Source organism: Theobroma umbraticum, unplaced genomic scaffold, assembly GCF_002168275.2.
Source record: "Theobroma umbraticum cultivar Fairchild unplaced genomic scaffold, ASM216827v3 scaffold_4.1, whole genome shotgun sequence".
Classification (NCBI taxonomy): Eukaryota; Viridiplantae; Streptophyta; class Magnoliopsida; order Malvales; family Malvaceae; genus Theobroma; species Theobroma umbraticum.
In genome coordinates, this window is record NW_018397258.1 from 7,399,871 (window position 1) to 7,471,793 (window position 71,923).

At 33.7% G+C, this 71,923-nt stretch overlaps 5 protein-coding genes, 1 long non-coding RNA gene and 1 other non-coding gene across 10 annotated transcripts in view; 2 read left to right on the top strand and 5 right to left on the bottom strand.

Annotated features, from left to right (window-relative positions):
* Positions 1-2,940: 2,940 nt before the first annotated feature.
* On the bottom strand, positions 2,941-3,048 carry LOC149527386 (small nucleolar RNA R71). The gene has a single exon (XR_016351085.1). It is a non-coding gene; the product is annotated as a small nucleolar RNA R71 (small nucleolar RNA).
* A 17,690-nt stretch (positions 3,049-20,738) lies between these two features.
* LOC110413220 (histone H1.2-like) lies at positions 20,739-22,132 on the top strand. The gene is made up of 2 exons (XM_021423980.2): positions 20,739-21,065; positions 21,176-22,132. The coding sequence occupies exons 1-2, from the start codon at positions 20,883-20,885 to the stop codon at positions 21,839-21,841; spliced, it is 849 nt and encodes a 282-aa protein (XP_021279655.1). The 5' UTR covers positions 20,739-20,882; the 3' UTR covers positions 21,842-22,132.
* A 2,131-nt stretch (positions 22,133-24,263) lies between these two features.
* Positions 24,264-31,866, bottom strand: LOC110413221 (P-loop containing nucleoside triphosphate hydrolases superfamily protein). 2 transcript variants are annotated; one of them, XM_089783065.1, is made up of 9 exons: positions 31,786-31,866; positions 31,481-31,634; positions 31,166-31,389; positions 30,922-30,983; positions 30,194-30,415; positions 29,261-29,387; positions 27,879-28,201; positions 27,606-27,750; positions 24,264-26,831 (listed from the first exon to the last, which is right to left on the bottom strand). In XM_089783065.1, exons 1-9 carry the CDS (start codon positions 31,864-31,866, stop codon positions 26,589-26,591), a joined length of 1,581 nt encoding a protein of 526 aa, XP_089639191.1. In that variant the 3' UTR covers positions 24,264-26,588. The 2 variants fall into 2 exon arrangements, with proteins under 2 accessions (XP_089639191.1, XP_021279656.1); XM_021423981.2 differs by having other exon boundaries at positions 31,481-31,663; positions 31,786-31,841.
* A 7,508-nt stretch (positions 31,867-39,374) lies between these two features.
* On the top strand, positions 39,375-42,252 carry LOC110414371 (uncharacterized). Of its 2 annotated transcripts, XM_021425512.2 has the most exons (2): positions 39,375-39,602; positions 40,467-42,252. In XM_021425512.2, the coding sequence occupies exons 1-2, from the start codon at positions 39,518-39,520 to the stop codon at positions 41,381-41,383; spliced, it is 1,002 nt and encodes a 333-aa protein (XP_021281187.1). In that variant the 5' UTR covers positions 39,375-39,517; the 3' UTR covers positions 41,384-42,252. The 2 variants fall into 2 exon arrangements, with proteins under 2 accessions (XP_021281187.1, XP_021281186.1); XM_021425511.2 differs by having other exon boundaries at positions 39,375-42,252.
* Positions 42,253-45,808: 3,556 nt separating this feature from the next.
* Positions 45,809-47,136, bottom strand: LOC110414044 (uncharacterized). The gene is made up of 2 exons (XR_002444980.2): positions 46,213-47,136; positions 45,809-46,122 (listed from the first exon to the last, which is right to left on the bottom strand). It is a non-coding gene; the product is annotated as an uncharacterized LOC110414044 (long non-coding RNA).
* A 17,282-nt stretch (positions 47,137-64,418) lies between these two features.
* Positions 64,419-68,104, bottom strand: MUG3 (MuDR family transposase). 2 transcript variants are annotated; one of them, XM_021425125.1, is made up of 3 exons: positions 67,892-68,104; positions 67,770-67,793; positions 64,419-67,046 (listed from the first exon to the last, which is right to left on the bottom strand). In XM_021425125.1, the coding sequence occupies exon 3, from the start codon at positions 66,931-66,933 to the stop codon at positions 64,630-64,632; it is 2,304 nt and encodes a 767-aa protein (XP_021280800.1). In that variant the 5' UTR covers positions 66,934-67,046; positions 67,770-67,793; positions 67,892-68,104; the 3' UTR covers positions 64,419-64,629. The 2 variants fall into 2 exon arrangements, with proteins under 2 accessions (XP_021280800.1, XP_021280801.1); XM_021425126.1 differs by lacking the exon at positions 67,770-67,793.
* A 745-nt stretch (positions 68,105-68,849) lies between these two features.
* LOC110413173 (pfkB-like carbohydrate kinase family protein) overlaps positions 68,850-71,923 on the bottom strand; it is a 3,372-nt gene continuing 298 nt past the window's right edge. Inside the window, exons 1-5 of the mRNA XM_021423912.2 lie at positions 71,396-71,923; positions 71,051-71,301; positions 70,656-70,947; positions 69,966-70,118; positions 68,850-69,552 (exon numbers count right to left, since the gene is read on the bottom strand). The exon at positions 71,396-71,923 is cut by the window's right edge and continues 298 nt beyond it. Of these exons, the coding sequence (XP_021279587.1) occupies positions 69,166-69,552; positions 69,966-70,118; positions 70,656-70,947; positions 71,051-71,301; positions 71,396-71,764 (1,452 nt within the window). The 5' untranslated portion in view covers positions 71,765-71,923 and the 3' untranslated portion in view covers positions 68,850-69,165. The remainder of the gene's footprint in view (positions 69,553-69,965; positions 70,119-70,655; positions 70,948-71,050; positions 71,302-71,395) is intronic.

Here is a 71,923-nt window from a genome sequence, read left to right on the forward strand (position 1 = left end):
ATATCTCTTGCAAAATCCAGTATTCTTGAGGCAGTAAAAGCCTTTACTATGAAAAGATCCCTCCCCGCATGTTTTTTCTACCAAAAGCTCTACCACTATTCTATCTTAATCTCAGACAAGTAGACCTATTCCACCATCCTTTATGTTTTATTTGTAAAGACATCAAAATCTTGTGTCCCTTGTACTCGTTAAAATTGGTCAGGGTAACACTTGGTAAAATTCACCACAATGTAAGGCCCATTGGGGTGTTCTCCTTTCAACATTCCATTTTTATACACTATATAGATCAAGCCATACTAAACATAATTCAAAATGTTTACAATCCTATTTATGTGATTCTTAAACACCAAACACAATTCTCCAACTAAAACAAACCAAAAGTTTTACTACCAATTGCATCCCAACTTGTTTGTTAATGTGTTCAAGGTTATCATCAGTTAAGACCTTTTTTTCTGAGAAAATTGATAAAGGTAATTTTGCATTGTTATATAAGGAAAAACTCCCAAATTAATACAATCTCACATATAACATTAGAATAAATTATATGTTCTTTATATATACAGTAAAATTTCTATAAGTTAATACTCTTTAAATTAATAACCTCGATTAAATAGTATTTTTAGTCAGTTTTGACTTGAGATCAACATGGTAAATTAATAATTCATTAAATTTATAAAATAAAGTGTTTAAAAAAACACGTAGGTCCACTTCATCTATGATAATTCTGTTTTATAGAATTATTTTTATCTTAATTTGTTCCTAAAAATTAGCTAAGTACTTGAGTTTAGATTAGGATTTAGTTATTTTTAGTTATTTTTTTAATTAGTTTATTTTTATTAAGTTATTCTATTTTATGCTAATTTTATGTTTATTTGCTTTAGTTTAGTTATTATTTATTAGTTTTTATATTTTTATAGGACTCTAAAAGAATAAGGCTCAATTTGGTGAAGAAAGGTGTTTAAAGAGTCTAGGCCTTATTAGTCCATGTCATAATATTTTAAGCGTAACTTCCAATCCAGATGTTCAAATGAGGTGATTTTTGAAACATTGGAAAGCTAAGAGATAGTGCTACAACTTTTATTCTAATTACTTTGCCTAGTTCTACTTTAAAGATGGAGAAAATCACATTGGAATTTGATAGAGTCTAGTAGTAAGCAAGAAAAGGCATGAAGTCAATGGAGTACTGCAACTTAAATAGGGTGTGCCACGACATTAAAGAGAAAAAATTGAAAAAATTGCTGCGGGAAAGAAAAAGATGTGGATGCGGGTTGATTCAAGTCTTATGGGCTTTACACCTATTCCAAGCCCAAATTTAAAGTTATTAGGCTAAAATAGTTTAGTTTTGGTAAAATTAGGTTTAGTTTGCAAATGTAAATAGATAACTTGATGAGAAGTTAGTTGCAAGAAAAAAAATCCTAAGAGAGGTTCAGGAAGTTAAAGGTTGACGCTAGAGATTGAAGATCAAGGCTACAAAATTTGTTTATTTTCTTTTTCCTTAGCTTTAATTATTCTTGTTACTCTTGATGGCTAAACTTCATATGTTTTTATTTTTTATTGCAATTATGAGTAGCTAAATTTCTTTTTCTAAGATTGCAATTAAACTCACATGTAGTTTAGATTTTTAATCTTTTTCTTGCTTATTTTCAATGGGATTAAATTGTTTATTCCAATTTGTTCTTAATGCTTTTAATTGTCTTGCCACTAGTTAAATTGATCTAGAAACCTAAACAAGATTTGGAAAAAGGAGTTTACTGTAGGCTAAAATTGGAATAGCATATGATCATATTTATTTGCTTGGTTGAATATATTGATTTGTGTATAGGATGAGGATATAACTATATGTTGTATGTAGCCAATAGTAGAGCCTAAACTTAATGAATCTGTTTTAATTTTAATTTACCTAGGAATATTGTGTTTTGATTAAAGTAGATTTCTTATAAAAGTTTCGGGAGAGCTTTACAAATAATTTACCTAGAACTTAATCTATTGGAATAAGTTAAGAGAAAGAGGTAATATTTAGATAAAGTGTCAGAAATATTATAATCCTGGGCTTGTTTGATTTTATTTCTATTCAATCAAACTTTTGCTTTGACTTTTAATTAGTTTAGTTTTTGTTAATTAATTTTTAGTTTAATTAATTATCAACTTTTAATTGTTTGAATAAAATTAAATTGTGTTAATTTTAGTAATTAGTGAAATTTTAGATCAATTCTCTATGGGAATGATACTCTGCTTATTGTTAAACTATCTTTTTAATATGCATACTTGCATAGGTAGAATTTAAACAACAAGTTTTTGGCACCGTTGTCAAGGAATTGTTTTCTAGAATTTTTACTAATACTAATACCAAGCAAATTTAATCTTAATTCAAACCTTATTTTTTATATTTACAGGCTTCATTGGTTTTTGTATGCAAAGGAAAAACTTGAAGGTTATTCTTCTTGATCCAGAGATAGAAATAACCTTTAAAAGACTTTGAAGAAAAATTTGCAAGTTCAAACTCTAAATCATATAATAGTTGAAGATAATAATAATCATGACAATAATGCTGTCAATCAAATTCTTGAAGAAAACAAAGCTCTGCAGGATTATGTTGTTACGCTATTACAAGGCTTGCATTAAAACATTAAAAGATCTCCTATCAATGCAAACAATTTTAAGATCAAGCCTACTTACATTCAGATGATTCAGTTTTACATTCAGTTTGGTGGGTTACTTAGTGATGATCTTAATTTTCAACTAGTTAATTTCTTGAAAATCTGTGACATTTTCAAATATAATGGGGTGACTGATGATGCTATTAGACTTAAACTCTTTCTTTTTTCACTAAGTGATAAGGTGAAGAATTGGTTGAATTCATTGCCCACTGGATCTATTACTACATGAGAAGACTTGGCTCAAAAATTCTAAGCAAAATTCTTCCCACTTACAAAGATTGCAAAGTTGAGGAATGATGTAACATTTTTTACACAATTTGATGAAGAATCCTTATATGAGGTGTGGGAACAATTTAAGGATCTACTTAGAAGATGTCCACACCATGGACTTCCTCAATAGCTTAAAGTTCAAACATTCTATAATGAGTTAGTTAGTTCAATTAGATCTACAATTGATGCCACTACTAATGAGGCATTAATGGGTAAAAATCTTGATAAAGCTAATTTGTTGAAAGAAATGGATCCAATAATTACCAATGGCCTTCAAAAAGATTTGGTTCTAGAACAAATGTTGGTGTTTATGAGATTGATGCACTAAATGCCTTGATTGCACAAGTAGCTACTTTGACAAAGAGATTTGATACAATGGGAGATAAAGCTATCTAAAACTCCTTTATAACTTGTGATTTGTGTGGAGATAGCCATTCAATGTCCATCTAATCCTGAATTAATTAGTTTGTTGGGATCTTCAACAAATAACAAAATACCCATATTTCAATACCTATAATCCTGGTTAAAGGAACCATTCAAACTTCTCATGGAATAATAACTCAAGACCTTTAAATCCAAGGCCAAACATCTTTCCTAGCTTTCCACAACAAGCAAAACCTCTTATCCTTAAAGAGAAGCCTACCTTGAAAAAGCTTCTAATGCAATATGTTGCAAAGAATGATGCCATTATTAAGAATCAAGCAACATCAATTCTCAATCTTGAGATTCAAGTGGGTAACTTACTAGCTTCATCAATAATAGACCCCAAGGTACCTTGCCAAGTGACACTCAAGTCAATCCCAAAGGTAAGGAACAATGCAATGCAATTACCGATAGGAGTGGAAAAAAAGTTAAAAGGGTAAAGGAAAAATCAATTGAATCTTTAAAAGAGTATGTGGATGATGAACAGATTATTATTAAGGAAGAAGTTGAAGTTGAAAAGAAAGATGATGGGAGAGCTAAAAATCAAGTGAAGTCTCAAGAAAATTATCCTCCCCCACCCTTCCCACAAAGGTTGCATATGTAAAAGATTGATAAGCAATTTGAGAAATTTCTCAATGTCTTCATGAAGCTTCATATTAATATCCCTTTTGTTAAAGCTTTAGAAAACATGCCAAGTTATGTTAAATTTCTGAGAGATATCCTAACCAACAAGAGGAAACTAGAAGACTTTGAAACAATTGCACTTATTGAGGAGTACAGTGTGATAATTCAAAACAAACTTCCATCAAAGCTTAAAGATCCAAGGAGTTTTTCTATCCCTTGTAATATTGGTAGATTTAAATTTTCTAAAGCTTTGTGTGATTCAAGTGCTAATGTTTCAATTATGCCTTAGTCAATTGCTAGGAAAATTGGACTTAATGAGACACAACCTGTTATAGTTTCTTTGCAATTAGTAGATAGAATAATCAGGTACCCTATTAAGATTATTAAGGATATGTTGGTCAAAGTTGGGCATCTCTGTATTCAAATGGACTTCATGGTGCTTGAAATGAAAAATGATGTGAAAATTTCTTTAACCTTGGGATGACCATTCTTGGCTACTACAAGTGCAATCATTGATGTGAAGGAAGGCAAGATAACTTTTAAAATTGAAAAGTAGATGGTCGAGTTTAATATATTTAATTCTATCAAGCATCTTACCTTTATAAATAATTGTTATAGAGTAAATTTAGTTGATGAAGGCAAAGGTGAGCCTATTTCTCCACTTACAAGTGAGCAAGCACCAATATTTGAGTTTAAGCCACCACCTTCACATATCAAACCTAAGCATTTGTAGAAGGAGCATCCCCCACCACCATCTAATTGTCTTTTTAAGGTTGGAAAACAAGTAATGTTACTATCTAAAGTACATTTCAAGCTTTTTCCATGGAAACGCAAAGCAATATGGATGGGTCCTTTCAATGTGGTAAAGGTTTATCCTTGTGGAATAATAAAGATTGATAGTGAGGATACGGGCACATTCATGGTTAATAGACTAAGCGTTGGGCTGTGTTTTGAAGATGAAGGACTACAAAAGGAGGCTATAGTCAAGCTAATGACTATAAAGAAACACTTCTTAGGAGGCAACCGAAGCTTTCTAACTTAATTTACTTACTTTAATTTATTTTTTTATTCACTTATTATTTATTTTCATTATTTCTTGAGTTTTTCTTTCCTTTTGCAAGTATGTCAAAAAAAACAAATAAAAAAATGCATCAGCGTCGCAATGCAAAAGGAAGAGTGCCACGGTGCCCTGGCATAAGGCAACGCAAAATCATGGAAAGGCTTCGATGCCACAATGCAAAAGGTAAAACATCATGGCACCTTAGACTATGAAAGACACCACACAAAGAGAACCACACAATGTTGGGACTTCCACCCAACATGCCATAAAAAAAAGGAAAAAAAAAAACCCTAAAGCCTCACTATAAAAACGCTTCTTTCTTCCCTCAATTTATTCATTAACCACTCACCTTCTTTCTCTGTAGAAAATTTCTCTCCTCTTTTCTAAAAGTCCAAACTCCAATCCTCACCCAACTACCCTCTACCTTGAACGATTCAACAGTTGGTTTTCTGTATTCAAGTTTACTTTCCTACACTTGTGATTTTTGAGATATTGTGCATTATGCTATTGTGGATTGTGAAATTTTTTTTGCTTGAGTTTATAGTGCCTAGTAACCAATTGTTGGGATATTTATTAGGAGTTTGATATTTGGTTTATTGTGTGAATTTTGATTTATTGAATATGGTACCCCAAGAAACTTAGAGCTAGTGCTAGTAGTTCCTATGATAGGTTTAGACTTATTTATATTGATGTTGATAAGCAATATAATGAAAAGATTATTAATAAAACCTCAGTTCCTAAAAAGGGATTTAATGTTAGTGAAGGTCAGTATCCCTATGTGCATGCCATTGTTCTTGCTAGGCAATTGTGATGCCTATAGTTAAAGAGTTTTATGCTAATGCAAATGAGCATAATAATGGGATTGCTTTTGTTCAAGGTAAATTTGTGCCCTTTATTACTGATGCTATTAATACTTATTTGAGATTTTTACGCTTGTGAATGATGAATATTTTACTTTGGAGTCAGATTATGAGTAGGTGGTTAATTACTTGCGTAAGGGTAATAAGGAGTGAAAAATGTTTAAAATGTTGCATGTTTCCATTAAAAGTAACCAACTTCATGGTTCCTACAAGTGTTGATTATATTTTATTGCCACTAGGTTGCTTCCAGTTAAGCATGTGAGTGATATTATTAAGGATAAAGCTTTGTTGCTTTGTTGTATTATGATTGGTAAGGCAATTAATATTGGCCAATCGATCTACCTCACCATACTTAGATCTGTTAATACACCTCATAAAGGTATCTGGTTTCCCTCTTTGATCACTGAGTTGTGTAAGCAAGCTAGTATGGAATGGGAATCTAGGGAAGAATTGCTTTAACCTAGGGATCCGATTGATGATGGAATAATGGAAAAATTTATGCAACAAAAATGTTTGACTACTGGTGATAGTTCATCAATTGTGAGGACCCAAGCACCATGTCCTCAGATTTTATCCATGGAGCAGAGAATGGAAAGACTTGGGACTTGTAGGGACCATCAAGCACAATGCTTAATGCTATTGAGCAGATGATGAGGGCTAATGTAGAATATGTGGGCATGGATATGGCTACTTTCCCTATGTTACCAGATAATCCCACCATTGCTGCTAGAGCTACTAACAATGATGATGATAAGGACATGTAAATATTCTCTCTTCTATGGCTTTATTGATAGGGGAGTTTTTGGTTCTCTTTCTCTTTCTCTTTATATTTATTTTATTTTTAAAACATCAGGGACAATGTTTAATTTTAAGTTTGGGTGTTGTCCTTAGATTTTGTTATTGTGTGCCTTTAATTATGTTTATTTATTTATTTGCTTATCTTTTTTTATTTGTTTTAAATTTGTCATTTGTTAGATTTTGCATGTTTTGTTAGCTTTAATTTTTTAGCTTATATATTTAAACAAAACTTTAACATAAAAAAATTAAAATTTGAGTTGTTTTGACACCTTGTTTATGATTTTCCTTATCTTAAGGTGATATTTTGATTTTTTTTTTTTTGAGAAAAATATGGGTATGATTTAAGTTTGTGTTGATATTCTTGCGATAATTGCAATTAAGAATGTGACTCCCAATAATTTGAATACTATATTCTTTTACTTAGAATTGTCATGTGATTTAGAAAAAGTTTATGTTAATAAAAGGATAGTGAAGTCAAGAATTCTAGAATTTATTTGATTCTCTCTGGAGGAGAAATCTTAGATAGCACTTAGGATAGGAGATGATTTAAGTCATCTTTAGACAATTTAAGGCTTTTCAAGCCCACACTATTATATATTTATCCTTAGTAACCCCTTTTGAGCCTCTCTTTCCCTTTTTTTTTTAAACCACATATTTATGTTGGTCTAAGCCTTTCTATTTATTTCCAATTTTGAACTTTTCACCCTTAAGTATTTTGATCTTTCTAAGAAATATCTTAAGCTTATAATTAAATTAAGGGAGATGGGTGGATTGATGAAAAATAGTGATTGGTGCTAGAAATCTACCCCTTGTTCATAATTGTCAAAAATAAGTTAAAGATGTAAAAAAATTAAAAAAAAAAGAAATAAAGTGTGTTGTACAAAAGAAAGTTTATTTTAAGTTTCGAGGTGCTATGAGGAAGAAAAAATAATAATTTTAAGCTCTTTATAGGTCTTAGATTGATTAAGTGCTTCGGGTTTATTTCAGCCTAAATATACCTTTTATCATACCTTGACCCCAACCTTATATTACAAGCCTAAAAAAGACCTATTGATCATTGAATAATTGTTAGTCTACATTAGTGGAGAAAGATGAAAAGCAAACTTATGGGATCCTAGTACTAATCTATGCTTAGAGTTGGCATAAACCAATTCGAATTGTATGATATTCTTTGAAAGAGATTATTCACACACATACAGGAAGTTCATTCGAAAGTGACCTTTCATTTGAATTGATGCATGAATTTGAAAATCATCTGTATTTTACCTTAAGTTAAAATTGTAGGATAATTTCTAAGAAAAAAAAATTAAGAAATCAGAACTTGGTAAATTTTTATCTCTTAAAAAGTATTTTAATTAATTTTCTTTGTTTTCTTTTTTTTCACTCAAGGACTAGCAAAATCTTAAGTTTGGGTTTGTGATAATTCTATTTTATAGAATTATTTTTATCTCAATTTGTTTTTAAAAGTTGCTAAGTTCTTGAGTTTAGGTTAGGATGTAGTTATTTTTCTAATTAGTTTATTTTTATTAAGCTATTTTATTTTATGCTAATTTTACGTTTATTTGCTTGAGCTTAGATATTATTTTTTTAGTTTTTATATTGTTTTAGGACTCTAAAAGAATAAAACTCAATTTGGTAAAAAAAGATGTTTAAAGAGTCAAGGCCTTGTTCATACATGTTGTGGTATTTTGAGTATAACTTTTAATCTAGATATCCAAATAAGGTGATTCTTACCCCATGGAAAGTTAAGAGACAAAACTACAACTTTCATGAAGATAACTTTGCCCAATTCTACTTTGAAGATGAAGAAAATTCTATTGGAAGTTGACAAAGTGCAACAGTCAGCAAGAGAACTCATGAATTTAAGGAAGCATTGCAGCTTAGATGGGGTGTGCTACAGCGTCGAATAGAAAATATTGAATGATTACCGTGGGAAAGAAAAAGATGCGAACTGATTCAAGTCTTATGGGCTTTACACTTATTCAAAGCCCAAAGTTATAGTAGGCTAAAATAGTTTAGTTTAGGTAAAATTAGGTTTAGTTTTCAAATATAAATAAATAGCTTGATGAGAAGTTAGCCATAAGGAGAAAATCCTAAAAAAGGTTTAAGAAGTTAAAGGTTGAGGCTGTAGATTGAAGATCAAGGCTATAAATTTTGTTTATTTTCTACTTCCTTAACTTTTATTATTCTTGTTACTCTTGATGGCTAAACTTCATATGATTTTATTTATTATTGCAATTATGGATAGCTAAATTTTTTTTCTAGGATTGTAATTGAACTCACATATAGTTTAAATTTTTAATCTCTTTCTTGCTTATTTTTAATAGGATTGAATTATTTATTCTAATTTGTTCTTAATACTTTTAATTGTTTGATCACCGATTAAATTGATTTAGAAACCTAAACATAACTTAGGAAAAGGAGTTTAGTGTAGGCTAAAATTGAAATAGCATATGATCATATTTATTTGCTTGGTTGAATAAATTGATTTATGTATAGAATAAGGTTATACTTATATGTCGTATATAGCCAATATTAAAGCCTGAACTTAATGAATTTATTTTAATTTCAATTCACATAGAAATATAGTGTTTTCATTAAAATAAATATTTTTATAAGAGTTTTGGGAGAGATTTATAAATATTTTGAGCTCTTGGCTATCAACTCTATTCATTAAAATAAGTTAAGAGAGAGAAGTAATATTTAGATGAAATGTGAGGGATATTATAATCCTAGGCTTGTTTGATTTGATTTTTATTCAAGTATACTCTTGCTTTGATTTTTAATTATTGTTAATTAATTTAGTTTTTGTTAATTAATTTTTAGTTTAATTAGTTATCAACTTTTAATTGTTTGAATAAGATTATATTGCGTTACTTTTAGTAATTAGTGACATTTCAGATCAATTCTCTGTGGGATCGATACTTTGCTTATATTATAATATCTTTTTGATACGTATACTTACATGGGTAAAATTTAAACAACAATATATAAATTAATAATCTTCTTATACATCAAAATTATATATATACATGACTCAATTAGGAGGTCTTTATAAAATATAACTTTAATATTACTTGTTTCTACTTGAAATTTATGTTTTCTTAATCTCATCTCTAACTTTTCTTAGTGCATTAACTTTTCACCTTTCATTATTGATATCTTTACAATTTTAAGATGGGAGGCCATAGTGTTTAGTTTTATCATTTATGATATTATATATTCTTTTTATAGATGTTTTTGCTTGAGTTAATATTTATGAAGTATATTAATTAAGTATACATTGAATATAATTTAGTTTGTTGCAAAAATAGATATATTCATGATTTCTATTTAATAACACTAATAACATTCATAAACTTATTTTAGTTAAATAAATATATAAAATAATGATAACTTATAATTCAGTAATTAGATAATATTTGTACAATCACAAAACACAATACACATGTACTAAGTTTAATATTTTGCAAAAAAAAAGAGAGAATACTTTGATAAATTACTTTTTATTAATTAATATATAAATTTATAAATTATTAATTTATCAATTAAATAGTATCTCGATTAATTATTAAACTTTCATAATTCCAAGGGTTTAATTTATCGAAAAGCATATTGGAACCAATATAACAATGGGAAGTAAGTTTTTCTTTTCTTATAAATCTTCATTCCATTTTATCCAAATTCTAACATAAAACTTTTTTAAAAAAATTTATAAATTCTAACCATTAAGTAGTCTCTTTAATCATTTTCATTTTTCCTTCCATAACTGAATTTTTAATTAATTAAGATTAGTTTAACCACATAATTTAGTTAAGCCAATCAAGGATGTGGCTACAAGCAGTAATCTGATGGATATTACAGCGAAATTGGTTTTAGGTTCTCATAAAAATAGTAGATAGTTTTATATGTGAAGTCAAACACATTGAAACAATAAAGTGTTTAGTGATTAATTTTTTTTATAAGGCTATATATTATAAGTACAAATTATAATGATAGTGAAATAATTTTCAGTATATGTTTTTCTTTTGAAAGGTAATTTTCAGTATATGTTAAATGGTATATTTATGGAAGAAATTAAAAATAAACCAATCAAACAAAAATTCAAATAAAATCAATATAACTTTTGATGAAACCTATTTACAATTAATAATGAGAAATTTTTCAATGAAATCATTTTTGTAAAAAATACAAGTTTTTTAATGCCTCCATCCTACCATTGAATGCTTAGTGCTTGATCTTATTTCTTAGTTTTTTTTTTCTTTTTGCTAAATGATCTTAATTCTTAGTTTATGTTTAAGAATAGTTAATACATCCAAAAAAAAAGAATGGCTAATACAAATATTGATCATGACTTAAGTCAATTCCATAGATGAAATTATGTTAAATTGAGACTGTGGTTATAAGAAGTATGCTATAAAAGGATTTGGCAAGTGAATAAATTGTTGAATGAATGAATAGGATTTTCAAAAAAAAAATGTTGAATGAATGAGTCTTTACGATCCAAGACAAGTTGTGAAAGCTATTAAGAACTTAAATTGAGAAAGCTTGGCATACTTACAAATATATAAGTTTTTATGTTGATTAATTAGTTAGATGGCTACTGTAATCATAGTTTGGAGCTGCATGTGTTGTGGGAGAGCTCAACTCAGCTCAGCATCCGAATAAAACATTTATTCCCAATTATTTGATTATGGATTAAATGCTCAATTTGTGGTTAAAATTTTTGTGTTTTTGTCAATTTATGGTCAAATATTTTCACTATAACAATTAAGGGTTAAACATTTTCGGTTATTTATAATTAAGAGTTAAGGTGAAAGGTGTTTAGAGCGTGTAAGACATGTGCATGCTCTACTCTCAATAGAAAACGATGTGTAATATCCCTAACATTTGATCAATTTGCAAATTAAAGGGAAATAAAACATCTTGTCATGTAGGATATGGAAAGATAGTTTTGTCAAAAAGTCTTTTCTGTCAAGTCAAAATTGTTTAAATTATAGCATGACGTATAACAACTAAATTTTTTAATACGCATGTAATAACTAAATCTTCAACATGACATGTAATAACTACATTTTTTAACATAATATGTAATAACTAAATTTTTAACATGGTATGAAATAACTATATTTTTAACATGACGTGTAACAACTAAATTTCCAACTTAGCATATAATAACTACATTTTCAACATACTATGTAACAATTATTTCAAACATGGCATTTAACAATTAAATTTTAGAATATGGCACGTAATACTACATTTTTCAACATGGCATTAACAATATTTTTTTCGCAAAAAGTAACAATAACATTTTTCAACATGTCGTGTAACAAATATTTAAAAAATATTTTTGAACTGTCATGTCATTAGCTCACACAATTTTCTGTCACGTGTGATACATACTCCATCCACCTATCAACTTAATCCTTAATTGTAAGGAATCGAAAACATTTGGTTGGTAATTCTTACAATTGAAATTAAAAAAGTGTCTAAATGTTTAGCCCCAATTTGAGCATTTAGCCTTTGATTATCTGACTTGACTATGATTTTTAACATGATCATAAAATTTTAATTATGGAGGTCAATTTGTAAATTCATAAAGTTTAAACATTGAATTATGTTGTTAGTTCATGTACTCTATCAAAGTCATGGTTTTAATTATTATACAATAATTTATAAAAATTGAGATATTCTATTTTCAAAAATTGATAATATTACTCCAATAGTTAACAGTATTAAAATTTATTCTGTTAGTTCATTTGACATGATATTTGTTTGAGCTTACTTGACCTTTTTTTAGTGACTTTGAATTTGATGACATGAAATTTTACAAATAACATTGCTCACATGGTGTTGGATGTGGCCTTGACCAACCAATGTCATGGCATTTTGACCATTTGAAAAAAAAAAATGGATAATGATTTAGTTAACAACAAGGTGTTTAAATTCAATGTAAACCGACTTACAAAGGTTTTATGCATAGATTGGGAGCACAAATGCACTTAGCAGTTGCATGACCACATCATACGACACAAAACAGGGGGAGAAGACAGACTACTATACTCACAAATTGCTCAAAATGGTAGCATATACAAATAAATGTCTAAACTCACATTAGAACTCCCCTTGAAATACCCATATTAATTGCAGCTGCCAAAACAAACACAACACCCACAAAAAAGTGTCAACAGCAGCACAGCAATTTTTGAAAATCTTTAGTTATTAGATATAATTTTTTTTAATATTCTTAGAAAGTAGTATATTTATGGGGGCTCTAACCTTATCACAAATTTTAAAAATTTTAATTTATTATATATATTTTTAATACTTTTCAAAATAACTTTTTTATTTAATAATTAATATAAATAATAAAATGACTTCATAAACCTTAATCAGCTTTACCTTAATTCTTAAATACAGTCACACCTTTTTCTCCCTCTCTTTCTTTTTCCCTTTCTCTTTTTTTTTTGTACTTTTTTATTTCTACTTTACTCTATCTTGTACTACTGAAACACATTTTATTTTTTAAAAAATCTATGAATTTGTGAGCTTGAACAAGAGCCACTCACTATTACACGAAATTAAAAAAATAAAATTTTCTTTTATTTTTTTATTTATTTATATTATTTAACTATTATTTAAAATTCTATATATCATGTTTAATTATTTATATTTTATGTATTATATTTTATGAATCTAAAAAATATTGTCGAGTATAATTTCTCTATAAACCTTTTTTTTAATTTTTTTATTTATATTTTATATAAAATTATTATTTATTATAAATATTTTTATTGTTGTTTAAATGAAACATATTGTTTTAAAATTTTTTAATTTTTATTTTTCTGCATCTTTAATCTCTTAACAAAAATTAATTAACTCTGTCCCTGTAGCAATAGGTTTCAAACACCTAGCACAATCATAGAGGATTCTAAAAGAATTTTACAAAAACAATTTGCCCAGAGCAGACAAGATCCAGGAAGGCAACAGCTTACCTTGACTTTCAAGAGCAGCCATGAGCCTGCAGCCATCCGCCAAAAAAGATAATAATTGCTTTATCAACAAAAGAAGCAAAGAAAAGAGAGCCAATCAGATAAGAAACATTCACGAATTGCAGACTTAATAGGGATTTAATTTCCTGATCAGGAAATGAGGGACAACCAGATGAGACAAGGTCTAAAATTTTCTAAAGCAATTACAACTAGGGTTTAACATTTAAAGAAAGCAACCAAACACATATAGAGAAATAGAAGGAAATGACGGAAAACCCACATGAGAAAATGAGCTTAAATTCTGAAACCAACAAGGGTTTGGTTTTTCCCTTAAAGGAGACAATGGAGAGGAATTTGGACAGGTGAGACTTAGGGGAAAGAAAATAAGAAGAGAATTGATGGAATATTTGCTTCATGGAATGAAATGTAAAGAGAAAAAAATAGTATTTTGTGAGAATAGAATAAGTTATGAGTACATTTTTATGTAGCTTGAATGGAATAGATTATAATAAAAATTGCTATTACAATTCATTTCGATGTTTGATCACTAAAAATAATTTTGGAATAGTAAAATATTAGTTGATAAAATATAAAAATACCGTTTATTGTGATACATGATTTTTAATTTAAAATATTTATTTTTAATAATTTAATAAAAATATTAATAATTTTTTATTTAAAACTTTACTATGATTATTTATTTTAATTTATTTTATATTTTAAAATATTAATAATTTATAATTAAAACATTAATATGATTATTTCAATTTGTTTTTATTGTTTATTTTTAAAATATTAAAAATTTAAAATTAGAACTTTAACTTTAAAATATTAATTTTTAATAATTTATAATTACAATTCTAATTTAATTTTTAAATTTAAAATATTAATTTTTTATAATTTATAATTAAAACTTTAAAATTTTTTATTTTGAATTCCTTTTAGTTTTTTTTCTTTTCTTCTCAAGTAAGTAACCACTAGAGATGTGGTTTATGAAATGGAGCATCGATCTAGCACTCGTGGTCGGATATGATTGTTAGAGCACTAGATCGATGCTTCCTACAAATAGTTTTGGTCATGGAATATCAAATACGACAACGTAGATTTGGCTCTAGAATGCAAAATTTTGCACTTCCTTAGTCAAATGCGACAGTGGACACAAGATTCAATGCTTCCTTAGTCGAATCTGATCATAAGCACCAAATTGATACTTCTTGCGACCAAATTCAATTGTGGAAGCACTAATGCGATTGTCTTTTTTTGCTACCTTTTAGTGGTGGAGGAAATTTGGAGAAAAAGTGAGGAAAGTAGATGGGTAAAGAGAGAAAAAAATGTGAAAAACGAAGACACTGAATCTTATATAAGATAATATTTTTCAATTTTGTTTAAGGGTATTACTGTTTAATAATATTTTTAATCCATTTTAGTGAATGACCATTTCGTGAAGCAAACAACTTTTTAAAAAGGATCAAGAATGGGGGAAATTGGCTATTACATTCCCCTCAACCAAACATGCACTTAAAGAAGGAATCCCCAAAAGAAAATGTCCACTTTGAAGACTGAGTGGTATAAGGAGAAGCGTTGAGCTCAACAATTAAAGAAGATGGTGCTAATTTGTTTTTAACCAATAAGAAAACAAAGCTATCTAGCTCTAATTTTTTAACTCTTGTTATGGTTTTGTTTTTTGTTAACTTATTTTTAAAAAATTTTCAAATTGCTGAAAATGCTATGGCATTGTCATGTCATTGTCTAGTCTAGCCATGTCGATACTATTATTGTATCAGTCCCAAAATGAAATTTCATCAAATTTAATGTCATATCAGTAAGAACAATATCAAGTTAGTTAATCAATTGCTACATCAGCATAAATAATGAAAAAATTTTAACACCACTAAGGATTGGATTAACATTTTCAATTTTGAAAAGTATAAGGATTTGAATTTTACAAATTATTGGAAAGAGACTAAATCCACCATTTTAATAAAGTCCAAAGATTAATTGCATAATTTGATCAATTTTAAGCTTTCCTTCATTAAAAATTATTTTAATATTTGTATATATAATAATAAAGATATGATTTGATTTAAATATAATTAGTAATTAGTAATTAGAGCCTATTTGGCTTGTTTTTTTTTTTTAAGTTTAAAAGCTATTATGAAACTCTTATTAAAAATAATAAATTTAGGGTAAAATACCTCACCACCCTAAGTTTTGACCATAATTTCACACAAATCCATTAGTATTAAAAATAAACAGTCCATCTCAAAAAAATATCTTTCACTAGACATATAAAATCAACTGTTAGTCAACTGTTAATGTTTCTGTTAGTTTGATGATATAATAACATTTTTAGACAAATTTATCCTTCATATATTTTAAAATTACCACTACATAAATTATAATTTTTTATTTTAAAATTTTTTTCTTAAATTTGAAAGAAAAATCTCATCTAGATATAGTCGAGGAACGCCAGATCCAACCAGATGAGTGACACTCCCCTAGAGGGCACTGATTTAGTGCTTTCTTGGGAGTTGATCTAATCAGATTTGGCATTGCACGACCAGATCTGGCACTGGTAGCCTGAGAAAGGAAAATAATTGAAAAAATGGTATTTTAAATATTTCACGTTTAAGTATTAACGTCATTTACACGTTTGAGGCAAATTGTTCATTTTGAAAGCTAATGGACCCATGTGGAAATTATAATCAAAACTTTGAGAGGTATGAGTATTTTACCCTAATTTTTAAAATTAAGTTAAAGCTATTTAATAAATTTACTTTTATAAACTCCTTTGTATGGATAAGCTGTTTGACAAAACAACTTATATAAGCTCTAATTTTTGTTAAAATTACCATAAAAGGTATATAATAAATAACTTTCTATTAATCATAAATTTCTTTGTTTTGCAATAGAAAAAAGTTTAGGTTTATTTTTTTTCTATTTAAAACAAATTTTTAGAAATATGGAAAGCATTTTTATATAACATAAAGTTTAAAATTAATAATAAATCATAAAAAAAGAGTTTCACAAATAATTTATAAGTAATACATAATTCATAAATAACTTATAAATTAACGATTTCTATTTTTCATCAATTGAGAGGAAGGGGTATTTTTTGATAAGGTAATGTTGAAATTATTTTTAATAGATGAGGATAATTCTAAAACAAAAAGGAAAAATCTCCTAAAAATTTGCCATGTTTTAAAAAGAATAGAAAAGAAATGCATTTTTCTTGAAGCTATTTTTTTTAGATTTTGTTTTTTAAAGAAAAGGGTGTTTTTTTAAGAATTTCTTAAAATCCTATGTGGTTCGACTTCTACTTTTAAAAGGTAGATAAGCTGGAAAAAAATCGAGTCAAACAATCACTAAGTATGAATAGGTTAAGAAAGAATATTCCTAGCTAAAAAAGTATATAATTCTCATTTCAATGGATTGAATTGCTAGCTCAAACTTAGTATTATAAATTTTAGGCATAATATCTCAAAGTGTTCTTAAACTATTTAGAAAAATTCAAATAAGCCTCTATACATTTATTGTGTTTAATTAAGTTTGTGTATTTTTATTTTGAGCTAAATAAGCTATTATATTTTTATTTTGACTCAAATAAATCTTTATGACTGATTGTTAATTTAGTCAAACTACTACTTATCATTTAACATCACTTAGCATTAACATAGCACTGATGTGATATGTTGATATGTCATAATGGATAATAATGAAACTTGTTTGATGTAGTATAATGACATAGTTATATTGCATTTTTACCTTCCACATTAGCATCAAGTCGATGCCATGCAAATATAAATAACAATAAGCATTTTGATTAATGACAATTAGTCAATTATTAATTGTAAGGCCTTATTTGATCTAAAATAAAAATATATATGCTTGATTGAACGTAATAAAAAAACAAGAGCTTATTTAACTTTTCTTGAATAGTTTAGAGAATTTTTTTAGTATTATGTCAAAATTATAATAATTTTATTAATGAGTGCGTGATGTTAAAAATGGTATAAATAATTTGGCACGGTCGTTTTACCAGGTTAACATATATAAAGTTGATTTTGTAGAATTTTGTGGGCCTTAACAATGATATATGATTGTTATTTTTGTTTAATTACTCATTGAATAAAAGGTAAATTATTATAACTTACACTTTTCAAAAAAAAATATTATCATAACTTACATTTTATATTGATGGGTTAGGGATATGGTTGTAACAAGAGCCTTAAAATTGAATCTACCCTAGATTAAGGGATTTTTTGACCTATCTATATATTAACAAAATTTTTGCATAATATTTTAAAAAATTCTTAAATTATTCAAAAAAATTCAAATAAGCCAAAAAGCTTTTAAATTATTTAAAAAAATTTAAATAAATATTTATTTTTTTATTACATTCAATGAAGTTTTTATATTTTTATTTTGAAGTAAATAAGTATTTATGAATAATAATTGACTAATTGTAATTAGGCAAGCCGCAACTTGTTATTTTATGTTATATGGCATTGATGTGACATTGATTTAAATGGTAAAAAATATTACATAGTTATATTATCATGTCACAGTAATATGACACGTCATCATTAATTATGATATATCAACATGTCATGTCAGTGTCATACGACATAAAATAACACTTAACATTTTTACTTAGTCAATTATTAATTATAAGGGCTTATTCGATTTAAAATAAATATATAAGGGCTTATTTGGCTCAAAATGTAAGTATAGGGGCTTGATTGAACATAATAAAAGAATAAGAGTTTATTTGAATATTCTTAAATAATTTAGGATTGTTTAGGCATAATGTCAAAATTCAAATAAGTTCTTATTCTTTTATTACATTTAATCAAGTTTATGTCTTTTTATTTTGAATCAAATAAACTTTTATAATTAATGGTTGACTAACTGTTATTAAACAAAATATCATTTATCATTTTATACCCATGTGACGATGACATAACCTCGACGTGAAGAATGAAAAATGCCATGTGATCATGTGATCATGTGATCATGCTATATCAGTATATCATGTTACCATCTATTATGACATATCAACATACCAAGTCAGTAACACAAGATATAAAAAAGATAAGTGGTATTTCGACCAACAACATTAGTCCTTTCAATTTTAAGTATTATGCCTAAAATTGTTATAATATCTTATCTTAATTTTAAGTGATAAGTACTTATATAACATTTTATTGTTAGATATGGACAAGTCTAAAGGTTAAACAATATGGAGAATTCAAATATGAAGAATTACCAATTTAATAACTTGTGAGTTAAACTCAAAGGTGTCTATAATATTTATATTTGAATGCATAAATATTCACTTTGAGTTTTCAGTAACTCTTTGATTGGTAAGATAAGAAAGATTATGATTGAATTATCTATAAATATAAATAACAAAATCACTCAAAATTTTTATCGAAAATGCTATACTTGAGAACATCAAAGAAGCCATTGAAGATGTTTGGATACAATATTCTTAGACACTGAATATATTGGAATGCAATTCTTAACTAAATGACCGTTTTCAATTCTCCAAAGTTATCACTTATTATACAAAAACAGGTTCAATATTGAAGATGCTGACCATTATAACAAGTAATTGGATGGTAACTATTGCTATACAAGTATTCGGTTTGGTAACATTTCTGATTGCATGCTAATGAGAAGTATAAAATTAAAGTTTTCTTATACATGTTGCCATGAGGCCGACACTTTTCCATGTGTTTACAATAACAAATTGCACGTATTTTTGGTTGACGTCTTGGATTTAAGTTTTCTGTGTTTTTCTATTTCTTGCATACTAGTGAAAAGAAAAAGTTATCAATTCACACTCTATGTCTATTGTGATAACATCCAAATAACAGTTTAATTATAAAAAGTGTAGGCTTTGCATTAACATGATTAACATACTTAATATATTATTGTTGCATATGTACTTGAATCCCATGTTTTAGAGAGCATATAAAAGGATTAAGAGTGATAAGAAAACTTGCTGGGAGAAATGTTATGCATGATAAACCCTTCTTTGGTCATTTTGATGAGCATCATGATACCATGGTACATTGAAAGAAAGAAGAATACAACATGTCAACAATGCATCATTCAAACATGCATTTTAGCGTCATGAATTTGTTGTATCTATGTTGATAGTCATAGAATTAGATGATATGGTAGACATTAAATTTGGTAAAAATGAAGGCTTCAATGTAAGAAATATGATGTCATACTACATAAGTGACTATACATGCTAAGCAAATGTTCACACACAAAGTTTAAGATGTTGCATTGAGTAATGAATATGCGATTTTGGTTGATTCACATCTTACGTTCATGATTAACAAATTTAATGTTTAGGCAGAGTGTAAGAAAGCAATTTTTTTTTTCTTTCAATCTAAGTTGCTATGAATTAGATAACATGTGTGTTACAACACATATGAAACATCAATAGGACATGTTCAACTTGAGCAACATTTCAAGCGATAATTTTCCATCCAAATCTTAACCGATTTCTACGATTTTTGAAGCATTTGCTTGCTTTGTTAATCTTCTATCGAATGAGATGCAAAAATTTGGGATTCACGCCGAGCATTCTCCTAAAATCCTCCCAAACCACAATAACATCATGGTAAGCCCTAGTTTTGACCAATGTAGCTTCAAAATCAAATTACTCCCAAACTAAATGCCTAAAATATAAGTAAAAATATTCATTAGAAAGCTTATATAATAACCTAGAGAATGAGAAAAGCTTCATAATGTTTCATCAAGTATAGCTCAAGTTATGCTCAAATCAATCGAGACCAAAAGCACACCTAAACTGCCCAAAACATCAACTCCTCCCCAATCCTCCCCATCCATTCTCTTCCCAACCCTTGTATCTTCAACCGTAGATAGCGCCTTATCCAACGGCCAACATTTAAACTTACGAAGGACAGCGATCCGCGTGCTAGTCGTCTCCACCAATCAAATTTCATCTTATGGATACCGTCTCTCTCACAACTTGACTATTTAAAGCCCTTGATCCCCGCCACCTTCCTCACACAACGATATTACCAGTACACCTCAACCTTGAGATTAGATCCAAATCTCTCTTCCTTTATCTTATCTTTCATTTCCCAATTTCCTCCGAAGCCTAACGCTAGACCGGATTCCTCAAATTCTCCCTCTCTCTCGCTCTAAAATGGCCACCGAGGAACCAACAGTCGCGGTGGACTCTGCACCTGAAGCGGCAGAAAACAAGCCGGCCGAGAACAAATCCGGTGCGAAATCGGGCAAAACAAGGAAAAGCAAAGAACCCAAAGCCAAGAAAGCTGCAGCTCCGAAGAAACCGCGAGCTCCACCTTCTCATCCTCCTTACGAAGAGGTATTCCGTAATTCAAAATTTTGAAACGTTTTTTCTTCGTATGTTTTGGTTTTCTTATTTTTGCAGTTGTGGATCTGATTACGTGTTAATATCTGATTGCTATGTGATAGATGATCAAAGATGCAGTTGTTACTTTGAAAGAAAAGACAGGTTCCAGTCAGTACGCTATTACTAAATTCATTGAAGAGAAACAAAAGCATCTTCCTGGAACTTTTAAGAAGCTTTTGCTTTTCCATTTGAAAAAGCTCGTGGCTGCCGGGAAGTTGGTTAAGGTTAAGAATTCGTTTAAACTTCCATCGGCTAGGTCTTCGAAGCTGGCTACGGCTGCTTCTGCTCCGGCAAAGAAGAAGCCGGCTGCTACTAAATCAAAGCCTAAACCTGCTTCAAAGGCAAAGGAAGGGAGGAGTACAAAAGCGGCTTCGAAAGCTCCGGCCAAGACGAAAGCTGCTTCTAAGACGAAAACTAAAGCGGCGGCTATACCAAAGGCGCCTCGTAAGTCGAAGTCTAGCACAACAAAGACGAAGGCGGTGTCGACTCTGAAGCCGAAGGCTACTGCAGCTGCGAAGTCAAAGGCTGTAGCCAAGCCCAAGCCTAAGCCTAAGGAGAAGCCGGTTAAGGCTGCAAGGACTTCAACAAGGACGTCTCCGGGGAAGAAGGCGGCTGTCCCTAAACCAGCCACGAAGAAAGCTCCTGCGCGAGCGCCGGCGAAGAGCGTAAAGCCGAAGACTGTCAAGTCACCAGCGAAGAAAGGCACGACGAGGAGGGGAAGGAAATGACACGAAAGGAGAGAAAGGACAGGCTAGTTGATGTAGGGGTAGTTTTGTAAATTTGAGTGAAGCTTAGTGGGTGTATTTGGGTCCATGGATACCCATGAAAATATGACATCGGATCTTAATCTTTGTTCTTTCTGTTTAATTTTCTAAAAACTGTTCCGAGTCTTTTATATTTTTTTTTTGTTTTTTTTTTGGTCGACGTTGATTTTCTAATTTCGTCAGGGGTTGGTAAAACAGGTTTTAGATGTAATTTTCAGTTGAATGGATTATGAGATGAATTCAGAGCTCTGATAATTTTATCTTGTTATTCTGCATTCTGCATATCTGCTCGTTTGCTTTATCACCGCTTCGTCCATTCTCAAGTAAGTAGATTACAAATTCCGGAACTAGGGTTTTGATTTTTGGGGTAATCTTAAGGAGGTTGCGTCCAAAGGAAAGATTGAAGGTTTCAACTTCTCCGCAGCAACATTAACTCGAAACAAGGGGAAATGAAGGTACTTGCTGCTGGCAGTAGCTAATTTAATAAAATTCATGCCTGTTTGATTCAACCCTGGGGATTTGCTTATACTTTTTAAGCAATTTCACAGCTGCATTTGTTTGGAATTTCTTCCATGTTGGTTTCCAACCTAATTACTTTACCTAATTTGGTGGACGGTTGTACACATTGAATTGAGCTTAAGAGTCTGCTTTAGACTTGAATGCTTATTAACGCGGTTGGTTCTAGATTACATGCGATTTTTTTTTTTTTCATTTTGTGAGCTGAATTTGATTAACATGCTTCTGTCTCTACATTTCTTTTATGCTCTTCATGGAGTGAAAGCTAGTTAATCGTGCCTTTTGATACATCCAATTGAAAGAGAAGAGATCCGGCAAAACCGCAAAAGGAATGAACATATAGGGGGAAAAGCACAGACATGATTTATAATTTTCAATTGAAAATATGGTATTTCATAAAATTTAATGGTACTGGCTCAAAAAAGAACCAAAAAAAAAAAAAAATCTCCTGGTTTCATTGTATCTACAGAGCCATAACTAAAACTGAGCAGTTGTAGTGATTCTTGTAATTTTAAATATGAATTATGCCGGCTGTCATAAAAATTAGAGAGTGATCCTAGCTAGATATGGCAATCACAATCTGGATTGCCCTTTTTTGCTTCATGTTTAAAGGTAGGGTAATACCTAAAAGCTCCTCTTTTCTAAAACCAGGTCATTATGTGGATAAACACTTGATAATGTTTTTTTCATATATAATGTCAGTGAGTGACGGAGATCTGGTTTTAAATAAGAAAAACATTGGAATGCTGTCCATGTTTGCTGAGAGTGGTCTGCATTACACAATTATGCAATGCGCTCAAGTATCAACATATTTTTCTGTGGTTGCAGTGTGGGAACATTGAATTTTTTGGAATGTTGGTCGCTCATGAAAATTTGTAAAATGTTTGGTAATTTCAGGAATGAACATGAATAAATGTTTCATTGTCATTAATCTAAATATGAAATTGATTTTGGAAGAGTTTTTTATCTTTGCAAAGAGTTAATTACATGCTGAACCTGGTTCCCTGGCCAACAACATTCTCCCCACCTGCCACTGTGACTGTTGAGGTGTCTATTTAAACTTTCACCAGGAAATTAAATTTTGGGAGGAGTAAGCAGGGCAGAACTTTTCCAAAATGATCAACTGAAATTTACATGGATGTATTTATTGACATTTAAAAGATTTTACTAAATTTTAGCAACTATTCTTTTGATTTTCTCCCTCTCATAGCATTGCCTAAAAGGCTTAAGTATTTTGTTTTTGTTATCTGTCAAATGCTGATGATAGAGTTCTGGATGTGCTGCTGGCCATAGTCATTTTGTTATGTTTCTTGTTGATATTCTGAGATATTACTATTTTAGTAACTTCAAAATTTCCGACTTTGTTGCATTTGTTCAGTCTACCTTGATACTCACAAAAGCATAAATTTGGAAACTAACACTTGTTTCATTGTTTGTGATATCATTATAAGAAATGCGTGTAATATTTACTGATCTATGTTTGTTGATCCTGATCAAGGGAGGAGGGAGTTTATTCAATTTTCTTATAAGGATTAAGAAATGTCCAAGTAACAACCGATTGTGATCTAAGCGGTCATGGCTGGTTAAGGCGGTGATTGTAGGTAATTCTTGGAGGACAGTATTATGTATGGCTTTGCTTCTGATATACGAGACTGATGGTTAATGGTGATTTGTGATAACAGTTTGAAACTTATTGGGATTAGACATAGAGGTTTTTCAAGGGCTTTATCTGCACATGGTATGTTGATATTGTAGGTACTAAAATTGATATTGTAGGTACTAAAATATGCTGTACTCGTGAAGTTGCTTTGAGTGTTCATTGTGTTGCTGTAAGTTTCACTAGTTGCTTCTGATTGGTGCGTGTGCAGCTACAGCTAATGTACGCTTGTGGGATGCTCTTCAAGCCATTCCTACAAGAATCTCAAACATTTCTAGTTCCTCAACTTTCTTGCTTTTAACACCATTTAAAGTGCTGTCCATTTGCCAAAGTTACTGGTAAGGTGAATTTTCTCATCAGGTATTTGTTCATCTTTCCCTTCAATGTCAATCTTCACTGTCGTTACATGTTTTGTGGTTAGTGAGTTTAAACATGACAAGCTTGGGACAGGAATTGCTTGAAAGTAAGGTACCAAAAACAACCACACAGAGAAGAAGTAAGGATCACATTTTCCTATTTCTATCTTTCTTTTTTTGTGCGTCTACTGGTCCAAAGTTGTAAGTATTTATTACTGCTAATTCTGTTATCATTACAAATGGTAGCAGCGGTTCCTACTTCTGAAGAAAGTTTCATATACTTATTTAGAATGCTTTCCTTAAAGCTCTTCACTAAGTGGTAATATTATTATTTTCCCCAGTAATTTTTTGGGCTTAAACCACACTTGATTGTTCACTTGTGCGGAAATAATAGGTAACCGAGTAACTTCTCAATGACAATTCTCACTGTACTACCCTTTCATAGTTTTTTAAAGTCCTTTTTGGTAACAAAGGAAGCATAGCTGTTGCGAACCAAGGGCAAGTTCCACCAACTAAATCATTCACAAGTAAACTCTTGGTTTAGCTTATAATATGTATGATTTGGGAAAGAATGGTGGATCAAAGGGGTGAGAGATAGTTAAGATGCTGTTTCAAACAGTTAAAACAATCCTTTGATTTAAAAAATTGGAATAATGATCCAATTGCAATCATGTTAGAAAGAAATAAGAAGTCATATTCTTTCCTTGGATCATTAAGGCTGTGTTTGGTTGATACTTATGCATTTGTTTTTTGCTATCTATCTTTTGTTTTCCTGTTCATTTTCCCTTTTTTTTCTTTCTATTAATTTTTTTGTAAAAAAAAGTAAAATGCAAATAAGAGAAGCATCAACCAAACAGGTCTTACGTAATTCATTTTCTCTAGCGGCTAATATATTTTGCTGAAGTCACTGATTGGAAGGAGGAAAGTTATTGTTGATACCAGTGCTTAGATTACCAGAATACATGTGGTAGTACAACTGACAAGGGTCATTCTGTCACAATAATTTGAGACTATTGAGTAGGCTAGTACCGATTAAACAACTTAATATAAAAAAGGGTGCTGATATCACAGATCTTAGTAGTGCATATATTTTGGTAGTTATAGTTACTTGCTTCAGAGGTCTAATTTAATTTTCCTCTGTCTTAGCTGTCACAGAGTAAACCTAAATAACTTAGTGGATTTGACGCTGATCAGTGAATTATTACTTTATTAGTCTAGGTCGGAGCAATTTTCACACAGGAGTGGATTTCTTTTACTCTATCTGGAGATATGAGCTTAACTTCCCGATGAGCTAAATATGCTTCTTTCATTGTATTGCAGTAGGAAATTATACATCTGGTGTCATAGAGGAAGGTTTTATGACTCTGAAATTTTTGGGTTCAATACCTGTTTCCAACAGTGAAGGTTATGTCTTGAAAGAGATGGATTTCAAACATGTCATGAGGAGATATAGTTGCTGCAATGATTTAGCATATATGAATTGAAGCTTAATAGAAAATGTTGAAAAAATAACTATAGATCTTGTAGTCAAAAGATAACAGAAGATGCTTCCTAGACTTTAGAGAATTGATAAAAACTCTTTTGTCTATTTGGTAATGCTAGGTGTGTATAAGCGGCACACTTGAACGCTTGAAAGAGAAGTGCAATCCAGTTAATTCCCAGCTTTGAAATAATAATTATAAAAAAGGTCATAAAAGAACCTGCATCTTTTGGTAATTATTATGTTTATTCTGTTTGTTTCTTGCTTGAACTTGAAAGCTAGATCTTTAGTCTTCCTTTGGTTGCTGTTATGCACTGTTTGTGTGGATGCATGTGTAATCTAAGAAAATCTTTAAATTTTATTGTAATAGAACCATGCTCTGTCTGCATTAATTGAATTTATAGGTAAGAACATTTTAGCTGTGCTTAAGATTCAGCTGTAATTGCTTTCTTTTTAATTCCCTTTCGGACTTACAATATGATAAGTTCCACACCTATACTAGCAAATTATTTGAAACACCCATCATAATTAATCGAAATATTCCGTTTTTCAGTTTCACCATCTGAACTGAGTTTATCTAGTAGAGACAATTTTACAAATAAGCGTCATGATCGTAATACAACCTTGGTAAGCAAAAGGTTTGAGACACCTCCTTCAGCTTTCAACTTTTTGTCTGTCGATTGTCATAAGTTCGAAACTCCATTACAGCTGTGCCATTCTTTCCACTTTCTGGATGGAATACTTCAGCTCCTGTTGAATATTTAATCTAGAAGGTGATAATACAATGTCTTTCCAAATTGAACCAGCTTCACAAGCAGGGTTGGGGTGCTTGTAAAGTTCATATATGGACTCTGCTTTCTCATTCAGCCTGCCAACCTTCTTTAAACAGTCAATTTCATCTGGATCAACCAGCAAAGTCTTGTCTCTGTCTTTCCATCCTATCAACTTCACAACCATTGCTATGTCAATATAACAAGTATTTGATTGCAAGGAGTATTTTGCTAGCAATTAAAGTTCCTGCATAATTTATTTGTTTATTCCTGGATGCTGCAGCAGCTATCTCTGCTTACAAGGCTATTTCTTCTTCCCCCTTTACATGTTAGTTTTAGGACTGTAATGGAGTAAACTAGGTTCAGCTGGAATTTACCTTTCTTGAGGTTCAGTTTTAACTCAACTTAGTTGTTTTGGACTTTTGAGGGTTCAAAACCACTATCTCCACTATATACGATCAGACACTCATAAGAGTTCCATCCCGAACAAGAAAATGCAAGTTTGCATTCCTAGAAGAAATCCTATTTGTAGATTACTGCTTTAAAACAGTGAGATGACTGTTCTAGATTGCATACTACGATGGTTTGTCCAATCATATTAGCAGAGTTAAGCCGGCTTATGGTATTCCTGAAAGCTTGAGTTGGGTTCAAGGCTTTAACAGAATTTCCAATTCTCCTCACCTAATTTAAAGCCAGCCACCGAACCTTCTGTATTGAATTGTCTAATGATGTGCAAAATAGCAGCGCTTGCTGAACTTATGCCAAGCTGAGTGATTCAAGATGGGTCCACTCTAATATAATCACGCTCTGTTCTGTATGTACTGACCTTAGGTTCCAGATTTAAACTTCTTAAGGGAGCTATGATGTTCCTTTCAGCTCTATGTCAACTTATAAAGTGCCTACGGAAACAAGAGAAATTAAGAACAAAGATGAGGGATAGTGAATTCACCTTAGGTGGACCTTCCAAAGCGTTGGTGCAATATAGCCTGGCATTGTCAACCAGTTGGCAGTATGTTGGAAATGCATTTGCAAATCTCTTGTGGGATGTCAATTGTGACCTCACCCTTACTGCTCGTCTACACATTATAGCTCTCCTGAGAATATTGTAGACCTTGATAAAATCAGTATCTTAGTGTAAAAAGGAGAAGACTTCTTACCAACTAGTTGAATAATGAAAAAGAAAAAGACAACCAACTGTATTATTTTTCCATGTGTGCCATACCTTATGCCTCTAATAACCGCTAAATAGGCTTCACAAACAACCCCAACCAGCTCTATTCTGTATGGCTTCCTCATTTTCCCTCCTTCTTGCACTTGATCTTCTTCTTCGATTTGTTCCCAGTAGTTCTCAGTTACAGTGCCATCAGGTCCTTCCTTGTAACCAACACCCATACGATATCGGCGGCGATGGACACATCTGGCCATAGTTATTGTCTGCACAACAAATGGTATCCAGGAGAGTGTTCCATCCATGATCACATCCCGCCCTTCATTGAGTGCTGTCACTAGAAGGGATGATGCTGCATCTGTAGATGATTGGTGCACCTGTTTGGAGTAATTATTATCGGGTCATAAGTTCTGATAAATTATAAGAGTTCTACAAAAACCAAGTTCCAGTTTGGTGATACCATAAGAAGCATTCAAACTGTCATCAAATTATACATTTACCTGTATGAAGTAATTTTTGTTGCTTTGAACACTTAAGGTGGTGTTGTCCTTTTGGGTTGTCATATCACTATGAGTCTATGATGACTTAGTGGAGATAAGAAAATGAAAGATTTATAACCATAGAATGTTTGAGATACTTATTCAGGAATGGACCAGCTATTAAATGCCAAGTGATGTGGAAGGTAAACTCTTGTAGGACCACAAGTGGCAGTGGTAGGATATTACAGGTTATGGTTACTGGGGTGACGGTCATTGGTTACAGATTGATGGAAGAAACTCTGACCCCAGAGTAGCTCACAAAGCAATTACATGGGACCCTTGCAATAGGGGAGGCAGGAAAATTACCTGTATCAGATGCCATTCAGGTATGCATTTGTTGAGAATGTTGACAGTTAATATTTTCTATGTTTATATTGCAGCCCAACCATGTGTCATCAGGCTTCATGGACTTTATGTTTTAGTTTTGAGTCTAGTTAATTACTAAAATGTATGCTCATAAAACAGAAAAGCAAAGGAAGTTTATGCCTAAAGTGCAACCAGCTTGTGTGATAGGATGCCACTCATAGGATCCAAGTGGGATGAGTGAAATGGAGAAAACTGAAGTCTTGTGTGATTGCAAAGTTTCCCTTAAAACTTAAAATCGATATAACTGATCCTGCACAGTAGGAGGAAACTTAGTATGTTGCTATTGTATTGTGAAACCAGTTTTGCTCATTAAGCCTATGTCATTGAATTTTTTTCTAATACGTGATTGTTAATAGGTCAACGTGTCCTTAAACAGATCCATTCCCCTAACCATCATGCTGTTTTAGGAGACAACAAGGTCAATAGACCTGAAATGATATCATATGAATGATAGGATTTCAGTTTGCTAAAGAAAGGACCAGGTGAACTACAACATTGGAAAGAAGATGGGGCTGAGTGCGCGATTCTTACTAATTCAGCTGTATGGACCATGTCCACATGACCTGTGGAGCTGAGGGCTCGGTAGATGACATCTGATTCTTTGAATGCATCTGCCTCAATCACAACTGCATTCCCTGCTGCTCCTGCCCAGAATGGTCTGCTTATATTTTATCCAGAAACTTGACATTAGTTCTAGTAATTGCTCATATTTACTGCTACTTGGAAAGCAAGTTATAAAGAACAACTACCTGACAGAAATATGGTCTATCCATACAACAGTTACTTGTAGCAGGAACAAAAGGAAGAGAATATTGGTTTGTGTATAACCTGATCTTCTACATTCTGTTATAGACATTTTATCTTTTCTGGTACTTAAATACTCTTTGGTATTCAACATATAATGTTTAAAAGCTCTCTAAGAATCTGGCAAAAAAAGCCTCTTTAAATCAAAGAGTGCTTTAGCTTAAGTTTAAATATTTATTGGATGAAAAAATTGATGTGTGTGGGAGTGCTTGTATATCTTATTTCTTTTTCTTACCTTTTTGCATTTAAATCCCTTCCATCTCTTGAAACATTAAAACTATAATATTATTGTAATGACTCAAATCCAATCACTGGCCCATCAGATGTGAGATGTTGGGTATCACAATCTCACCCAGTTAAATCCTTGATGTCCTCATTAAGGTCACACACATATCACATCCACAGGTATGTGAATGATGTGAAAGCTCACATCGGACTAGCGTAGGCTCTCTTATACCATTTATAATGACCCAAGTCCAACCACTAGCTCAACAACTTTTTGAACTTAAATCACGTGGCCCTCAAAAGCTTAAGCTCAAATTACTAGTAGTAGTAGACTTGGATGGTTATATAAGTCTTAACATTCACATTAGATGTGAGATGTTGAGTATCACGATTATTCAGTTGGTTTGTTTTTTTTTTTTGGAGTGTAGGGCTTACTCTTTGAGAATGTCCTTAAGCACGGTGCTCTTCCCAGCTCCCATCCCACCTCCCATGAGTAGCAGCACTGGACTTCTATCACTGTGAGCCACTGGAGCCATCACCTCTGTACACTGAGAGTCATCGGTTGATGTGAGGCCCATTGCTTTCATTTCTTCCACCAATGTGGTGAAAACTCTTGCCACCTTCAGATTTTTTGTCATCCTCTCAAATCTCTGTTCCCTGTATTAGAAAAGCAAGAGTATCTTTTTTCTTAAAAAAGAAAGAAAGAAAGTTTCTAGTTTAGATATTAGTATGAAAACAGTGGTACCAGACTATATCTTGGCTAGTTAAAGATTTTAATCAGAGTTTCTTGCAGTAACCAGTTATAGCTAAAGTGTGTTGTTCCCTGTGCACGGAAAAGAGGCACATACAGTTCCTTACTATAGATGAACTAGAAATTGTGAAGCTAGTGTGAACATGAGTAAGGGTTCTTTTATACCAAAATTATCAAGGCAGAATTATGATTAACAGGCGGCCACATTTTAGTTTCTCATTCAGGCAGCCTTGTTCAAGATGAAAAATTAATAAAGGAGAGAGTTTGAGATTTGTTCTAATTATATTTTGCAATTCTCTTTGTTGGATGCATATTCAAGGTTGTCTACCTCATTATAATATTTCGCTATCGTCATTATGATCTGGCAATAACTATGAACAGAACAAATTTTAGTAATGAAACACTGCCCAACCTAGTTGCTGCCATAACAATCTGCTTGAGCTTTTTCTTGGGCTCAACGTCAGAACTTAATACCTGAAATAATGTGGTAGAAAACAATTAATTTACTATGTATTTATATATATATATATATATATATATATACACACATACACATATATTCCCATCAGAGTACAGGAAAAAAAAAAAGAATGAATTCATTCTTCATCAATCATCAATATTCTAACATTTCCAAGATGTATATAGATCTTGATTACCTGACTAATCATAAGATCTGCATGGCTCCAGTGGAATGCAAAATAACTAAGAATGCATCTCTCAAACTCCTCCACAAGCTTAACAAAGAGCGAATCCACATCCGGCTCATTGGAAAAGAATGTATATATATCATCTTCACAACCCTCGGATTTCCTGATGTATTCTGAAGCCAACTTGCAAAGCAAAGGGCATTCTCTTCTATCTTTAAATCCCATCTGCCTAGCTGAAATAGGAAGATATGAAAGAAAATGAGACAGTGACTTGAAAGATGTAAATGGATGAGGAGAAGACATGGGATCATATATATTATTTACCTACGTAGTGAGGAAACCTTTCTAGCTTTTCAATGCGGCCGTGGCCTTTGTCCCTTGATCTTAGGCGTGGGATGATCTTTTGATCCCTTAGCTTCCTAAGATGATACCGCACCGCTGCTGCAATGATGAAGCCAATCGAAGAGGCAACCATGATCTGTGTGAAAGTGGGTTTGCTGTTATGATCTGAAGAAATGGAAAGGTATGGAATGAAAGTTCACATAGATGCGTTACGTCAAGTAATAATATGGCCAAGGAAAGGATCGTAATTAACAGGAGGCTGACAGGTTTTGTTGTTAGAAGCTTACCTCTCTGCATGTCTTAGAATTCCAGAAACGAGAATTTTCTTCCTGGTCTGATAACCCCAATACGAGAAACAGATTTGCCATTATCCCTGACCTTGAAGCTGCATGTTGATCGTTATATCGGTTTGGAGGCAGTGGTAAAAGGCGACAGGTGGTATTATGGATCTTCATTGAGATCGAATAATGACAGATGTAACAAGATGATTTCTTGTATTCTCAACTTTGTGCTATTTATGGTACGTAGCTAGATCCATAAGCTTCAATATAACTTCGGGGATGTTGTTAGATATATATATATATATATATATACACGCACGCGCACACTGTCACGGAGGATATAGGTTGATAACATGTCCAACACAAAGGTGGATCCACATGCAGTTGCATGCATACTTGTACGGTATAATTGGAAACTAGGAATTCATTGATTAATTATGGAGTGGTCACATTGCTTTCTTTGATGTTTGTGCAATACAATTAATTAGATGGAATCTTTTTTAGCGAAGATATGGGTACAGGGTGGTTATGCTAGCAAGGGGAATCAGATTTTTATTATTATTGCTTGAAAGGAAAAAATATGGATATGTATGGTTGACTTTTTTTTTTTTTTTAAATGCAAACCATTAATTTGAAAAGGTAAACTTGATTAAACTTGTAATTAACTTCTTGATTAATCTTGAATTGATTGCTTTAAATACTTTATTTTTTGTTATTGTCGACTAAATTAAAGACTAAGTAACAATAATTCGATATTGAAATATAGACAAAAAAGAAGTTTAAGTTATATGTTGTTATAAATGAAAAAAAATTAATTTCTTTTTCTATGATAATACTTCATGTGTGAGTATTAGAACACCAAATGCATCAACTATTTATTACATACATGTTTGATTTATAGAGGTAACCATTGTTTACAGTAGAAAAATTGAAAATTCTTGATTAAGGCTAGATCTTCATCTTCGCACTACTTTATTGTTTGTGACGGCTCTTAATGGGCAAATACTGTTAGGTTAAAAGAGAAGAGGGAACCTAGTCATATATATATATATATATAATAAACAAAACCCTAGTATATGTCTTCCTATTAAAGGCGTATTGGGTCAAAGCTTACACAACCGTCAAACCACACTAATCCAATTAGACATGCAAAGCTCATCATTAACTAATCACTTTAATATTAATTGGGCTCTCATGCTTGTCTCACAATAAGACTAAAATAGACCTATTATCACAATAAGTTTTAAGAGGTCTAGAGATGAAATCAACAACACATAGTCTAAAAATAAGATTTTTAAGCCAAACAGCTAGCATGGTAGCCTCATAACAAGCAAAAACTTAGCTTGCATAGTAAAGGAAGCTAAGAGAATTTGCTTAACACTCTCCCAAGAAACAACTCCTGAGGTGGACTTTATGTCATCTTGACAACCAGTGAAAGTCAGAATTTGTATAACCAACAATCTTAAGGTTATCTAGCTTTTTGTATACCAACATATAATCTTTAGTCTTTTACAAGTATCTCATCACTTTCTTAGCAGCAACTCAATGATCCAGACCTGGATTAGTAAGATATCTGCCAAGAATCCCCATTACAAAAGCTATGTCTAGTCTAGTGCAAACTTATGCATACATAAGGCTTCCAACTGCACTAAAATAAGGTATCTTTTCATAGATTCTTTCTCCAAATCATTTTTTGAATATTGACTAAGCTTAAATTTATCACCTTTCACAATAGGTGCATCTCCAGTCTTACAATTCCGCGTGTTAAATTTGCTTAGCACGCGATCAATGTATGTTTTCTAGAAAAGCCCTAATAAATTTCGAGATCTATCTCTACACATCTCAATCCCAAGTACAAATGAGGCATCACCAAGATCTTGCATGTCGAAAGTCCAAGACAATGAATGCTTAGTTTCATACAACAATCCAACATCCTCACTAGCTAGCAAGATATCATCCACATATAACACAAGTAAAATGAACTTACTCCCACTGATCTTGAGGTATATGCATTGATTAACTTTATTTTTCTCAAAACTCAAGGAAGTAACTATCTCATTAAACTTTAAATACCATTGTTTAGAAGTTTGCTTTAGACCATAAATGGACCTTTTAAGTCTACATACCAAATTTTGACTTTCTAATTCTTGAAATCCTTTAGGTTAAACCATATAAATGTTCTCTTCAAGGTTACCATTGAAAAAGGTTGTCTTCACATCCATTTGATGAAGCTCTAAATCAAAATGTGCTACTAAGGCCATGATGATTCTAAATGAATCCTTGGAAGACGTTGGTGAAAAAGTCTCACTATAATTTACTTTCTTTCTTTGAGTAAATCCCTTTGCCATTAACCTAGCCTTAAACCTCTCAAATTTTCTCTTAGAATCTTTCTTGGTCTTATACACCCATTTGCAACTAATTGGTCTACATCTCTTTGGAAGTTCAACTCGCTCCTAAACATCATTCTAAGCTATAGAACTCACCTCATCTCCATCCACATAACAAACTAAGCACTATTATTGGCATTTTTAAAAGTCATAGGGTCCACCACATGACTAACATCGTAATCATTCTCTCCTAGAAAAACCATGTAATCATTAAGAATAGCAAACTTTCTTTACCTACAAGATTTCTTTAAGGGTACCTTAACCTCATTTTCTTGAATAAGATGAACATCAATAGAAGTAAAAACAGGATCTTGAGAAGGAAGATTTATATCATCTTGCCCAAGGTCTTCTTTCTCAATAGCTATAATTACTATACTACCTTGTGAAGCTGGTAAAGGAATGGTTACATGTCTGATAGAATCACTACCATCAACAAGTTCAATCATAGCCTTATCAGCAACATCCAACTCTAGAAATTTTGCCACTTGTGATTCAACAACTTTAGTTCCATGTGTAGAGCAAAAAAACCTATATCCTTTAGAATGGTTTGAGTAACTTGTAAAATAACAACGCGCAGTTCTAGGTTCAGCCTTTTTTTCAAAAAGATTAAAAATTCTAACTTCTACTGGATATCCCTAAACTCGAAAATGGTTCAAACTAGGTTTCCTACCGGTTCACAACTTAAAAGGTGTTGTAGGAACATACTTACTAGGCACTCTATTAAGAATGTACAAAGTAGTTTTAATGGCTTCACCCCAAAAGGACTTAGGAATGTTAGTCTTACTCATCATACTCCTAATCATTTCCTTAAAGGTGCGATTTCGCTTTCGGCCACATCATTCTGTTTAGGACTACTAGACATGGTATATTGGGCAATAATTCAACACCGTTGTAAATATTTGGCAAATGGTCCCATTTGCTGTCCAATTGTACCATGTTTGCTATAATACTCACCTCATCGGTAAGACCTAACAATTTTGATCACTTTCCATAATTGTTTCTCTAGCTCTGTTATGAAAATTTTGAATTTTTCATGAGCATCAAAATTTTCATCTATTAAGTAAAGGTAACCATAATGAGAAAAATCATTAATAAAAGCTAACAAAATACTTGTTACCACACAAGGTAGGTGTAAATGGTCTACTAATATCAGTGTGCACAACTTTTAAAATGTCCTTATTACGAGTTACCCCTTCTTTTTTAGTCTTAATCATTTTACCTTTTATGCAATCTACACCAGTATCTAACTTTTCAAAATCAAGATTATGTAAAATATCATCTTTTGTTAAATCTCCCAACTCTCTCATTAAAAATGGGACCTATTCTTTTATGCTACAACAAAGAAGAGTTTTCTTTAATAAAAGATACACAATGTTTTCCACATTCATGTGACTATTTTCATTATGAGGGATAAAGCATAATCTATATAAATTATAAATAAGCTTCAACTCTCCAATAACTTTAAAATTTAAAAGCAAGTCAACTTTTTCATCACCAATGCTAAAATAATAATCAAGTTTATCCATAACAGAAACTAAAATCATATTTTGCCTAAATGTCGGTACACGAAAAACATTTTTCAGAACAAGTTCAAAATTAGGTTCTAAATTTAAACCTATAGTTCCTACATGACTGGCATTTACTTCGGCATTGTTTCCAACTCTAAGCTTGGCCTCTCTCTCACTTGGCTTTCATTTGCTTTTGAACCCTTGCACTGTAATAGCAACATGAACAGTTGCACCATTATCAAGCCATCGTGAATTTGGTGGTGCACTAACAAAATAGGATTTTAAACAAACTAGAGCTAATGACTTACCTTTTTATTTATTCTTTTTCTCTAACCAAGACTTATACTTGGGGCATTCATATTTCATGTGACCTTTCTTCTTGCGGGAAAAGCACCTAACATTTTTCCTTATGACAACTTAGGACCTCATACCCTTTTAGTTTGACCATTACCATGTCCTTTATTGTCCTGATTATGAGCATTTCTAAGTTTTTTAAAATTCTTTCGATAGTAAGGTTTGGAATTAGTGGTAAACAAGGCACTCTCACTGTTTTTTTTCTTGAGTTTTTCTTCCTCAGAGACACTTAGAAATAAGATCATTAACACTCTAAACCTCATTCATTGCATTATAAGCAGTTTTAATTTGGGTAAACTCAATAGGTAAGGAATTAAGGGCATGATGGACAATGAATTTTTTAAAAAATGTGATGTCATGGAAAGCCAATTTAGTTTGAATGTGGACCATGTTCATGCTGAAATCCCTGACCTCTCCATTGTTATATTTCATATTCGTAAGCTCATTCATAAGGTTCTTAGCCTTAGACTTATTGGATTTTTTATATCTTTCACCTACTACTTCATAAAATTCTTTAGCAATTTCAATCTTTTGTAACCCACTTAATCGATGCTTAGAAACAGATCTCTTAATGGCATGTGCACACATGCGATTTGTTCTATCCCATTTAGTAAAGAACTTTTTTTCCTTAATAGTGCTCTTGTTAGTAAGGGCAACACGCTTATCAATACGTAAGGCTATGTGTATTTTACTCATAACCAAGGAAAAAGACAAATCTTCATTCCATATCTTAAAGTTAGACCCATTAAGAGTCTTAATAGTAGCTTGATTATTATTCACAATAAATATCACTATTCAAGACAAGAAATACAACTATTAGTTAATTGGGCAATAACAAAATAATTGGCAATAATTCACAATGTGCTAAAAGAAAATAATTGAAGAGTTTAAGTGCATCATCACAGATTCCCCTTTGAATAGAGAATATGACATGTTAAAAGGCATTCTCCACATAAAGATAATATGAGAATATTTTAGTTTTCGAAAAATCTATCCCCTTTAGGCATATAGACTTTCTAGACCAGTATACTCTCAACCATGATGCTTTATAACTCACTTTAAATTACCTTACACAATAACCCTTTTTGGACAGGTAATTGTATAAAGCAATTTAAAAAAACATCCTCTAACCTTTTGCTTAAGAAAATAATCCATTAATTTCAATAAATGAGTTACTTTGGCAGCGAAACATTTATATCAATTAACAAAAAAATTTCTTAAACCGAAAATTAATTATTTGCCCAAATTTCTTAATTTACATACTCAACCCAATGTATGCAATGGGCCATTCTTGCTGAGGTATTAAGTCTTGGTGTATCTCATTTGGTCTCAAATAGTATTCATTGCATTAAAACTTAGAGTCTTGAACTTTAAAAATAAAGACAATATATTCTCTAAATTATGTATACAATTTCAACATAAGAGTATACAAATTTAGAGACTAATTTAAGGAGAGTACATATAGCCATTCAACTTAAACATATGCATATTATTTTTCTATCACATGCAGTTTAGAAATATTTCATACAAAAATTTAAAATAATTAATTAAATGCACATATAAATAAATAAATATTAAACATATATTAAAAAATTCATAAAAATAGTACAATATGTAAAGTTAGGCAAGTGGAGAAAAATTGTTAAAAAATATTTTAAAAATCATGGGCCTAATGGGCCTCACCCGTCTCACACTCCATGCTTGAGAATGGGATTCATTGCCCAATAGATTTTTTTTTTTAATTTTCTCAACTTTTAATTGGGTCAAATCTGACCTAGTTAGATCAAATTCGACCCATTTGGGTCGTTATTCTAATTTCTCTCTAATTCTTAGCTTTTTAAGTATTTTTGATAAAATAGATCTTTATAAATCTCAATTAAGACTTTATTTTATAATGCTTATGTATTAAAACTCATCAAATAACTACAAAATCAAGATCAATTAATTAAGAAAATTAATTTGGAAACTCATTCCTAACCCGTTTCATGTTTTCTTCAAAATTGGTCACAATACACTTATATTTTATGTAATTAAATTTAAATATTAATTTTATAACATATGAAAGTTGATTTTAAGAGTCCAATTTAAATTAAAACATATAAAATATAAGTAATTAATCAACGATTAGATTTTAGATTTTTTATAATTGGGAAAAAAGATATTCAAACCCTGCTCTTTAGGCTGAGAGACTATATACCAACCAATGAGTTAAATGCATGAGTGTAATTTTAGGTTTTATATTTAAACCCAAAACTTATTATCTAATCTCTATCTCTATGGTATGAGTTAAAAGAAGAGGTGTATATAGAATCAATTTATACAATCTGAGAAAGAAAAGCCCTAACCTTATATCTAAAAACGATAACCAAAAAATAGATTTCCAACAATCAAAAAATAAGTATGCCTCAACATACAATCTTACAAAATAAATTCATTAAATTTCAAAATTTTGTTATGTTCTAATTTCACACAAGTTGCTCTAATATCACATGTAAGTTGAATCCTTAGACCCATGTGTGAATATTAGAATGCCAAATGCATCAATTATTTATTATGTACCTATTTAATTCATAGAGGTAGTCATTATTCGTAGCAAAAAAGCAGAAAAATCCTGATTAAGGCTAAATCTTCCTCTTCGTATTTTTTCATTATTTGTGGTGGCTCTCAACGGGCAAATAGGTTAGAAGGAAAGACGGCATCTAGCCATAAATATATATATATATATATAAAATAAACAAAACTCTAATACAAGCTTTTTCATTAAAAGCGTATTGGGTCAAAGCTTACACAATTTTAACTTAAATATGATATAAAGTACTTGATCACATACTAAAAAAGAATAACAGGAAAAAAGTATGAAAAAGAATGGTTGAGGCTAGTCGGACATTTTGGTTGTTGAGCAGGCGAAGATAAGTGGAATATTTGGTCAATTAAGTTGAAATGGTTAAGGCCAAATATATATACCATTAAAAATTTTGACGAAAGTGATGATCAACATTCATCTTTTTAGAGCAATTTTTTTGATGGATTTCTTGCATGGAATCTAATGTGAAAAAGAATATAGCAATTTAGAATTAAATGCAAAAAAAATACTTTTAAATATAAAGATTTTATTATTTTTTTGTTAAAAATTTAATTAAAAATTTAACACCATTGATTTTGTGGAAACATTTGTAAAATACAAGATTTCATTTGAAAAAAAAAAATCAAAATGTTATCTGAGAAAATATCAAACTACACCTTAGTTTTTGTTTTTCCCAATGGTCACTACCTTTTTCGTTTTGTTTTCTCCAATATTTTCCCCTGCTTTTCTTGTCTAATTGTTCACGTCCAGTTTTCCCCTAGTTGATCCATGGGCCATGGACCCAAGAAAACTAAGATTCATTTCCATTTTAGTTTTGAGTTGCTGTTATTACACAAGCGTCGGCCGTTGCAATCTCCCGGGCTTATTACTTCTTCAACAAACAAAACCCCAAGGCCACTGAAAAAATGGTCGCCAAAACGACGCTCTGCTTTGCTTCAGCCGCTAATGGAGCTGCCTTATCCTCTTCCTCCTCAAAATCTACTCCAAAAGGTAAACTCTCATCTCTCTTCACTCACCCGAAAAATCCCATATTTTCTAACAATCCCAAATCTTCAAACCCCAACAAAAAAACTGTTGAAAGCCAAGACCCACTTAACAAATTTGTCAAAACAAGCTGTAAGTCAGGCACCATTACACTCAATGAAGCATTGAATTTGTTTGATGCAATGACCCAAATGAAACCTTTTCCTCCAATGTCATCATTTAATCTGTTGTTAGGTGCCCTTGTTAAGATTAAGCACCATAATCGCGTGGTTGTGCTTTACAACAAATTGGGATCAATTGGGATTTCACCTGATTTTATTACCTTGAATATTTTGCTTAATTGTTTATGTCATATGAGTCGAGTTACTGATGGTTTCGCCGTTTTAGGGAGAGTTTTTAGGGGGGGTTATAGACCAAATACTGTAACTTTTACATCTTTGGTTAAAGGGTTATGTATGGAGAATAAGATTTGTGAAGCAACTAGACTGTTTAGGAAAATGGTTGTATTTGGTTGTCAGCCCAGTATTGTTAGTTATGGGACTTTGATTAATGGTCTGTGTAGAATGGGGAATACGAGTGTTGCACTTAGGTTATATGAGGAAATGGTTAGAGGAAATGGGGTATTGGAGCCTAATGTTGTTATTTATGGTAGTATTATTGATTGCCTATGTAAGGAGGGTATGTTAGAAAAGGCAAGAGAAATTTTTTTGGAAATGAAGGGTAAGGGAATTCATCCGGATGTGGTTGTTTATAGCTCTCTACTTCATGGTTTTTCTTGCATGGGTAATTTGGAGGAGGCTAAAGGTCTGTTTATTGAGATGGTGGATCAAGGAGTGCAGCCTAATGTGGTCACTTTCAATGTTTTAATAGATGCTCTCTGCAAGGTGGAGAAATTGGAAGAAGCAAATGCATTATTGGATTTGATGATTCAGAGAGGAGTAGATCCTGATATATTCACATATAACACATTGATGGATGGGTACTGCTTGGCTGGTAAGCTTGATGTGGCTAGGGATTTGTTTGTTTCCATGCAGAGTAAGGAGAATGGACAAAATGCTATTAGCTACAATATAATGATCAATGGTTATTGCAAATACTGGAAGGTTGAAGAAGCTATGAGTCTTTATATGGAAATGATATGCAAGAGGATTAGGCCAACAGTTATCACTTATAACACCTTATTGACTGGTTTTTTCCAGGCAGGCAAGGTTGAAGAAGCACGAGAACTGTTTGGTAAGCTGCAGGTCGATAACATCACACTCAATTCTTGCACCTACAATACCTTCGTGGATGGACTTTGCAAAAATGGTTATGTCTCAGAGGCACTGGAACTGTTTCATAAGTTAGAAAATTGCGAGTTCGAATTTAGCATTGAAATGTTTAACTCCCTTATTGATGGGCTGTGTAAAACAGGGAAGCTTAAAACTGCTTGGGAGCTATTTTATGGATTGCCTAACAAAGGCCTGGCACCAACTGTTGTGACTTATTCTATCATGATCCATGGGCTTTGTAAGGAAGGGCAATTGGAAAAAGCAAATGATTTGTTAATTGAAATGGAGGAAAAAGATTGTTCTCCAAATGTAGTCACGTTTAATACACTCATGCATGGTTTCTCCCAGAATAATGAGACCCAAAAAATGGTGGAACTTCTTCAGAAAATGGTGGAGAAAAATTTGTCACCTGATGCATCAACCATCTCTGCAGTTGTAGATTTACTCTCGAAGGATGAAGCCTATCATGAAACTCTGAAATTGCTACCAACATTTCCTGTCCAGGAGCCTAAATGATGGCAAACTGAAAATAGCATTGTGTGCTTGAGTGCCGGTCAAAATCCTTAAATGGACAGAACTTCCCCAGAAGCTTAACATAAGTGGAGGTTTCAAAATGTGATGGCTTGCCCCTTGTGTCCTAGCCTGTGCAAAACCAGCTCTGCTGGAGGTAATCAGGTTAGCTTCTTCAAAGGAGGAAAAGCAGGGATTTGGATTGCAAAATTTGTGGCTATGGTGCATTATGAGGATCCATCTTCTATTTCTTTGTAGACAGATATGAGTGAGGTCAGTTTGCTTTGGCAGACATATTAAACCTGTGGGTCTCTTGGCCAAAAAGAAAGCTGTGGGTCTATAGTTACAATCAGGTTCAGTAAGCTGAAATGCCACTGCTCATTGGAATGAAAATTGTTGTCTAACAGGAGCAGACTTAAGATGTGCTCCCAATCACTACCATGTCCTGTACTTATTTTCCTTGTGAATGAAAATTATGATTTACACACATTATTGCATCACTTTTCATTTGAGTCAAAAGGTACGGACATCGTCACATTCTAACATCAGTGCTTCAGTGTTAATCTTCCATTTGGTTTATGCTTTCAAATCCAGGCTGTTTAGTCTTCGGCCAAATATACTGGGCTATTGATTGCTTGGATTTTTCTAGATGTATTTTAGCTGAAAAGTTCATATGGAAATAGATATAAGTCAAAGTTGGAAATATACGAGAGAAATTACGTCACTTGGTTTTTATTTTCTGTGTTGCAATATGTAAACTATGTTCTTCTCAAAGTGGGAATAATGTGATTGTTTGTGGCCAAACATTCAAAATGATAGAAGCTTAGATTAGTTCTAGAAGTGGGATCAGATTACTTGCTTACAGTTTATTTTGATGACAGGTGCATTTTGTGTAGTAGGCGCATGGGAACTGAGCTGAGAAACTAATATTTGTCTGAAAACTTAGAGAAATTTGTTCAGGTACTTCGGTTATGATATTTAGATTAAGTATATAAGCCTGCAATCAAGCTTCACTTATCCTGGTTCAGGTTCAGATCAGAACAAGTTCAATAAAAAGGCTTGCCGTATTGTTAAGAAACTTGGGAGCTCTGTGGAAAAGCCCTTGATCCAGAATGTCCAGGAGGCATGGAACTTCTTTTTCTGGTGGATGTATCTGCCTAACTTAATTACTATGTAATGCTTGGATAATTGATAGAGTGGTGAAGGCTGCAAGAGTTTTTGTGAATATCTGTAATGCTTGTATACGTTTTTAGAAAACAACACACTGCATGCTTGTCTTGTTATATAGAAAATCATTGATGCAGTTCACAACTGAGTCTATTTCAAGAGATCCCGTACATGCTGTTGATTTTGGTCCCAACTGCCATTCTCATTTTGATGGTTAAACAAACCGTGCGAGCTATCAAGAGGAGCACCGTAGCAGATGGCTTTGATTAAGTTGGACAGCTATCAGGTGTATGAACAGGACAAGCTTTTTTGTCCGCAACTGTACATGAGCCATGCCTGCACTAATGATGCAGTGCAGAACCTCAAAAAACTGAATGTTTATAGGAAATCAGCTTTGTTAACACGGAGGGGTCCCCTCGGCTGAGCTTGTTAATGGGAGGAAAAACGCACACCGCTAGCTTTCATTTTTCTTCAATGATTTCAACTTGCAAGCAGTGCTCTGCAATGGCGTACTAGCGACAAGGCACGCTCTTTTGTACCGTTTCCCTCAAGCTCTCCATGTCCCAGCTAGCCACCTTATTGGCATATTTGTAGCTCGAGATGCCGAAAAAGGCAAAGGCAAGAAAAATATATTTTTTATTGATGAACAAGATAAAGAAAAAGCTGTAGGCCATTGATCCTAAGAAAAATCCAGAGCTGCTAAGCATAACTCTATTTGATCAAATTATCAATTACATATCAAGTGAAGTCCAATATCTGTTGCTAAACAGTTGAGTAGATGGAGTGAAAGAGAACAAAAGAAAAAGAAGAAAGAGAGAGTCTGACTGTGTAGGGAGAAGCACATGCAAAATTTGGGCAAAAAAATGAAAGAATAATGCAGGTAAATTTGGAATCTTGTAATGAAAACTGTTTCTATACCAAAATGTCGTAAAAGTTCAATGATTGCGCTTTGTGTTCGTAGTTGGTACATTCTTCTTGACAATGTTGAGTAGAGAGAACTATTCTCACAGATTTGGATGGAATTAGACTACAAAAAAGACACTGGGACAAAATCTTCAAAAGAATCTAAAGGCTAAAACCTACCTTACCTAACTACCTACATTTCTCTCTGCATTTCCCCACTCTCTCTTCAATGAAGTTTGGATCCAAATCATTTACAAACCTTCTTCTTTTTTTTTTTTTTTTTTTTTTTTTTTTGTGTCATTCAGCAATTGTCCTCCTAATAATGACACTACAATATATAGTACTTGTGCAAATTTATCAAGTCATCAGACGCCATGGGGTCAGGGACCCACAACTGGAGAGACACATCCCATGGCTGCTCTCAAACCCTGTCAAATTCATCAAAGGTTCGTGCCTGTTGCCATCTGAAGTTGGCTTGGCTCGGCTCGTAGTTAAAGTAGGTCTATGTGTTTACTGTTGCACGCTGTTCACAACAGAGGCGGTGCACTGTCGGGTATTAGTGCCCTCTAAGCTTATTCATTCAGTCCAATCGTAAGTTTAACATCTTTTTTGGGTGCAATTAATTTTTAGATTCCATTAAGCTAATTACTTGCTCAATCAATGCTTGTTTTTGATTCCCAAATTATAAGTGAGCTACATGTGAGCCATCACCAAATGTAGAAAACACGAAGAGGGATACGTAGTCTGTCAAATTTCCCCTCTCCCGGATCTATGCTGTCTTTCGAATTCAGGGGAAGCTATATGTGATAAAGAGGGATTTACAGATTAATAAGGAGAACAATTATGTTGGCAAGATGGCTTGTGGCTTTTTATCTTAGCAGATTTCTTCTGTTAGGCATCTTTTTATACCAGCTGGAGAAGTTGAATGTCCAACATATATGACAAACTGTCCTTTTGTGATCCATCAGATGGACCTTTATGAATTATGATGTCTCCCCTTGATCATCACCAACTTATTGACAAGATCCTTCACTTCATCATAAATATTTCTCTCTCTCTCTGTCTCCTCTCATGGGTCTTGCTTTCAGCAGCTAAGCTAGCTTACATTTGGTTAGGCAGAGCTAAATGATAAAAGGAGATCACAGTTTCCACAGGAAATTACAGTTGCATAATCAATCATGCAGACCATGTGATTCTTCGTTAACTTATATTGGGAACAACTTAATTAGGTCAGTCTAGCTAGTTTTCTCATATAGCAATGCCTTGTGATTGTGATGCCCAACAAAATCTGTCTTTTGAATGGAGTTTTATGTTTCATGTTGAATGCTTTTCCAAGTATCATTGGTGAGCAAGTCAAAAAGTTAATAAAATTATATGAGAACCTTTTAATTGCTTTAGGATGTAAGGAAGACTTTATCTAAGCCAATTCTCACTTAAGGAAATGGCCTTGTCATATGTAGCCTTATAATACTAGTATACGTTCCTTTTTCTTTTTCTCTTTATACTTGTCTAAAGACTTGGAGGATGCTACACATTTAGGCACTCCTAGAATACAAGTCTTGTATTCACACGCCTTTGCACCAACCAGGACATGAATTGGTAAGCGTGTTTTGAAGGATGTGCTGCTGCAAAAAGGCATGTTATACCATAAACATCAAAACGTTCAAGTCTACCTGCAGCACTGAAACTGGCTCGTGAACAGGTGGATAGCATGCACCTGCTTCATCCAAAGATGCGGATCGGAAGACTAGTGTCAGCACTTGCATAGAAAGCAATGAAACTTTCGAAAAAGACATGCAGTTTATCTTTATTGAATGATGTTATAGGAAGCCGCATATCGTTGTTTCTTATTGCTTTTAATGGTTAACCGCACACCATAACTTGCTCTTAATTTCAACCCTTCTGTTGACTCCCTGGCTGTAATAATTATTAGAAGGCGCCCTAATCGTGAAGCATACAATCATAACAAGATTATAGATGGCAATTCATTGAAAGAAAAAGGAGCTGAAATATGTGTTTGAGGAAGAGCAATGATTACAAGATTTTGTCTAAGCAGTCCCTTAATTTGCTGGGGCTAATTTGATTTAGACCCGAGAACCTTAACTTTATTAAGAAATAGCGTAATATATAACTGACCGTTGAATAATATGTATGAAAACATTGGTTGTATTCTTAATTTAATCCAACAGAGATCACCTGTGGACTGTGGCACCCCCTTATATAAAAAGGATTAGCAGAGAATTGACGACAACTAGGGGCCAAGCTCCTAGCACCTGCCCAAATCTGCAATATGGAATTCACACAGTGCTGCAGCGTATATGCGACTAGTGGTAATGGATGCGTGATCAAGGAACACGAAAAAACAGAAAGTTAACCTAAATTTAATTAATTATAAGATGACATGTAGTAGATGGGGACATAATCTAACATGAGGAACAATAACAGAAGGGGAAAAGGAAAAAGGAGAAAAGAGATAGATTTTCACTGCTACAACATGTAGTGCATGACTTTAGAGGCTTAGGCAGTAAGGGGATGTAGCCCTCCTTTGGTGCATGGAAAAAGTTATCACAACATGGGAGACACATATGCAGACAAGGCCCTATGGTGGCTCCCCTCCCTTTTTTCACTTTGTAATCTTTGATCTCCAATCTCCATCTCTCAAGTCCTATCAAATCCTACAAAGGAAGTACTTTGGTTCCAGTTTTTCAACCTTATTTTCAACACGAGAATCCCAACTTACGAAAAACATAATATCAGTAACAAACCTTTGTTATTGTCTTCATCTCATCTTTTACAAACTGCAAGCGCGTCTTCTCTTCAGCTCAAGGAGATAAGATGAACCTTCTGCAATTCCTTTTTTTTTTTGCCTTCTGACAAACGCTCAAAACTCAGTAGCTGCAGCCATGTAGCTACAGTCGCTCAACATTTTGACAACCCCGGCGGGGCAGACCTGACCCACAGAATTATGATCTTCACATGGAAAAGTTTTGGTTTTTTCATGTTCATTTGACCCACCAAGAGTTAATATATCTACCCCACCAGGTAGATATAGTTTGGCACGTACAAAGAAGTTGTTTTGTTGAATTCTGAAGGGATAAAATGAGGCAAATTTAAAGTACCCTTTTAATCTCTCTCTCCATCCCACATACATAAAACTAAAGGGACAGCACACAAAGTTCTAGTAACTTTTATTCTTTGCAAGTCTCTGCAAGCAAAGTCCACATCCCACAATCAACACTCCAAATCCCAAAAATATGAACAAACCAAAGAGATTGAAGAAGACCGAATTTTTGCAGTAATCTGTTCACATTGACTCAACAGTTTATGACAAGGGAGGAAAAAAACCATGAAAAGAGGATATGAAATTCTACCTTCAAATTTACCTGTTTCCAATTCCAGGTTGCCAAATTTTGGCCTGTCCGATCATTGGCTTAATATTTCTTGATTCAAACTCTTCCTTCTGTATTTGCATCAAATGAGCATATATGCATATACTTCGTTAAGCTGAGCAAATATATAGCCATTAAAACAAGTTGGGGGGAATGAAGCCTGGTCCGAAATCATTCAGAAGACATTTAAGATTCATATGAATGACTTCGAACCAGACAACATTCCCCTCAACAGTTGATGTTATAGACGCGCAAGAGAAAAGAAAGAGGCAAGAAGCAGAGAGGTAGAGAATCATGGCAAAGTTTTTAGAGACAGATGGAGAAGAAAAAGAGAGAGAGAGAAAGAGAGAGAAGAAGATGGGATTAGTGTGTTTTGATTTTGCCATGCATTATTTTTTCCATGGGGTCCTTATATACGTAGTGATCAGGGGAGATTCTTTGATGGGTCACATGACATGGAGTCCACTTTCTACACTACCCTAACCCTGCTTTTCACACATAGGGGGAGGTAGTTAAGATTTATTAACAAATAAAAAATAAATTAGCCTCCAGTAAAAATGCCAAACAAAGAATCTGTTTAATTTCTCGTCCAACAAGTTAAAGATGACTTTGCCTCTTGGACACATACACGCACATATATATGTGTGTGTGCGTGTGTGTAGCAAATGTTGAATTTCTTATCCAAGCTAACTATTGATATTCTATTAATGATTTTGAGGTCAACTCAAAGCAGCCACTTTTAGCCTCTGTATTAGGATTTTGGCACCGGCATTAGTCTAGTGTCAACTGCTTGCTTTTCAGTAAAGAATTTTCCATAGCAGCTGCTGATGGTTAATAAATGTCAAAAATGATGTAGCTGGTTGATTAAATTGTGGTTGGAAAGGGTCTCATTTATTGATCATGAGCAATAAGTAAAACTTTCACTGTCAATATATTTGATTTTTAGCAGGAAATAAAGTTAGAAATCTTATTAGATCCATAACAAATCAGGCCACAGTGTTTCTGTCTGTAGATTTTAGTTTATCTGCTCTTTTTGGCGAAAATTGTCTCAGAAAACATTTTGTGGTGAAGCCTTAATTGGTGGAGTTGATTAATCTCAGATAGTACTATTACTTGTTAAGGGCATTGACCTTGTGTTTATTCTCAGGTCTCAAGTAAAGGATATGTCTTTTGCTTGCCACTAAGGGAAAGGGAGGGTGGAAGGTGGAGAACCTTCACCAAAATGATGGCATATGCAGCTAGTGTGATGCCAAGCTTAAATCCCAAGCTTAGCACAGATTGGCTATTAAAGCTATAATATAGGACCATCAGAATTAAAAGAAGAAAGGGAAATGGACAACAGAAAGTGGAATACAAAGTCACCAAAGCTTAATTAATGAAACATTTCCATTTCCTTTGCTTTCTGGTGGCATGAATTTTTGATAAATATTTAGACTAAGAAAAGAAAAAGAAAAAAAAAATCATAAGCACGATGTTTGAATTAACCAGTAAAGTTGCTTTTTATAAAAGCAAAAAGGAAAGATCACCCCTGTGTTTTCAACCGACAGCTTGAATTTGTTAGAAACAAAGTAGTAACCCATTGGGAATAAGAAGAACAGCGAATTTTCGTCAGCAGAATGCCTGTTATACCTCAATGATTCCAAGAATAAGGAGGGATTTGGTAATATTTTCTTTCAATATGCAGAAAACGGTGTGCTTCTTCTTATGTTATGTATCCTGGCCTTACCTCAATAGCATCTGCAGATTCCGGGATTAATTAAAAACAAATGAAGGCATCTTCTATATTGTTATTATTATCAGTCTACAGATCATTTAAACAGTTACCATCTGCCCATATTGATAAATAAGAGACAAGTTACAATTTATTAATAATTAATGATCAGAGCAAAGGAAGCGAAGGGCAGAATCTCCCACATTTTTATTCCTTCCCATAAAGGTAGGAAAGTACATGGCGGTAAATGTCATATTAAATTGCAGCTGTAAATTTCCCTCTCCGAATCTACAGCTTACCAAATGCAAACAGCTTTATGCCCTTATCCAGTCACCGTAAAGGACTAAAATTCAGTAGACATGGCCAACTATCATGATAAACTCTACTTTTTGTCGGTACCAGCTCGCTGTTATACATCTGTTATTGAAGCTTTAGCTTATGATTGCATGCATGGACTAAGGTGAAGTATCTAGCAAGCAAAAAGATCGCTCTAAAATGCATAGTCAAAAGGCTCCAAAACCACTGCTCTCATGAAATCTGAAGACAGTGAATCTTATATGTAAATTTCAAAACATGCTCGACTGATGCATCAATTTGCAGGTGTTTTCTCTTGCAGCCAAAAGAGAATTTAGCAGAATTGCACGAAACATCCAAGATTGCATACATGGAGGATACATGAAAGAGCCAGCTTTATTTAATGTCATCAATACTGTAAATTCCATGAATGTTGGTAGGAATGACTTTGTTTTTTTTTTCTTTTCCAATCCAAAGGTAGCTACACTTAGAAAAGGAAAAAGGCAACTCTTTTACCACCTTCTTTTTCTGTGAGGAATCAGTGGAAACAAAAGCTTCCTTTTATCTTCTAATCCCAAAATGCAGCCCCGAATAAAAGGTTTATGATCCCAATAAGGCAAAGGCCTATATACGTGACCTATGAAAGAAGATGGATTGTAACTGCAAATAATTGTGAAGCATCATTGTCAAGGGCGGTGTGTTGCTGTTTCAAATTTATTGATGTACTAAAGATATGATAGTGTTTAACTGAATCCGCTGATTTAAAACATTTTGGCAGAAAACATTTCTTGGGTGCAGACTATTAGGCACTTTTGATTAATTATTTACAGTGGAACATCAAAATGAATTCTGAACTACCATTAAGGATGGGATGTATCAGATAAGAAAGCAAAGCAATCCGAGTTAAACAATTATGAGATCCAGCTAAGGAACTCCGTGTTATCACACCCCTGTGGACATTAGTCAGTGTGGATTTCCACCATAAGACATAACATCAAGAAAAGTTGAAGAATCTGCTAGGGACAGCACCGTAATACGGCCAAATCCTGCTTGGCCCAGAAATCTGCATTTTGTGAAGAAAAACTTGCACGATGATTTTTAGTCTCTAGTGGAAAATTTTGGAGTCCTTTTGGGGCCCCTTTGTTGTTTTGAAAAATGCTGGCAGAATAAAGTTCTCAATGTATTAATTAGCTTCCAAAATCCAGTGGATTAATTAAATCTATCACCAATCAATTAAACTCGAAAGCAAGGGGAATCATCACCCCTATGCAGATCAAACATAACATGCATCCCATGCTATCCAAAACTAGCCTTAAAGTCAAACCATCTTTTGGAATAGCATTCTGTTTCCACATTTCAAGCATGTTCTACTGAAAAAGGTGTTGTCATTCTGTATATTTTCTTTAGTTGAGCTTTATAATCAATAAGATTTCCATTAAGCATCCGTACCAGTCAAATTCGAAATTGAGCATCTTTTTCTCTTTTTGATTGCAGATCTTCTTCTTCTTCTTCTTCTTCTATATATATATATATATAGTTAAGCCAACTGTCATCAGGAATGGACGTCTTTCACCGTTAATTCTCTTCCTTTTCCATTCAGATATAGCTTTGTTACTAATGTCATGTCTTTACAGGGTTATAGAATCAACTTAGCTTAAACAACCAATCGGTGAAAATGTATTCCTGGGGCTTCGCCGTCTCACCAAGGAACGAGAGAGTTGAGATAAGATGTCATATAATTGTAACGATCCTAAAGGTTGATATGATTAGACATGAGAAGATTTACATAATTTTTAATAAATAAAAACCATTGGAGCAGTCCATGACATCCAGCCTATCTTCCCTGAAGTGCCAAGATAGTTCCTGAATTTTGGTGATGGGACATGCTATACATACAGAGAAGCATTAAAACAAAACTTTGATATATCCTCATGCGTCATGTTATCAAGCCCACAACTCTCTTGCAGGGCTTAGGGAACAAATGCTTGTTCCTCTGCTATGTTGCTACTAGCTAGCATTCACTCTTTAATTGGAAATGCATTGATGGCTGGTAGCTGCTGATACTGCCTTGGTTTCCTCATCTATTTATCCCTCTAAGCTGCAATACGGTTCTATTTTTTCGAAAGATCCTATGCACGCAAGACAATGTCATGGGCTTCCGTGAATTCGGCCTGCCACAGACACGTCTGTGCAGGCCAAATTCACGGAAGCCTATCATATCTGCTGCCATTGATGTGAGATAAATTTCTACGACATGCCTTTTCTCCCAAACTTTAACATCGGGTTTATTGATTTTGTTGAACCATATTAACTAACTTATAATCCCAAGGAACAAAATAGTAGCACTACAACTATTCTCGTCTTTGTTTTTTTGTTTGACAATGTAAAGATTTTAATTTAAATAAATGAATCAAAAGTTAACTAGATATGGTCAGGTTCGTTGGATTTACATGATGCATTAATATCTGTACGTCTAGCATGTGGTAGCTTGGCAAATTGATGAGAAATTGGGACATGCGGGTTTCTTTGTTAGCCAACCAAAAAACAGTACCATAAAAGTATACTGTACGTAAAAAAAAAAAACGAATAGAAGGTGAGGAATGACTAGCTAGCTGAGTCAGTGGCACATCTCAATCGGGCAGCGTTGGCAAATTAATTGGAGTGGGAGGGAGGGGGGCAGTGACTCCTAACTAGTAAGCGTCTAAGTGAAGCAAACAAGAGGAAGAAATAATTTTGCTCTTCCGTCCTACAAAGCATTTGGAAGATAACACAGGACAAGCAGAATAAAATCTGTTAATGTCAGCTCAACGCCTTTTTCAGCCTTGCGGCCATAAAAGCCATCAAGTGTAGCAGGGAGTAAGGACGGACCATACTTGTAAAGTACGGATGGTAAACTGGCCCCGTTCTCTACAGCTCTGCATGCTCCCTCCGCCTTACCTGCAGGAATTAATATAAAATATTTATGATATGTTTTTTACTTTAATATTATAACAGTAACTATGTTGCCAATTAATTCTAAAATGTATTCAATCTTCTAAGATATGAGTTATATTAAATTGTAAATAAGTTTATATAAGAAATTCAAATATTGGGGTTGGGCCGGAAGTATCATTTTCCTCTTAATATAAAGGCATATGTCCTGGCATTTAAACAGGTTGGAGATTATTTCCTTGTACTTTTCTTGTTTGGTTGGGAAAATGGCTAGGTTATTCCCCTCTATTCCTGAGAAATATTTCTTCCTTCCTTTGGTTGTCAAGTGTTCCAAGAAATGACCATTCTTCAATATATTTTTTTTGAAAGGCAATATTTATTATTCACAAGTGATCTCGCAGTAGAAGATTACAAAAGGCACTTCAAGAATGCCATGCAAAAGTGTAGCAGATTACAAAAAAAAAAAGAGATTTGCTACTTTCAGCATTGAGGTGCAGAACATGACAAGTGAAGGATGAAGTGAGAAATCATATTCAAATGAAGAGACATAGGGGTAGTTGAATGTTAACCAAATTAATAAAGCTCTTGCATTGAAAGAAGAGTTCATGTACTCTCCCCTTGTTGGTTTTGAAAATAGGCTTTGAAGTTTGAGTCTCTTAATACCCCTGCTTTGGCTAATTCGTTTACAACATTGTTGGCTTCCCTCATTATCTGCTTAAAGGTGATTCTTGTGTTTCTACGCAAGAAAGTTTCAATGGCATTCAAAATATTTTTCATCCACCAAGGGACTTTGCAGTGGTGTTGCGCCCAATTGATAATATTGGCAAAGTCGCTTTCCGCAACTAGAGAATGAGTGGCAACCTAGGGAGATGAAAAGAAGAAGCTAATTTCTTCTCGTGTGGCATAAAATTCGGCAAAATTGGAGTCCTCAATACTGATGTTTTCAGAAAAAGTTCCCTGAATGAAGCCATGGTGGTCCTTGATCACTCCTCCAATACCAGGTAGGTCCAAGTTTGCCTTTTGCTACGCTATCAGTGTTGAGTTATAGAGTTCCAGGCGGTTGAGTTGACAAGTTGGTAGCCATTCTTTGGTTCTTCCTTTTGGTGTTGATGTTGATGCTAAGAGGCTCCATGAGACACAGGTTAGTGGGAAAGTGGTCAAGTTTCCATTTCCCTCGACACCAAAGCATGTGGCGTAAAATGGTGATGTCCATCATTTGGTTTGGATTGAAGCTTTTTCCTTTGAAAATAACCTCATTTCTACATAAACAAAGGGTCCAAAGTGTTGCAAAGAAGAGCATTCTCCATGTATTTCTCTTGCCAATAAGCATGGGAAGTTTAAACCATGTCTTAAAAAAAAAACAAAGCATCATCAGGTTGAACCCAAGTGATACCCTACAAGCAACAACAAGAAGACCATGATCTCTAGGCTGTGGTGTAATCAAGGAGTACATGAAAGGGAGTCTCGAGCTGAGAGTTGCAGAATGAGCAATTAGCGTCATCAACCGCAAAAATTCCCCAATGCATCAAAATAGACTTGGCAGCAATTTTGCCATGGAGAGTTTGCCAACAGAAAGTTTTGACTTTCGGGGGAGCATAGCCAATCCAAACATTTTCCCAAAAGGTTGTAGAGCTAGGGAGTACTGTAGCTTGCTTTAATAAAAGAGGAAGGAGTGTAAAGACCATTAGTGGTTTTCTTCCACACCACCATATCTTTGTCAGTGAGGGGAGGTAGAAAGTTCTTAATGAAGGTAGTGAAATCTCTTTACTAATTTTGCTCCGAGGTTAGAGGTTGCCTTCTTAACTTAACATCCCACTTCCAATTGCCTTCGACCCAACTTCCTATTTTAGCAATTGTGGCTTTCTTGCTTGTTGCCAGTGCATATATGCATGAAAATTTGGTGGCTAGAGTGGAGTTATCAACCCACAAGCTTTCCCAAAAGCGGATGGTGGTGCCTTTATTGAGAGAGTGAGCAAAACCCTTGGTTACAAGTTCATGATATTTGTTAGTTGGGTCCATTAGCCTCATGACGTGATTCCATAAGGGGAAGGCTTGTGAGGTTTGTCAATGGGAATCACATAGTCTGGTTTCAACTTGTTTTGGGCAAAGACAACTTGCCTCCATATCTGTTAGAACACCAAACTGAAAAACTTAGAAATTGGCTTCAAGGCGTGTATCAATGCCACTATCCTTAAGGTTTTATTCGCCCCCACTTAAGTGTGCAAAAGAGTTACCGGCGTATAAACCTCGAAGATACAATGAAGCCAATGATTGATGGCGTTTTGCACTGACGAAATCAATCCACTGAGCACTCACCGGAGTATAACAAGATTATCATACTCTTATAATACTTTTCTGCAGGAAAATAGTATAGAAGAAAACTTGGAAAATGTTTAAAAAAGAAGATTGAGAGATATGTTGTTTTTTTTTTCTTTTCAATGGATAATGAGGGTCATCTTTTATAGGCATAGATGCCTGTTCTCAACAGACACTATTTGTGTTCGTTACAAATAGTTGCTTCTGTTGATCTTTTCCAACAGACGTGACTCTTTATAGTGTCTATTGATTTAATTTTCAACAGACACAACCCTTCTTTTCGATATGAAAATCATATTTATTTGAAAATCCAACAATCCCCACCATTTTCAAATTATCCAAATTTTTCGATAATCTTGGAAATCAATTGCATAAATGAAGGTGTCTTCCGATTGAACCTTTACTTAGTGAAAACATATTAAGTTAACCGAAATTGCATGGTAGACTCTGCTTTGAACCAGCTATTTCATTTGTTAACCGAACACATTTCACACAATGATTTCAACACCAATGAATGCACAGTATCCGGCGACGCTTTTATGGCATGCGTCCATATCCTCTTTTCATGAGTACTGTTAGAGCCAAGCTCTTGAACTCCTAGAAGCGGCCACACTTCATACTCACATAGGTAGATCCCATGAATGCCCCCGTAACTAAAGCATTCTAACAAATTATGTTATGGGTCTATTAAGATATATAACTCATCCTTTCCTTATCATTACGGGTCCCTAGCACTTCACTTAGGATGGAATATAACATATTATAGTGCTAGCAGCCACATACAAATGATGTACTTTGTCTCATTGAACTCAAGACTTGACGTTATATCAAGCGTTGAGTTGAGTTTCCACCATGGGTGACTTTCAATTTATGAGCTTGAGTCCCATCCCTTTTGAGGTCTTATTTACAAGATCTCTAGCAAGATTTTTTGTTAAAGGATCCGCCAAATTTTCACTAGACCTCACAAAAGTTATAGTGATCACTCCATCAGAAATTAATTGTCTAACATAGCTATGTCTTAATCCAATATGTCTAGACTTTCCATTATACACTTGGCTATATGCTTTTGCTAGAGTTGCTTCACTATCACAACGGATAGAAATTGGAGAAATTGGTTTAGGCCATAAAGGCACACCATAGAGTAAATTTCTTAGCCATTCAGCTTCCTTGGTGGCAGCAGCCAATGCAATAAATTCGGCTGCCATGGTAGAATCAGTTATACATGTTTGTTTCTTGGACCCCCAAGAAATGGCACCCCCACCAAGCATGAAGATCCATCCACTTGTGGAAGCATGATCTTCTAAACTTGTAATCCAACTAGCATCCGAATATCCTTCTAGTACTGATGGATATCCATTATAGCAAAGTCCATAATTAATTGTTTTCTTTAAATATCTTAGTACTCGATTTATGGCTTGCCAATGCAAAGTGCCTGGATTACTTGTATATCTACTCAATTTTCCAACAGCAAATGCTATATCTGGCCTTGTACATGTCATTGCATACATCAAAAAACCAATTACTCTTGCATATTGTAATTGATCAACAGTCCTACCAGAATTAGGTACTAATTTAATTTGAGGATCCATGGGTGTAGATGCTGGTATACAATTAGTAATGCCACACTTTTCAAGCACCTTTTCAATGTAGTATGATTGAGATAAAGTTATGTTATTTTCATCTCGAAATATTTTAATTCCTAAAATGACATCTGCCACACCCATATCTTTCATTGCAAAGTTTTCTGTAAAAACTTCTTTGTCTCCTCAATGTTCTAAATCAGTACCAAATATTAGCATATCATCCAACTATAAGCAAATTATAACACCTTTACTATTCTGAATTTGCTATATATGCATTTTTCAGATTCATTTATGTTGTAGCCATTGGCTAAAACAATTTCATCAAATTTTTTGTGCCACTGTTTTGGTGCTTGTTTAAGCCCATATAATGACTTGACAAGTTTACAAACTTTATGCTCTTGTCCTAAACAACAAACCTTCTGGTTGTTCCATGTAGACTTCTTCTCTAATTCACCATTTAAAAATACTGTTTTGACATCCATTTGGTGAATTATTAACTTATATATTGATGCAAGGGATATTAGAAGTCTAATTGTAGTAATTCTTGCTACTGGAGCATAAGTATCAAAGTAGTCAATCCCTTGCTTTGCGTAAAGCCTTTGGCTACTAATCTTGCTTTGAACTTGTCTATGGTTCCATCTACTTTCATTTTCCTTTTAAAAATCCATTTACAACCTATTGATTTGGAACCTGGTGGAAGATCAACCAAAATCCAAGTATTATTTCCCATTATTGAGTCATCTCATCATGGATTCTTCTTCCAAAATGCAGAATCTTGAGACTTCATTGCCTCGTCATATGTAACAGGGTCCGATTCTAAATTAAAACAATAAGGAATCTTATTGTTAATATTTCTCCTGTTCCTTCTATAAGGAACATATAAAAGTCTGGACCAAAATCTTTTATCTTTTCAGCCCTTTTGCTTTTCCTTACTTCTGAGCTAGATTAATCATTAATTTTATTTTGTTCTAATGGAATGACATGTGATTGAATTGATTGTAGTGGCTGTAGTTGCCTTAAAACAAATTTGAATCTATTCTCATCAATATTGCATCTCTTGATTAAATAACAGTATTGTTGGAATTGAATCATTTGGTTCAATTACCATGAACCTATATGCTTTACTATGTTGTGCATATCCTATGAATATGCATTCTATTCCTCTTTCACCCAATTTCTTTCTTTTGGGTTCCGGAACTTTAACTACAGCTCTACATCCCCAAATCTTCATATAACTAAAGTTTGGTTTCCTTTTCTTCCATTTTCATATGGGGTCTTTTTAGTTTCCTTTATAGGAACTCTATTTAATATGTAACAAGCTGTTAACAAAGCTTCTCCCCAAAAACCTTTTCCAAGACTGAATATGATAACATAGCATTTACCATTTCAGTCAAGACCCTATTCTTCCTTTCTGCTACACCATTATGCTGTGGTGTATAAGGTGCTGAAATATGATGGATTATTCCAATAGATCCGAAATAACTGGACTATAATATTCTCCACCTCTGTCTGATCTTAAACATTTGATAAAAGATTCACATTGTAATTCAACTTCTAATTTATAAACCTTAAATTTATCAAGCACTTCATCTTTAGAATGCAATAAATATACATAGCAATATCTAGAAAAATCATCAATGAATGTGACAAAATATTTCTTTCCAGCTAATGTAAGTGTACTATGCATATCGCACACATCACTATGTATTAATTCAAGTAATTTAGTATTTCTTTTAACTTTAGGAAAAGGATTTCTAGTTATTTTTGTTAGCATGCATGTATTGCATTTATCAATATTTAGATTAAATTTTGGAATCAAGTCCATTTTATACATATCATTCAATCTTCTATAATTTAAATGTCCTAATCTATAATGCCACAAATAAGAAGACTCAATCATATAGCAGAAACAACTATTTTGTTTTTATTATTAACAATATTTATTTGAACATCCATCACACATGTAACCTTTCAACAAATATACCCCCTTAGACAGAATGAATTTATCTGCCTCAAATACAAGTTTGAACCCAAACTTATTTAATAGACTTCCAGACACTAAATTTTTCTAACTTCTGGAACATAGTAAACATCTTTCAAAGTTAGAATTTTCCCAGAAGTAAACTCAAGTTCAACAGTCCATTTGCCTTTAATGGTTGCTGTGGAAGAATTTCCCATATATAGGAATTTCCATAGTCACTTGAGAGAAATTCTTGAACAATTCTTGTCATTACACACATGTTTGGTTGCTCCTGAATCAATCCACCAATCATCATTTTCTTCAACCATATTGATTTCTGAAATCATGGCTACAAAGTTTTCAGAAGCAACACCATTTGAAGAAGTAATTTTCTTCTTCAATAATCGACATTCCCTTTTGAAATGTCCTGGTTTTCCGCAATGGAAGCATGTGCTTTTGTTCTTTCTTTTGAATTTCAGACCATTAGCAATCTGTGTGAACTTCTTTTTGGCAGGTTTAGTGGTCTGTCTTTCCTCCACTACATGTACTTTGGCTTCACCAGAAACAGCGACTTGCTCTTGTTTCCTATATTCCTCTTCAATTCGAAGATGATTTGCCAAAGCCTCAAGAGTTATTTCTTCCTTTTTGTGTTTCAGACTTCTTTTAAAGTCTTTCCATGATGGAGGAAGTTTGTCTATAAGGGAGGATACAACTATAGTTTCATCCATGTTCATTTTATATTGTTTAAACTGATTAAGCATTCTTTCAATTTCCCGTAATTGTTCTATAACAGAACGCCCATCTACCATTTGATAATTAATAAAGCGATTAACAAGAAATTTCTTACTTGTTGCATCTTCTGTCAGTACCTGGCTTCCAGTTTGTCCACAATTCTTTTGCAGTAGCCTGTTCTGGTAGGTGTCAAATAAGCCATCAGCCAAACCATTCAAGATGTGACCTTTGCACATATAATCGGCATTGTCCCATTTTTGTCTCTCTCTCGTTGCAGCAACAGATTCATTTTCTCCTTCTTCTGGTCTAGGTGTCGTCAAAACATAAACAACTTTCAAAATTGATAATAGGAAATGCATCTTCTTCTGCCATCTTGGAAAGTTACTGCCATCAAACCGATCTAATTTTACAAAGTCAGAAGCCAATCTCTTAGTGTTCCGCTTGCAGCAGCCATTGTTGGAACGAGATTAAACCTTAAGATTGTTAGAACACCAAACTGAAAAACTTAAAAATTGGCTTCAAGGCGTGTATCAATGCCACTATCCTTAAGGTTTTATTCGCCCCCACTTAAGTGTGCAAAAGAGTTACCGGTATAAACCTGAAGATACAATGAAGCCCAATGATTGATGGCGTTTTGCACTGACGAAATCAATCCACTGAGCACTCACCGGAGTATAACAAGATTATCAAACTTCTATAATACTTTTCTGCAGGAAAATAGTATAGAAGAAAACTTGGAAAATGTTTAAGAAAGAAGATTGAGAGATATTGTTGTTTTTTTTTTCTTTTCAATGGATAATGAGGGTCATCTTTTATAGGCATAGATGCGTTCTCAACAACACTATTTGTGTCTGTTACAAAGAGTTGCTTCTGTTGATCTTTCCCAACAGACGTGACTCTTTATAGTGTCTATTGATTTAATTTTCAACAGACACAACCTCTTTTTGATATGAAATCATATTTATTTGAAAATATCCCAACAATATCCTATCAGGTTCATTTGCAAACCTTTAAAGTCATCTGTTGAGAAGAGCTCGATTTTTTAGCTCAAATCTATGATTCCCAATCCTTCTTGAGTTTTTGGGTTACTAACAGTGGACCAGTTGACATAATGAACTTTCTTTTTCTCGGAAGAACTAGACAAGAGAAAGTTTCATTGAATAGCTTCAAGGTTTTGTTTGACCATGGCTGGAAGATGGAAAATGGAAAAGTAATAGAAAGGGAGGTTTGAGAGTACTGAGTTGATAAGTGTAAACTTGCCTCCTATAAAGAGAAATTGTCCTTTCCAGCCAGCTAATCTTGAATTAAATTTGTCAATGATAGGTTGCCAAGTGCCCGTAGAGAGAAGATTAGCTCTTAATGATAACCCGAGATAATTTATGGGAAGGCCTCCCACCTTGCAATTGATCATTGAAGCTCAAGAACTCAACAAAGAATCATCAATACCAATGCCCATTAGACAACTTTCAGAGAAATTGATTTTGAGCCTTGAATTGAAAAATTCGTATAATCTTTGTAATATTTGTAATCTGATCAAAGTGAGTTCCACAAAAAAGTGAGGTGTCATATGCAAATTGTAGATGAGAAATAGCAATGTCGAGCTCCCAATTTTGATTCCTTCAAAGATTCCCAAATTATTAGCCTTGCTAAGAAGGATGCTAAGAGATTCAACTACTATATTGAAGAGAAAGGGGGAAAGAAGGCATCTTTGCCTGAGTCTTCTCTGAGCAAAAAATTGAGCAGTAGGGGTGCCAATCACAAGAATTGAAATGCTGGCAGTAGTAACACATTGCCTAATCCAACCTCGCTATCTTGGACCAAAATCCATGAGTTGCATGATTAAATCCAAGTAGTCCCATTCAACGTTATCGAAAGCCTTTTCAAAATCAACTTTGAGCGAAAGACCGCTTCTTTTGGTTTTTTTCATAGAGTCAATGGACTCGTTAACTATTAAATAATAGTTGAGAATCTACTTTCCTTTGAAAAAAGCAAATTGGTTTTCACGAATGACAGATCTGATCACCGCTTTGAGTCTGATAGAAAGAACTTTTGCTAAAATTTGTAGATGCAACCTACAAGGCTTATGGGCCTGAAGTGAGAGAACGAAGTAAGACTACTTATTTTTGAAACCAAGGTAATAAAGGAGGAGTTTATACTTTTGTTGAATTTCTCAGTGCTGTAGAAATTTTCCATAAAAGTAAGGATTTCTTTTTTTATGTTTCTTAAAGATCTCCATGTTGAAGTCGTCCTAGCTGGAAGCTTTGTTCCTGTCACACTATTGAATGGCTAAACAAACTTCTTCCTTAGTGAAAGGTGCTTCAAGGTTGCTATTCTAGTCAGCACTGAGTTGTCTAAATTGGTAATTAAACTCTTTAATTTTCAAGGTATCTTGCTTGAGAAAGATACCAAGTCCCCATGGTATTTGTTATTCCATGAATAAGGAATAACTTCTAAAATTAAAAAGACAAAAATGCTCCTCATAAGTGAAAATGAAAAAAAAAATTTAAGACTTTAATTATATATTATAAAACAATTAATATTTTAAATTTAAAAATTAATTAAAATCATTAATATTTTAATCATAATAATATTTAAACAATAAATAAAATATTAATATTTTAAAATGTTAATGATTATATTGTAAATAAAATATTAATATTTAAATTATCAATTATAAATATTTTAAAATAAATTATTAATTATTAATATTTTAAAAAATAAAATAAATTAAAAATAGATAATTATCTATTATAATAAATATTTTAAGTTTATTGGGAAGAGAAATATTTACTTATAAATAAGACTCTTTGGTTTCCGAAAGATATATGAAAAAGGACAAAAGAAAAACAATTTGCAATCATTTTTTCCACTTTTTCTAAATTATTTTTAGATTGCTTCAGTTTTTGGTCGTAGAAAAACTTTATAGAAATTTGATAATTTTGTTATATTTTGATAACTGTTTAGTGGATTGATTTCGTTAGTACAAAACGTAGCCAATCAATAAGCTTAATTATATTTTTATGATTTATACGTCAATTAACTCTTTTAAATAGTTGAATACAATTTTAAAGACAACAACATTTACGCAGTTTGAACATAATTTTCTTTGATTTGTGTTCCAACATAGCTAAGATATTTGCCTTTTTGGATACAAAAATAGATAGGTTTGGACCTAAGCTCCCACAAAATTTGACTTTGGACATTTGCATTCCAATTTTCAAAATATATGACTTTGCAATTATGCATATCCAAAACCACATGGGATGTTGCATGTCAGCATTTTCACTAGTCTCATTTGCATTCACTGCATTTCATAGCAAGAAAATAGGTTAATGAAATCTTAACCTTTGAATCCAAGAGGGCCTGGAGATGATAAGCAATTATTGCATTTGCATGGCAGCATGTGTTTCTTCCATTTTCTTTTACACATGGGGCCGCAATTAAAAAGGCAAAAGAGACAGGAAATAGACATAATCAGTTTTTAGAAAAAGTTTTACATGAAAGCTTTAATCCAACTGTGAATATCAACTTGACAAAATATATATCCAGAGAGGAAGAAGATAATTTTGCGGGAAATGCTCAAGAAAATGTTTCTTGTTATTATTACAAGTTTGTAGGAGGTGTTTCGGATGCCTAATATAATATAATATATATAAATATATATATCATGCAAATAGTATTTAAAAAAAGAACAAAAAACGCAGTAGAAATAGGCGAATAAGGCATGAGTGCCGACAGCTTAATTTCCTAAATGTAATCATAGCTTAGTCAACTAGTTTCAAAAAGGCCAAAAATGGCTTTCTACGTCTACTACATTTGTTTTTTTTTTTTTGAAGGTAATACTATTTTGTTGGATATATAAATGACATGAAGCATATGAAGGTTTAAATATATTGGCATTTATTCTTTAGATAAAATTTTTGATATTTTTGTTTTCTTTTCACCACAGAATGAAGCATTGTTAATTATTTATATGTATGAACATGTCACATAGTATTTTTAAGTAAGAAAGTAAGTAATTCTCATGATTCATAATTATAAGTGCTAATATTGTAGTTTATTTAAGTAATTATTAATCATGAAAAAGAAAACACCACAATTTACAATTGAAGAAGGTAAACTACCTTGGATTGATGTTCTAATTAAGTAAAATGCTTCATTAGTTGACTGGGAACAAAGGCTTAGCAAATGAAGAAGTAGATATAAATTACTCTGGGTTCAAAGCCTGGCTTATATATATCAGTTGACTGGGAACAAAGGCTTCGCAATTGAAGGTATTTGAACTTCAATTGATCTTATTCAAAAGGATCTCGTTTTTACCTTGTATGGCAAAGGGAGACATCTGGTTATTTACATGTGAAATGGGACGAATTTTGTCCATTGTCATGGCCCACTTAATATTCATCTTCTACACTTGCTTGACCCAATTTGAAAACCCCCATGGTCATGTGTTCGGCCTCCGAGCAAAGCCCACCAACCTTCCTTTCTTTTGTTTTCAATTTGAGAGTTTTTTTAACCCTCAAAGATATAATATTTTGAAAAATAATTTTTTTAATTCTAGTTATTTTTAATTAAGAGAAAAAATTTTAAAATAAAATTACTCTTAATGAAACTTTTTCGTATTGAAGCGCATGTATTAAGAATAATTTATTTAATTTAATTAGAAATGACAAAATTATATATTCCAATTTTATATACATAAAAATAAAAAAATTAAAAATTGAAGGGTGGATGCCAATGCGGTGAATGGGACCTCTGGTGCAAATAAAAGCTATATGGGCTGTGCCAGTGGAGCTGCGATAGCATTACCGGTAACAAAAGATTTGCCTGGGTATATGACTCTAGAAATCACTGCGTCTGCTTTTGAAGTATAAGCAGCTCAGAAGTTGATACAGGTACTCTTGCGTTGATGAGTTGGGATTGTATAACAGTGGCATCGAATATTATTATTCTTACTAGCTCTACTATTATGTTGAGTTGCTTCTCCGCTCTCTTTCTCTTTCAACACCCCCCCCCTCCCCCCCCCAACTTTTTGCTAGCATTTCAACCACAAACCTTTCAAATCTTTTATTTGACTACAACATATCATCAGCTTTGTTCAGTATTTAAAACAGAATACCTTGTTTGTTTCCTTTGTTTTTTTTTTGCCCCTTCTAAGGTCCTTCAGACAATGAGTTGTGATCACCAATGCTCTATCTTGTCATCTTATGTATCTCTCTTTTGTTGAATGATACAGAACTTTATGGCTGAGGCTGCAAGCTCTATGCATGCAATGCAATCGTGAGGAGTGTAATCCTTTCCTGCCAAATGCTCTTGTTTATGCATGTGAATCCTCTGATCTGATGCCAGAGGTCATGTCAGCCATTCTCGAGCTAGAGACTATGATTCAGTCTATGGCACTGAGTACAGTAATTGGGATAATAACATATCATTGGGGTTGGATGTTTTGTAGTCCCGATCTGCATTTACTTTGGTTTGACTCAATTTGTTGTTCCCCAGTCCAGGGAGTTCTCATTTCCTATGCCAACCTGGTTTCTGTTGCTTTTCTAAAGTTTAGGATAAAATTGTAAATTTCAGGTGGGGCTTTTCCTAAAGATAACGTGTTTTGAACTTGCAGAATGCAAATTGTTATTGCGTTTTAGTCAAAAGTTTGGAAGTGCACCACGACCTAAGGTCGAGTGAATGCTTGAGGATCCACCCACTCGACACACTTGTGTAAAGTCCCTCGCCGCGTCCAATGTAGAAAGATTCTAACGCGGGAAGACGATACAAATGAAAGGGCTGTTTATTAGTCATGAAAAGTCGTGCTGCGGGGGACCCAACATTTTCTCGAATCCTTTCCCTTGATTATTATTATTATTATTATTATTTTTTAAGCATAACATACTGGAGGTTCATATCTTCGTGTTGATAAAGGTAAGTTATACATGTAATTTGTTGATTTAATACTTGGATACGTTTTTTGTCATTAAATAAGATATAAGGACTTGAGCTGAAATTGTTTGTTTGTTTGTTTGTTTGTTTTGGCCAGTCTGGAGCTGATAGCATGCTGAAAACTAAAAGGATTGAAAACCTGAAACAAGGAGCTACACCTATAATTATCCATATAAAACTTACTAAGCTATTCACTTGTCCAAAGAAAACCTATGAACACGAACTCTTATCTGTGTCTCCTAAAGTGTAGCGCTAACAATAGCAGCTCTAAAAAAAATTTGAAAGAAGAAAACTATTTTTTCCGTCTGCACAGTGAAAAAGACCTGAAATATCTACATAGGTGCTGTACATGTACTCCTGAAATGCCCGGCTTGATTGCAGCGACTGCAACGCACCACCCGTTTTGCCCGACCAGCATTCTCTGCACGAGCTCGCCTCTTCCTAGGTCTCCCTGGCGGCTGAAGCGACTTGGGTGGCTTTAAGAGGAACTCAACGTCTTTCTCCCCTTCCTTTAGAAATTGCTCAGACATCTCTTTCCAGAGGGCTTTATCAGGGACTGGGTGTATTGTCTGGGAGTATGCCTTACGGTAACTTGCCACTGTGAAATAACTTTCGGTGAACCTACGCACATTTTGTCTACAAGAGAGGAGAGCAGCCGCAGCATGAGCACAGGGGAGCCCACGTAGCTGCCATCCACGACAATAACAGCTACGGGAACGAATATCTACTCCAAATGCCCCTTCATTATGCGATTCAACTTCAAATTGGGCCTCGTTTGCTTTGAACACTTGGTAAGTACGTGCACGCTCAACAGCCTCCAATACAAGCCTTTCCGCAGGAGGAACAAGAATGCCTGTCCACTGCATGCTTGTTTCACGCCGCTCATTAAAACAAGTCATCAGTTGCCGTCGGATACACTCCATCATTTGAATTATTGGAAGGCCAGAGGCTTCTGCTATCCAAGAATTCAAACATTCCACTATGTTAGCCGTCAGGTGTCCCAGCCTTGTCCCTTCAAAATGTGCTGTGGCCCAAAAGCGCGGAGGAGTATTTCGAATCCAAGTAGCAGCTTCAGGAGAGATTTCTTGAATCTCAATGATTTTTTTTTCAAAATCAAGGCCAGTGAGCGCAAAAGCAGCTTCCCAGAAAAGGTTGATAAGAACAGAACTGTTGAACTCCTTTTGGAAACTGTCAATGAGATGATGCATGCAGAACCCATGAAAAGCTGTTGGGAAGTTCGCTTCTACAGCATCTACAATACCCTTCTGTCGATCTGATAAGATGGTAAGTCTTGGCATGTTCTCTGCATTAATCTCGAGCAGGTAATGCAACTCAGAGAGGAACCACATCCAGTTGGCATCATTTTCCTCATCGACCACACCAAATGCAAGAGGGAACACAGCACCATCTCCGTCAAAACCGCAGGCAAAAAGCAAGGTCCCCAAGTACTTGCTTTTCAATCTAGTATTATCAAGTCCAATAAGAGGTCGGCATGCATTCAGAAAACCATAGATGGATGCTTGAAATGAAATGAAAAGGCGTTGAAAATGGTTTTCGGTAGGATCCCCATATACCAGGGCAATACTTCCTGGATTTGTTTCTCTGATCATATCACAATACTGTGGAAGGAGACGATAATCTTCCTCAAAAGAGCCACGCACAGCAGCCATGATGCGTTCCTTACCCCTCCATGCTTGCTTGTATGACAAAGTGATCCCATGAACACGGTGAATCTCTTCCAATATCTCTTTGGGTTTATAATGAGGATTTTGCTTCAGACGTTCTGCTACAGCATCTGCAACCCACTGAACTGAGGCTTGTTGATGACCAAGGTGGGTAATCCCTCCACAAGTATGTTCATCATGGATGGTCCTAATGGTAAAAGTAGGAACACCGGGAAGTTTTGCAGCATAAATTCTCCAAGGGCATCCCTCACTTGCACATTTGGCAGTAAAACGAGTCTTGTCAGACTTTATTGTTTGCATCTCAAAGCGAAGAGCAATGGCTGCATCTCTGAGAGCCCTCCTACAGCTCTGGACATCAGAAAACTCTTTTCCAACAGTTAATTCATAGTTAGGCACTGGAAACAAGGGACGGGATTGAAGCACAGGAGCACCAACTACCAGCTGTTGCTGTTGAGAACACATGTCTGATGCGGATAGAACACTCATCTCCTGATTTTGCTGCATATCTGAACTTAAGTTGTACTGAAGATCCTGGTTCTCCACAAGAGTCAATTGATTATTATCCCGCAAACCAAACTCATGATTCTGAGCAACAACAGGGAGTTGATGATCATGTTCCTCAACATTGGTATGGTCTTCCTTAGCATCAGGGTAGTTTATTTGATCCATATTCAATCCATTCTCTTCAAACTTATGAAGATCATCATGTTGCAGAGCTAGATCATTTGCTTGTACCTGACCAGTTGCCAATTCATGAATATGATGTCCTGAACCTAACTCATGATCAGGAGAAGGCCCGATAAGCAAATCATAATCACGGATCTGTTCTGCACGTAACAAGTCATGACTACTACCCAGAACAAAGCTGGCATTATGCCCTATTCCCACACATTGATTTTGCCGCAAGGAGAAATCTTGATTTGGCCTAATCACCAACTCATGCTTCGCCATAACTTAAAACAACTGATAGCCCACAAACCCTTCACAAATCCAAGCAAAATCTCAACTAACACCCAAAGGAAGCTCTAATCTGAGAGTGTTTTGGTCTCAAACAGGACCTGTCCCTGTAAAAAGTACTGGTAAATCAACAATTTATTTTTCATAACTTAAAAATTAAACATGATATAAAGTCAAGTATACAGGAAGCTTGTTGCAGTAGCATTAGAAAACCCTTAGGTTGCTCAATAGTGATACTTCCTTGGGATATCAATTACTGATTCTTATACAATTACAACAAAAAACAATCTCGCGTTTTCCTCTGATTCATGGATTTCAAAGATTAAAAGGAAAGCGAGGGAGGGGGGACAATCCACCTTAGTAAAACCATGATCATAGCAACAAAAGAGTTGAGCAGAGGTATTTTTTTTTTTATAATCTGTCGAGTTACAAAAGAAAGAACTCAACAATAGCAACTAGAACCCAATACGGCCTATACATCTAAAATAGAAACAAAGCGACATAAGGGAAACTTAACCGCAGTTTTTCTGCGCAACCAAACAAAAAAGTGCAAATTGCTTTCAGTTTGATCTTTATATCCAACACAACAGAACTCAACACGTGGGGCACTCATAAACAATAAACATTACACCCAACCAAATCCCAATTCTCTATTTTCTTTCCTTTTTTTCCAAAAAAAATAGAAAGGAAACTAGCTCAAGTTTCCAGCGCTGACAAGGTACCCAAAAAGCAACATGGGAACATCAGTTTTAAAACGACAAAGTCTCTCTTCCTCTTTTTTTTTTTCAGCTAACCAAACAGACGAAAAACAAAAAAAAAAAAAAACTCACCGGAAGATAAGTCTTCAAGAGAACCTGCACAAGAAAAGTTAAAACCCGAAAAGGGCAGAGTAGGTTCTAATAAAACAATGCGGATATAAAAAGGAAAAAACCAAAGGGTGATTAGTGATTACATGTGAATTAAAATTGGAGAAGAAGGCAGGGCAGACAGGGTATTGAGAAATTTGAAAGAGAGAGAAGGGTTTAAGAGTTGGCGGGGTTTGGGTTAAGGGGGAAAACTGTGAAAGGGGAAGGGCAAAGGAGGGGAAGAGCGAGTAATTGCAGGGGTACAAGGGCAGCCGTTTTAGGCTGGGATGTTGAGAGAGAATTGAAGTAGGGTTAGCCAATTTTAGAGGGTATTTAGGTCATCCTACTTGCCCCCCAATCACCCCAGCCTTTTTATAGAATTTTCTATTGCGGGCCCCACGTACCTTTCTTTGCCCCCGCTGCTTCCCTATTGCCTCGCCGCCTTTGCAATTAGTGGGTCCTACTTGATTTAGGCTTTTCAATTTTGTTTTTTAGAATTTTTTTTTTAATTTATTCTTTTATATATCTCGTTTATTTATCACGTTTCTGTGTTGCCTTTACTTTCATTTTAGGGAATTACTACATTTCTATTTTCTTTTAATTGGAATGTAGCATAAACTTTGACGACTTTATAGCCCTATAAAGCCAAGAATCTTACTAGAACAAGAATGTGAAGTTCAAAGTATTCAATTCTCTATTTTATTGAAAGTTTGAAGCATTCAATTTCGATTATAAGATATTAATCGAAAATATTCCATTACAAAATCCTCATTTACATTTATAATTTGATTATAAAATATGAAAATAAGACTTCGAGTATGTGTACTTCTTTCATAGTTTCTTAAGCACCCCTTTTATATGGGAAGAAAGAGGAAAACAGAACTTTCAGTCAGGAATGGATTATAAGGAAATCTCGATTATATTCTTCTTTTACATTTTTTGTTAGGGAAAGCAATACCTTGGTGTATCGTATCAAATGGACTTATTGTCACAATCACAACTTAATAGATGCGGTAAAAATTGCACCACAATCACAACAAAAGCACAAGAGACAAGTGGTACCTGTTTTAGAAGCAATTATTTCGAACATGAAAAGATACAAAAAAAGGGGGGAAACATCTTTACATAAGAACGTGAAAGCTGCTCTCAGCTTTGCACAAATAAATCTATCAAGGTATCGCTAAAAATGCTCATAACCACAAATTATGCAATGGCATTATTTCTCACCTGAGGATCTTCTTCTAGTAACTACTTCATCCTGATCTCAATCCATTGAGATGATTTAACTCATAAAACTTGTTCTGTATTGCCAGAGAATCCATACAAGGAATTGCTATGTAACATGTACCGTTGCTGAGAAACTACTTTCTGTTGCAATGCATCAACATGAAAGTTTTCCCTCTAATTGACTAGATTTAAGCTTAGGCAGCAATTCAGAAACCACCCTTTGCAATGGAACTTGGTTCATCCTGCCATTGCTTCCATTTAAAACCTTTTTTGAGAGAACAGTAACTTCTTGTGAGTCCAAATGTTCACTAAGTAGCTCATTCCAATATTCATCATCCTCATTGAGGTCAGGTGCTTCCATGAGTTCTACTATTTGCTTCAATGTTGCTACATTCCTGCCAGCGCCACAACCCATAGCAGTAGCAGCACCCACAGCATTTGCAAACGCTAATGTAGTAACCAAGGGTATATTATGTATAAAACCAAATGCAATAGCAGCAACAAAACTATCTCCACACCCGACAGTGTCCATGACTTTAACCTAATCACATTTCATAATTAATTAGCATAAGCAAAGATATAAATAGTGGAAAGAAGCCAGACAGGTTAGAACGACCAAATTCAAAAGAGAGGTCACATTTAACTTCTATAGGTAACGACTAACAAGAAAATTTTCTCAGAGGTTTCATATTTTGAGAACTAGACACGTTAAATGTGCATGATCTAGATTAATAATGAGAAACATGCAAATGTGTCATCAATACCTAAAACTTTTGTCAATCATATTTTACAGCATCCATGAGCTAAAAAATTACATTCAAGAAATAGAAAGAAGCATCCTAGCTTAAAGCAAATTGAAAATACATTCAAGGGATTGCCATAAATTAACATTCAGTTTACAACTGCAACCTTTTATTTATTTGGATATAAAATGAAGTTAAGGCTATAATTTACCTTAAATGCAGGCACACAAGTAATACTTGACATGGTTATCAGAATTGAACCCTTAGGGCCCATCTTTACCACCACCCATTTAGTGTGGACTCCTTGCCTCAGCAACTCCTCCCCTGCTAGTATTGGGTTTGCTATGCCCGTCAATGATTCGGCCTGGAAGTTCGTTAATGCAAGTACTACTATTTAGGTAAACAGCCAATAAAGCTACTAGATAGAAAGATATAATTCACATCAGATACCGTAAAGGCCAAATACTTTCAACAGGGATCCAAACGTAAATGGTTGCAGGCAAGTTAAACATTTATCTAAGGATGAGGAGCACTGATGCCCAACAATCATTCCCAGTGATTACAAGAAAGTTGAGATGATCCAGGCATGTAAATCAAAACATGTGCGGTAAGGAGGACTAGCAAGTTCAAATTGAAGGTGCTCAGATAATAAAAAGACAACTGAGTCACCAAGAAAGAAGAAATGCAGCAAGAAAAGACATAGTGAAAGAGAAAATATTGCCTAAACTTTAAGAAAGATTTAGTGAAGCAATTTCAGAAAGTTAAAATGATTACACCGATATCATTTGCAACATGATATATGACAGCATTTGAATAGATATAGAAGCAAGGAACAAACAAGAGAAAAAGGAAAAATAAAATAAAATTTTCCAGTCATTCTTTGAAAAGAAATGCAACGAACCTCATCAGATGTTAGAAGAAGGACATCAGTCATCCTCAAGAAATGCCTGAGTGTTTTTTGCACTTCCACAGTCCCACGTAAAAGACTCTTCCCCCGTGGCCCTGGATCAAAAAACACTGATGTGCCAACTTCAACCGCATAGTCCACAGCTGAGATTAACATACCAGGAGAAAACTCATCAAAGTCATAACCATTACAAAACAGGATCCTCGATTGCTTAATTGCTCTCTTTACTTCTTCGGAAAGTGTACTCATCCAGCTAAACGCAGGCTCCTTACTAAAATCTGCCCGACTAATAAAAGAAAACAGAATAGTACATAAAATTTCAGCGAACATTTTCTCAACCAAAATTGATGGCCTTTATTGAAAAACAAAGAAAAGACAATTTTTTTTACCTGCAAAAGCCATGTTTTTGTAAAGGGTCAACAAGCACCCAGCACAAGAGGGTATCATAAGAAGCAATAGGACTGTTAACACGATCAGTTTCGTCACACATTCCAACCATACCAATTCCTTCATCATGAAGCACATCTAGAAGAAAATTCCCATAAATTTCATTACCAACATGACCTATTGTTATACAGTTAAGTCCCAGCCTTGAAGCTGCTATAGCCATGTTACAGTTCCCACCAGCCTCCCAATATCGCTGTAACCCAAAAACCCATAAAAAAAAATTAGAGCTTTCCCATAAAACCCAAAAAATTAGAAAACCCATTTTAAAAAAGAGTAACGTTTTTTACCTTATCAGGAGGAGAACGGGATAACTGTTCCATGAACGCTTTGCGAGCGTCTGGGGAAGGCGGGGGTAGTTGAGGAACATTGAGGACAATATCGACGCAGAGGTTGCCGAGAGTGGCGACATCGACAGTTTTGACGGCGTAGGGTTTCGTGGCGTTGGAGGAGGGGGGAGAGCGAGGGGGGTGATTGGGAACTGGCATATGGAAATTTCGGCAGCAGAAGACAGAGCGAGGAGAGTTGATGGTGGTGTTGGGATGGAGGGGAAAGGAAATGGGGGCGAATACGAGGCGAGAAGGGATAGGGTTGGGAGGATGGAGGAGGGGCGGGAAAGGGTATTGGGGGGATTTTAAGGCTATGGATTGGTGATGCATTCAGCTGATGAGTAGTAAAAATAAGATGAAAGAAGAAGAAGACGATGCTGATGAATGGGGGAGTTGAGAGAGAATCGAATATTGGGATAGTGTGATTTTAAAATAAAAATATAAAAAGAAAAATATGCTTAAAGGGGGAAAGCTGGTTTCAGGAAAAGG

Excerpts from the sequence above, each read along its gene's own strand:
- LOC110413220 (XM_021423980.2), top strand. The coding sequence starts at position 20,883 with ATGGCCACCGAGGAACCAACAGTCGCGGTGGACTCTGCACCTGAAGCG. Across the intron at positions 21,066-21,175 it reads CTCATCCTCCTTACGAAGAG|ATGATCAAAGATGCAGTTGT; the intron begins GTATTCCGTAAT and ends GCTATGTGATAG.
- MUG3 (XM_021425126.1), bottom strand. The coding sequence starts at position 66,933 with ATGGCGAAGCATGAGTTGGTGATTAGGCCAAATCAAGATTTCTCCTTG.
- LOC110413221 (XM_089783065.1), bottom strand. The coding sequence starts at position 31,866 with ATGGCAAATCTGTTTCTCGTATTGGGGTTATCAGACCAGGAAGAAAAT. Across the intron at positions 31,635-31,785 it reads ATTCTAAGACATGCAGAGAG|ATCATGGTTGCCTCTTCGAT; the intron begins GTAAGCTTCTAA and ends ACTTTCACACAG. Across the intron at positions 29,388-30,193 it reads CTTAAGGACATTCTCAAAGA|ACCATTCTGGGCAGGAGCAG; the intron begins GTAAGCCCTACA and ends AAATATAAGCAG.
- LOC110414371 (XM_021425511.2), top strand. The coding sequence starts at position 39,518 with ATGGTCGCCAAAACGACGCTCTGCTTTGCTTCAGCCGCTAATGGAGCT.